Below are 72,089 nucleotides of genomic sequence, written 5' to 3'. Positions count from 1 at the left end.
ATCAATAACCAGCACCAGGTGTCTTAAATTGTTTAACCCCTTAACGACTTGGCCTTTTTTAGTTTTTTCACTTCCATTTTTCACTCACCAACTTCAAAAATCTATAACTTTTTTATTTTTCCACATAAAGAGCTGTGTTATGGCTTATTTTCTGCGTAACAAATTGCACTTCATAGTGACGGTATTTAATATTCTATGGCGTGTACTGGGAAGCGGGAAAAAAATTCCAAATGCAGTGAAAATGGTGAAAAACCACATTTGTGACGTTTTCTTGTGGGCTTGGATTTTACAGCTTTCACTCTGCGCCCCAAATGACAGGTCTACTTTATTCTTTGGGTCGGTACGATTACGTGGATACCAAATTTGTATAGGTTTTATAATGTTTTCATACATTTAAAAAAATTAAAACCTCCTGTACAAAATATTTTTTTTTTATTTTGCCATCTTCTGGGGCCAATAACTTTTTCATACTTTGGTGTATGGAGCTATGGATAGTGTCATTTTTTGCGAATTTTGATGCCGTTTTCATTACTATAATTTTTGGGACTGTGCGACCTTTTGATCACTTTTTATTAATTTTTTTATATTTTTCAAAATGGCAAAAAAATGCCATTTTCGACTTTGGACGCTAGTGAAAAAACATTATCATATTTTGATAGATCGGGCATTTTCGGACGCGGCAATACCTAATGTGTTTATGATTTTTACTGTTTATTTATTTTTATATCAGTTCTAGGGAAAGGGGGGTGATTTGAATTTTTAGGTTTTTTTATTATAATTTTTATTTTTTTTACTTTTTTTTATTTTTACTTTTACTATTTTTCAGACTCCCTAGGGTACTCTAACCCTAGGTAGTCTGATCGATCCTATCATATACTGCCATACTACAGTATGGCAGTATATGGGGATTTTACTCCCCATGCATTACAATGTGCAATTAGCACATTGTAATGCATGGGTTAAAACGAAGTAGCCTCGGGTGTTCGGAACACCCGAGGTTACCATGGCGACGGATCGCCGCTCCCCGTGACGTCATCGGGGAGCAGCGATCCACGACAAGATGGCGGCGCCCATGCGATCGTGGAGAAAACACCCGCGATCGGTGCTAGCAATATGCAGCAAAGACTTACCGGCTATGGAGAGGGCTCGGCCCGCGAGCCCTCTCCATGCACCGGGACCCGGCGCGCGCCATACTAGTACGGCGCGCGTCAGGAAGGGGTTAAATGCCAACTGCATTTAGAAACGCATATACGATTGGGCCGTGTTAAAGCGGTGCGTGTGACCGTGCCTTAAGTGTTAGCACACCAAACCAATCTACCAAAAAGAAAATTTTGAAAACCTATACATTAACTGATGACAATAACCTCACACTCCAGTGTCCCCATACCACATAGAGAAGTCAAGCCTAGCTCTCAACTTATGTAGTAATATATCCATAGGGGCAATGAGCCTTCACACACTAGAAGGTTAGTCAAGGTGAGCACAATACTGATTTGACACAATCATAAGTGGGATCTTGTACCTCACACGTTACATGTTTCTTCCTTTAAATCCTGAATCGCCGTAAAATCTAGCTCTTGGCAGCTAAAAATATTACATTTACTTAAGGTACAATGAGCGGCATTTCTGTTGGCAGAAATGCCTTGTTGATGCCAGAGGTCAGAGGAGAATGGGCAGACTGGTTCGAGCTGATAGAAAGGCAACAGTGACTCAAATCACCACCCATTACAACCAAGGTAGGCAGAAGAGCATCTCTGAACGCACAGTACGTCGAACTTTGGGCTACAGCAGCAGAAGACCACACCAGGTACCACTCCTTTCAGCTAAGAACAGGAAACTGAGGCTACAATTTGCACAAGCTCATCAAAATTGGACAGTAGAAGATTGGAAAAACACTCACCGGCCACTTTATTAGGTACACCATGCTAGTAACGGGTTGGACCCCCTTTTGCCTTCAGAACTGCCTCAATTCTTTGTGGCATAGATTCAACAACGTGCTGGAAGCATTCCTCAGCGATTTTGGTCCATATTGACATGATGGCATCACACAGTTGCCGCAGATTTGTCGGCTGCACATCCATGATGCGGATCTCCCGTTCCACCACATCCCAAAGATGCTCTATTGGATTGAGATCTGGCCACTGTGGAGGCCATTTGAGTACAGTGAACTCATTGTCATGTTCAAGAAACCAATCTGAGATGATTCCAGCTTTATGACATGGCGCATTATCCTGCTGAAAGTAGCCATCAGATGTTGGGTACATTGTGGTCATAAAGGGATGGACATGGTCAGAAACAATACTCAGGTAGGCTGTGGCATTGCAACGATGCTCAATTTGTACCAAGGGGCCCAAAGAGTGCCAAGAAAATATTCCCCACACCATAACACCACCACCACCAGCCTGAACCGTTGATAAAAGGCAGGATGGATCCATGCTTTCATGTTGTTGATGCCAAATTCTGACCCTACCATCCGAATGTCGCAGCAGAAATCGAGACTCATCAGACCAGGCAACGTTTTTCCAATCTTCTACTGTCCAATTTCGATGAGCTTGTGCAAATTGTAGCCTCAGTTTCCTGTTCTTAGCTGAAAGGAGTGGCACCCGGTGTGGTCTTCTGCTGCTGTAGCCCATCTGCCTCAAAGTTCGACGTACTGTGCGTTCAGAGATGCTCTTCTGCCTACCTTGGTTGTAACGGGTGGTGATTTGAGTCACTGTTGCCTTTCTATCAGCTCGAACCAGTCTGCCCATTCTCCTCTGACCTCTAGCATCAACAAGGCATTTCCGCCAACAGAGCTGCCGCTCACTGGATGTTTTTTCTTTTTCGGACCATTCTCTGTAAACCATAGAGATGGTTATGCGTGAAAATCCCAGTAGATCAGCAGTTTCTGAAATACTCAGACCAGCCCTTCTGGCACCAACAACAATGCCACGTTCAAAGGCACTCAAATCACCTTTCTTCCCCATACTGATGCTCGGTTTGAACTGCAGGAGATTGTCTTGACCATGTCTACATGCCTAAATGCATGAGTTGCCGCCATGTGATTGGCTGATTAGAAATTAAGTGTTAACGAGCAGTTGGACAGGTGTATCTAATAAAGTTGCCGGTGAGTGTATGTCCCACACTTTGATGCTAAAGAATGTATAAAGCAAAACTGACCACACTGTCCACCCCCAATATACCCCCATAACACAACCACTCTGTCTCATGCACACATATAAAAAAAATTTAATTATGACCTCCAAATACATATTTATGCTACTATGCTATGATATGCAGTGCCCCCCAATTAATTACATAATATATGGTTGTTTTATATATAAATTAATTTGTGCCTCTATAAAGAATATGTTATGCAACATTCTCCTTATTCATTTTATACAGTGCCACCACATCAATTATGTTTTTCAAAATGTACTACTAAATGTTATTACCATGTCCTAATTATTATTAACACACATATAAAAGTTATTTTTTTCCATGGTGCAGCAGCACAGGAAAAAGGATCACAAAAGTTTTATATAATGTCAATTTTTTGCATTTATCAAACTAGCCCCCCCCCCAATTAAACACACTGAGCCCCCTCAATTATGCACACTTAGCCCCCTCATTATACACACAGAGGCCCCTCACTGAGCCCTATTACATACACTGGGCCCCCATTATATAAACCGACACCCTCATTATATACGCTGAGCCCTCTCAGTATATACACCGAGCCCCTTCCTTTCATATACTGAGCCCCCTCATTACATACACTGAGGCCCCCATTATATGCATTGAGCCCCTCATTGCATACACTGCGCCCCCATTATATACACTGAGTCCCCCATTATATACACAAAGCCTCCCATTTAATACCCTGAGCCCCCTCATTACATACACTGGGCCCCCTCATTACATACACTAAGGCCCCCATTGTATACATTAAGCCCCTAATTGCATACACTGAGTCCCACATTATATACACTAAACCCCCCATGATATATACAGAGCCCCCTCAATATATACACTGAGCCCCCCATTATATACACAGTCTCACATTACATACACACAGCCCCACATTATATACACTGAGCCCCACATTATACACACTGAGCTCCCGTCATATACACAGAGCCCTCGATTAATACACTAAGCCGCCCCCCCCGCTTATATACACTGAGCACTTCATTATATACACTGAGCCCCTGTCATATACATTGAGCCCCCTCATTATTTACACTGAGCTCACTATATATACACTGAGCCCCATATTATATACACTGAGGCCCCCTCATATACACTAAGCCCCCAATTATATACACTGAGCCCCATTATATATACACTGAGCCTCACATTAATACACTAAGGTCCCCATCATATACACTGAGCCCCCATTATATACACGGAGCCCCTCAATAATACACTGAGCCCACTCATTATATACACAAAGCCCCACATTATATACACTGAGCCCTACATTATATACACTGAGCCCTACATTATATAAACTGACTCTGAGCCCCTAAATAGTACACTGAGCACCCCAATAATACACTGAGCCCCCTAATTACATACCAGAGGCCTTATCATATACACTGAGCTCCCCATTAATTAAACACACACTCAACCAACTCTCTTTCTCTCCCTCTCTGAACTGTGGCTTAGAAAAAAAATATTGTGTACTCACCTGCTCCTCAGCCTGTCATCCCATGTCCTGTTCTCTGGCTGCTGCAGCAGGATGGGCAAAGGATGCAAGACCGGCACATGATGTCATGACACGGCTGCACAATGACGTCATGACACGGCCGTGCATCGTGGGTCAGTGTCCGACCCGAACTTCACACATGCAAGGTTAGCTGAAGTATTGGTACTCGAGCGCCCTATTTTGGCCGCCTCAAGTATTATTTCAACCACAGGCTGGGGCCTCCAATGGGTAGGGACAGAGGACCCTACCATAGTACCAGGTGTTCGGGGCCCACCGGTGAGCCAGTCCTACCCTGGCACAAAGGACTTAGGACAACCGCAGCGTACATATAAAACCAAAGGTGGTGAGAAATGCTACTTCTGGGCCATCAGCTACCTCCTGATAGGAACAGAGGACAACCACTCACTGCTCAGAGATAAAATCATTCACCACATGAAAACTGAATTGAGAAAAAGACTACATGCTGCTTGAACCAAATAGTGAATGAATATGTGAACATCTCTGGTATATAAGAACGTAAGAGTCTGGGCAACTGATTCAGGTATCATGGCCACAGTGAATCTGTTGAGTTGCAACATCATCAACAACACATTCATTGGTAACTACATGGATTGGTTGAAATATCCTTAAAGTTTTAATCTGCAACCAGCAACAGAACATGCACTTGAAGGGGTTTTCCCACCAAGATTATTCAATATACTCAGGACAACAAAATAACACATTTTCTAATTCACTATTATTAACAATAATACAGCATTTCACAGATCTAATTCCAATCTGTCTCTATAAGTCCTGGTGTAAACAATTTTGTATACAAGATAAGCTAACAGAAACACACTCAGAGACTTCCTGATGGGAAACAGCAGTGTGAGGAGAGTAAATCTATCCAGGGGAAGGAGGCACAGCAGAGATGACCGTGTAAGGTATGGCTGAGATAGCAGAACTGAAAGTGTCATTGTGTGTTATATGCATCTCATGAATCTCACCATCCCTCATTTCTGATCTGTCTCATCTCTATTTTCCTATGTGTTAGATACTAGTCAATGTTCAGAAGCTAAATGAAAGTGTATATAAACCTGGACCCTGATAATGTCTCCACTGGCTGCCATTTCTTGACACATCATGCACTGATCAGGTGACCCATCAACATTCGGACGATAATTGCACCATGTAAAACCACATTGAAAATTTCAAGACAGTATGACATTTATTGTGAAAAGTCAAGTTTTTCTGGATGAAGAAATAAAAGGCTATGACAATCATGCTTTATCTGCCAGTTTTCTGGAATACAAGGCATGAAATATCCAGAATCCCTGGCAGGTAGAAATTTCCCCCTCTGGCCACTTTTTTGAAAACTGGGTTAAGGGGACAGGGAGCAGGGTATGTAGCAGGGAGGCCCCACTCCCCAAGCCCCCGCCAAAAGAAAAATTTAATATAGCCAGGTCTACATTAGACAGGACCAGGGTAGAATTAAACTGGAGCCGCTTATTTTACCTGGCCAATAGTGCCCTGGGGGAGGAGATTATAACACTGGCATATGATGTACCCAGTCTTGATAAATCTTAAAACTATAAACAAATAGGGGGAAATTTAAGTCAGTTAGCTTTCTCACTTAACTAACCAGACAGTAATAAATCCAACTGAAAAGTTGTAAAATCCAGTAATTATTGTGTATATCACTCAATGCTATTGATGGGGTTATAATAAGGTCTGAGAGATCAATGTCATAGTGGATGTGTAGTGCCCTGGAGTTAGGTCATTACAAAAGTAACAATTAATGTTACCCAATGGGACTTATCACTCCATTTTGCCCCAACTCAAGGTAAAGCCAGTTATTTCACATTCATCCACCCTTTAATTGTACATTAAACTACATACTTAACATAAGCTGAAATATTAATATAGAGTTTATTATAGCATAATGTTATTAATATGTATTTTATATTTACATTTTACATATTTTAACATTGTATTTTATATTAACTGAAAGGATTTATGTTTATTTATAGAAAATGTAGCTTTCTGTAGTTTATCAGGTTAATGTTTGGCTGGCAATCGTGAAAGTCCCAGAACAGAGTGTCTATAACTTCTCTCTCTGTCTGGACTTCTGGGTCTTTGTTACTTTGGTTGGTCTCTTTCATGAGATTTAAATGCGTCTCTGCCTTGAAATTTTTGTGAATTACTGTCATGCTGCAGAGCCCACCTGGCCCCATAGAAGATCTACCCAGCAAAGCTGACCACTAGTCCACGCTGACATGCTTGCTAGCCAATGGCGCTGGTAGTGCCCCAGGGTGATAAACTTCTCCACACGTGGCCTCCCTTCTTCTTGTTTCTGAACTGCCGGCCTAGGCAGGTGCTGATGGGGCCCACAACAGAACCCAAGGGTGATGTGACACCTGAGGTCTAACCGCTATCATAGCCATCCACTACGGGTTCTAGTTCCTGCTGCCCCTTGCATGCATGTTGCAGATGACAGAAGTAACATCTTACAGCTGCCATAGTTGTGGTTATGTAATGTTATGTCAAGACATTTTTTGCAAAAAATGTTATTCAACTGTGATATAGAAGAGTATTGGTCTGATTTAATTCAATCTCATTCATTCAAAGCAAGCTACCACGTTTCTGTGCTGATCTGTTATTATTAGACGGGAGAGCAACTGCAAGACATAGTCCAGCACAGTCCAGTTCAGCAATCATAAGCTTCATATGTCCTAGTGATGCATACAAGCAGGTGCAGTAAAGTTTGACATTTTACAATCAGGCTCATTCTTTGTACTGTGTTTTAAGTATGTAACTACAGGAACAGCTGAGTCACAGTTCTATTGAGACAAATAGGGTGAATTGTGAACATGTGTATATGTCCTTTGCATGTATCCAATGGGCTGCATAACCACTTGTTGTATTAAAAGCACATTAAATTCTATATACAGAGAATGTTTACTAAACTTTTAGCATCTGTTGCTGCTCTGTGCTACATTACTGCCATTCTATGTGTCTTTGTGTGTATATGTGCACCATTCCTGTTAATTACATGTAGTCATCTGCCCTGTGGAGGACAACTGTGCAGTATTCTATATAATATATACGTTGTATAGAAATCTTAAGTGTTCCCATAACGGAAATCTGCTACTCTGTTAGTAGTAGATTAGAAACATGTCTGTGTTAGTAGCTCTGCCCCTGTACTTTTCATATAAAACAAAATTATTTATATTCATGAGGTGCAAGGGGTGTCACTGGGATCTGGCTTACATGTCCCCTGGAGCCCTTCTGCTTTGGTCTTTGCTCGTACTCCCACTATCTGCCAGAAATCTTGGCAGCTAAGCAAACATATATTCACTGCTGTCATAAGAATTCTCGCAGATAATGAGAGGGGAAGTGGAGAATGAGCAGAGAGAAGCCATTGCTTCTCATTAACATAAAAATAAAGTACAGGAAAGGAACAAGTAAGTACAGGAGCAAAGCTCCTAATACAGACATTTCTAATCAAGCCACTGGGATATACCCCAAAGCTTTAAGGGTTACTCTACCACTAACATAGTGTCATATTTCCTTTAACACAATTAAATATCCAATTTAACAAGGGCTCATTCTTTATCTTGATCTTCAAATCAGCACAACTGTATTTTTTTGTTTTTTGGACCAATGTAATCTTTTTACGCACTGGGCTTATACACTCACCGGCCACTTTATTAGGTACACCTGTCCAACTGCTCGTTAACACTTAATTTCTAATCAGCCAATCACATGGCGGCAACTCAGTGCATTTAGGCATGTAGACATGGTCAAGACAATCTCCTGCAGTTCAAACTGAGCATCAGTATGGGGAAAAAAGGTGATTTGAGTGCCTTTGAACATGGCATTGTTGTTGGTGCCAGAAGGGCTGGTCTGAGTATTTCAGAAACTGCTGATCTACTGGGATTTTCACGCATAACCATCTCTATGGTTTACAGAGAATGGTCCGAAAAAGAAAAAACATCCAGTGAGCGGCAGTTCTGTGGGCGGAAATGCCTTGTTGATGCCAGAGGCCAGAGGAGAATGGGCAGACTGGTTCGAGCTGATAGAAAGGCAACAGTGACTCAAATTGCCACCCGTTACAACCAAGGTAGGCAGAAGAGCATCTCTGAACGCACAGTATGTCGAACTTTGAGGCAGATGGGCTACAGCAGCAGAAGACCACACCGGGTGCCACTCCTTTCAGCTAAGAACAGGAAACTGAGGCTACAATTTGCACAAGCTCATCGAAATTGGACAGTAGAAGATTGGAAAAACGTTGCCTGGTCTGATGAGTCTCGATTTCTGCTGCGACATTCGGATGGTAGGGTCAGAATTTGGCGTCAACAACATGAAAGCATGGATCCATCCTGCCTTGTATCAACAGTTCAGGCTGGTGGTGGTGGTGTCATGGTGTGGGGAATATTTTCTTGGCACTCTTTGGGCCCCTTGGTACCAATTGAGCATCGTTGCAACGCCACAGCCTACCTGAGTATTGTTGCTGACCATGTCCATCCCTTTATGACCACAATGTACCCAACATCTGATGGCTACTTTCAGCAGGATAATGCGCCATGTCATAAAGCTGGAATCATCTCAGACTGGTTTCTTGAACATGACAATGAGTTCACTGTACTCAAATGGCCTCCACAGTCATCAGATCTCAATCCAATAGAGCATCTTTGGGATGTGGTGGAACGGGAGATTCGCATCATGGATGTGCAGCCGACAAATCTGCGGCAACTGTGTGATGCCATCATGTCAATATGGACCAAAATCTCTGAGGAATGCTTCCAGCACCTTGTTGAATCTATGCAACGAAGTATTGAGGCAGTTCTGAAGGCAAAAGGGGGTCCAACCCGTTACTAGCATGGTGTACCTAATAAAGTGGCCGGTGAGTGTATCTGAAGAGGAACTGGTGTGAGACTTACTGTGCGGACCGGATTCTGTTAAATAATAATAATTGCAGAAACTGGCTTAGAAGCACTGATAAATGCCCCCTATGGGTGACGTGGCGTTTTGAAAGCGTTTTTGGCCTGTTTTTAAGCAGTCCGTCAAAAAACGCATGCGTTTTTGACCAGTTTCAATTAAGATAATTGGTCAAACCTGGCAAAAACGGATGCGCATGCGTTTTTTGATGGACTGATTAAAAACGGGCCAAAAACGCGTTCAAAGCGCCACGTGTGCCATCACCCTATGGCATATAAAATGTAGTTATAACAAGTCCAAGAAATAATCCTACATTGTAGATCTATAGAAAGACAGATTTAGGCTACATTCACACTATGTGCCACATTTACTTAGCCCCGAAAGTGCACGGTCCGACCTGAATGCACTCTGCCACGATTCACTAAGATTGTGCGCTCGATATCCTGCATGTGTTGCTTATCTGCTCAGGTCCAACGGAGTTCTCCTTCTTCTTCCTGGTGCATGTAAGTGCTTGATCTTGCAACCAAATTTGAAAGTTAAATTCCGCGCTCAGTTCGAATCAGTCAAATTGTCTGTCGGCCCGCCCCCACAGCGGAGCTGAGCCACAATCCAAACACATGCTACACAATCCCCAGTTAAATACCTGTCACAGCGGCGCAAATCCCGAAAAACTTTGGAAAATCCGACAAAAGTGCGGCCGCGGACCCTTCCCTCTCCATAGCTATATATGGCGCATGGCGCCCTATTGCGGTGCATGTCCTACCTTTCTCACTCACTCAGAGCATTGAGCTTTGGACATTTGAATATTTTCCCTATACCAAGTCATAACTTTTTTACATCAAGGGTTAATTTGGATAAATCTGTAAAAGGGTTAATGAATATGAGAGACATTTCTGAATGTGTACCTCTAACTAAAGAGAAGTAAAGAAGCAGACTTGATCTTTAGAATAACAGGTGCTGTCTGGTCATTTTTTTTTACCACTTTACCACTTTTTTTAGAACCTTTCAGCCTTGGAATATTCAGGGGACTCAATGTAAGTCTTTGGGATAATGCTTTGCCATTGTTTGGTCTGAAATAGAAGGTACATAAATAGAACAGTCCATAGAATCTTGTAGTTAGGGAACAGAGCTTGGAAGAGGAGACTAAGATTGCTAGTAGAGATGAGCGAACATGCTCGTCCGAGCTTGATGCTCGTTCGAGCATTAGCGTACTCGAAACTGCTCGTTGCTCGGACGAATACTTCGCCCGCTCGAGAAAATGGCAGCTCCCGCCGTTTTGCTTTTTGGCGGCCAGAAACAGAGCCAATCACAAGCCAGGAGACTCTGCACTCCACCCAGCATGACGTGGTACCCTTACACGTCGATAGCAGTGGTTGGCTGGCCAGATCAGGTGACCCTGGGATAGACTAGCCGCTGCCCGCGCTGCTCGGATCATTCTGTGTCTGGATGCCGCTAGGGAGAGAGCTGCTGCTGGTCAGGGAAAGCGTTAGGGTGTTCTATTAGCTTACTGTTAGGCAGGAGTGATTCTCCAAGAACCCAACAGCCCTTCTTAGGGCTACAATAACGTTCTACTTTTTTTTTTTTATTTGCATCTAGTACCATTTTGTGAGGAATTAGCAGGGGGACTTGCTACCGTTGTGTTTAGCTCTTAGTGGCACACATATCCACCTCAAACACCAAAGTGGGAAAATTTTGTAGGGGTTGGATTTCAATTAGGCACAGTCTGCCATTTTTCCTTTTTTATTTTACGTTTATTTTGTTTAATAACTCAGTGTCATCTCATCTGGCATAGTAGTGTGCTTTCATACTTGGCTAGAAAATAGCCATAGGAGAATCCAAACGGCTTACGCCTACAGTAGCGTTATATATTTGATTTCTGGTTGATCTGCTGGTGGCTGTACTTGCTGCAGTGCATCTACTAGCCAATTGTGAGCAATTTGTAGTGAGACTTGCGACCGCTGTGTTTTGCGCTTAGTGACGCACATATCCATTGCAAAGACCGAAGTGGGAAAATTTAGTAGGGGTTGGATTTCAATTAGGCACAGTCTGCCATTTGTCCTTTTTTATTTTACGTTTATTTTGTTTAATAACTCAGCGTCATCTCATCTGGCATAGTAGTGTGCTTTCATACTTGGCTAGAAAATAGCCATAGGAGAATCCAAACGGCTTACGCCTACAGTAGCGTTATATATTTGATTTCTGGTTGATCTGCTGGTGGCTGTACTTGCTGCAGTGCATCTACTAGCCAATTGTGAGCAATTTGTAGTGAGACTTGCGACCGCTGTGTTTTGCGCTTAGTGACGCACATATCCATTGCAAAGACCGAAGTGGGAAAATTTAGTAGGGGTTGGATTTCAATTAGGAACAGTCTGCCATTTGTCCTTTTTTATTTTACGTTTATTTTGTTTAATAACTCAGTGTCATCTCATCTGGCATAGTAGTGTGCTTTCATACTTGGCTAGAAAATAGCCATAGCAATAGGATAGCATTGTTTGGTTTTAAAAACTCAAAAACACAAAAAAAAAAAAAAAACACAAAAAAAAGTTAAAAAAAAATTAAAGCTATAACTCTCATTTTAAAAATGTTTAACCCGAGGGCTAGGGGTAGAGGACGAGGGCGGGGACGTGGGCGTCCAACTACTGCAGGGGTCAGAGGCCGTGGTCCTGGCCGGGGTGAGACACCACCTGCTTATGAGGGAGCAGGGGAACGCCGCAGAGCTACACTCCCTAGGTTCATGTCTGAAGTTACTGGGACTCGTGGTAGAGCACTGTTGAGGCCAGAACAGTGCGAACAGGTGATGTCGTGGATTGCTGACAATGCTTCGAGCAATTTGTCCACCAGTCAGTCTTCCACGCAGTCCACCCATGTCACCGAAATCGCCACTCCTCCAGCTCCTGCACCTCAGCCTCCTCCCCCCCAGTCTGCCCCCTCCCAGGAAAATTTGGCATTTGAACCGGCATACTCTGAGGAACTGTTTTCTGGACCCTTCCCGGTTGCTGCTGAGCAATTTTCCGATGCCCAGGTTTTCCACCAGTCACAGTCTGTGGGTGATGATGACCTTCTTGACGTAGTGGAAGTGTGTAAAGAGGTGTCCGACGATGAGGAGACACGGTTGTCAGACAGTGGGGAAGTTGTTGTCAGGGCAGGAAGTCCGAGGGGGGAGCAGACTGAGGGATCGGAGGATGATGAGGTGACAGACCCAAGCTGGGTTGAGAGGCCGGGTGAACACAGTGCTTCTGAGACGGAGGAGAGTCCTCGACCAGAACAGGTTGGAAGAGGCAGTGGTGGGGCCAGACGGAGAGGTAGGGCCAGAGCTGGTGCATCAGCGCCAAATGTGTCAACTAGTGAAGCTCCCGTGGCGAGGGCTCTTGCGGCGAGGGCTAGATCTTCAGAAGTCTGGAGGTTCTTTAAGGAAACACCGGATGACCGACGGACTGTGGTGTGCAACATTTGCCAAACCAGGCTCAGCAGGGGTTCCACCACTACTAGCTTAACTACTACCACCAGTATGCGCAGGCATATGAATGCTAAACACCCCACTCAGTGGCAACAAGCCCGTTCACCTCCGGCCGTGCACACCACTGTTCCTTCCCCTGTGTCAGCTGATAGTCAGCCCCCTGCCCAGGACCCTGCCACAAAAACCCCATCGTCGCCTCCACGATCCTCCACAGCATCCACCAGCGTTCAGCTCTCCATACCCCAGACGCTGGAGCGGAAACGCAAATATAGTGCAAACCACCCGCACGCCCAAGCCCTTAATGTGCACATCTCCAGATTGCTTAGCCTGGAGATGCTGCCCTATAGGCTAGTAGAGACCGAGGCCTTTCGCAACCTCATGGCGGCGGCCGCCCCTCAGTATTCGGTCCCCAGCCGCCACTACTTTTCCCGATGTGCCGTCCCAGGCCTGCACCAGCACGTGTCAGACAACATCACCCGTGCCCTGACCAACGCCGTTTCTGACAAGGTCCACCTGACCACGGACACTTGGACGAGTGCTGCCGGGCAGGGCCACTATATATCGCTGACGGCACATTGGGTTAACTTGGTGGAGGCTGGGACCGAGTCTGACCCTGGGGCTGGTCATATACTGCCGACGTCGAGGATTGCGGGGCCTACCTCGGTCCAGGTGTTTCTGGCCTACTATGCCTCCTCCTCCTCCCACCCCTCCTCCTCCGAACTACCATCCGTGGGCACGGCGCCATCAGTCGGTAGCTCTAGGCACAGCAGCAGTGCCGTTGCTAAGCGACAGCAGGCGGTGCTCAAACTGCTGAGCCTAGGCGATAAAAGGCACACCGCCCAAGAGCTATTACAGGGCATCACGGCGCAGACTGATCTGTGGCTGGCACCGCTGAACCTGAAGCCAGGCATGGTTGTGTGTGACAACGGCCGTAACCTGGTGGCGGCTCTGCAACTCGGCAGACTGACACATGTGCCATGCCTGGCCCATGTGTTAAATCTGATAGTTCAGCGTTTCCTCAAGACATACCCCAATCTGTCAGATTTGCTCACGAAGGTGCGCCGCATCTGTGCGCATTTCAGGAAGTCCAGCACAGATGCTGCCACTCTCAGGGCAGCGCAGCGCCGCCTCCAACTGCCCGCTCACCGACTGTTGTGCGACGTGCCCACGAGGTGGAATTCAACACTGACCATGTTATCCAGAGTTTACCAGCAGCGCCGAGCCATTGTAGACTGCCAGATGTCAACTTCCACCAGAACTGGTAGTCAGGTCAGTCAGCTTCCTCAAGTCTACAATGAGGAGTGGACGTGGATGTCTGATATCTGTCAGGTGCTGAGTAACTTTGAGGAGTCAACACAGATGGTCAGTGGCGATGCCGCCATCATCAGCCTCACCATCCCGCTGCTTGGCCTGTTGAAAAACTCTCTGATCAGCATGAAGTCGGAAGCTTTGCGCTCGTCACAAGAGACGGGGGAAGAAGATTCCCTTGTTGATAGCCAAAGCACCCTTAGGTCTGTTTCTCAGCGCATATCGGAGGAGGTGGAGGAGGATGAGGAGGAAGAGGAGGAGAATGTTGGCGAGACACAAGAGGGGACCATTGTTGAGTCCTTCACTGTTCAGCGTGTATGGGCAGAAGAAGAGGAGTTGGAGGAGTTGGAGGAGGAGGAAATGGACAGTCAGGCCAGTGAGGGGAGTGAATTCTTACGCGTTGGTACTCTGGCGCATATGGCAGATTTCATGCTAGGCTGCCTATCCCGTGACCCTCGCGTTCAAAGAATTTATTCCAGCACCGATTACTGGGTGTTCACTCTCCTGGACCCACGGTACAAGCAAAATCTTTCCACTCTCATCCCTGCAGAGGAAAGGAGTGTGAGAATGCATGAATACCAGCAGGCCCTGGTTCACAAGCTGAAACAGTATTTCCCTTCTGACAGCGCTAGCGGCAGAGTGCGTAGTTCTGCGGGACAAGTAGCGAGGGAGAGTAGGCGAGCAGGCAGCTTGTCCAGCACTGGCAAGGGTACGCTTTACAAGGCTTTTGCCAGCTTTATGTCACCCCAGCAAGACACTGTCACCTGTCCCCAGTCTCGGCAGAGTAGGGCTGATCTTTACAGAAAGATGGTGAGGGAGTACGTAGCTGACCATACCATCGTCCTAAATGATCACACAGCTCCCTACAACTACTGGGTTTCAAAGCTGGACATGTGGCACGAACTGGCGCTGTACGCCTTGGAGGTTCTTGCCTGCCCTGCCGCTAGCGTCTTGTCCGAGCGGGTTTTCAGTGCAGCTGGTGGCATCATCACCGATAAGCGTACACGCCTGTCGACTGACAGCGCTGACAGGCTGACGCTTATTAAGATGAATAAAGCCTGGATTTCTCATAATTTCCAATCTCCACCAGGTGAAGGAAGCTCAACCTGAATAATTGATCCACTCCTCCTCCTCCTCCTCATTTTCCTCCTTCTCCTCCTCTTTGTACAGTAAAGCAGAGGAAACTGGCTATTTTTTGACAGGGCCCACTGGCTCTAGCTATAGTACTTTATGCATTTAATTTTTCTGGAGGGCCACCGACCCGGTCCTCTGTTTTAAACAATTTTTGGGAGTGCCACATACAGGCACTCAATCTATTCAATTTTTCTGGAGGGCCACCTACCCGGTCCTCTGTTTTAAACAATTTTTGGGAGTGCCACATACAGGCACTCAATCTATTCAATTTTTCTGGAGGGCCACCTACCTGCTCCTCTGGTTTGAAAATTTTTTGGACTGCCACATACAGGCACTCAATCTATTCCATTTTACTGGAGGGCCACCTACCTGCTCCTCTGGTTTGAAAAATTTTTGGGACTGCCACATACAGGCACTATCCAAATTAAATTGTCTCCATAGCAGCCTCCACACGTTGTCTCCATTGCTACCTCCAAAAGTCGTCCATATAGCTGCCTCCATACATCGTCCCTTTATCAAACGAGGTGTGTCAGGCAGAAATTTGGGTTGTTTTCATGGATTCCACATCAAAGTTGTTAACTTTGTCGCCACCCTGCTGTGTTATCCACAAAATATACTGGCAAACTTTTATCATTTACCAATATTATTTCAGCGCTTCTTGCGCATCTGTTTACATTCCCCTCACCCGGCATATCCTAAACTTATAAGAACGCTACTACACTTGATCTTATACAAAAGGTTCTTAGAAGTGCTGTTTGGGGAGTAGCCTAGAGACAGGGGCTTGGATTGGCGAAAGCTCGCCTGGCAGCGGAGCGCCAGCTCCATGCGCATCAGCCGCTTCTTGCGCATCTGTTTACATTCCCCTCACCCGCCATATCCCAAACTTATAAGAACGCTACTACACTTAACTTGGTGCAGGCTGGGACCGAGTCTGACCCTGGGGCTGGTCATATACTGCCGACGCAGAGAATTGCGGGGCCTACCTCGGTCCAGGTCTCAAAGGCCTACTATACCTCCTCCCAACCCTCCTCCACCTCCTCCTCCTCCGAATTACCATCCGTGGGCATGGCGCCATCAGTCGGTAGCTCTAGGCACAGCAGCAGTGCCGTCGCTAAGCGACAGCAGGCGGTGCTCAAACTGCTGAGCCTAGGCGATAAAAGGCACACCGCCCAAGAGCTATTACAGGGCATTCCACATCAAACTTGTTAACTTTGTCGCCACCCTGCTGTGTAATCCACAAAATATACTTGCAAACTTTTATCATTTACCGATATTATTTCAGCGCTTCTTGCGCATCTGTTTACATTCCCCTCACCCGGCATATCCTAAACTTATAAGAACGCTACTACACTTGATCTTATACAAAAGGTTCTTAGAAGTGCTGTTTGGGGAGTAGCCTAGAGACAGGGGCTTGGATTGGCGAAAGCTCGCCTGGCAGCGGAGCGCCAACTCCATGCCAAGATCCAACTAACATAGTTTTAACTGCAGCACCTTTAATCTACTACTAGTTCACTGCCTCCATACATGGTCCCCTTATCAAACGAGCTGTGTCAGGCAGAATTTTGGGTTGTTTTCATGGCTTCCATGTTAACTTTGTCGCCACCCTGCTGTGTAATCCACAAAATATACTGGCAAACTTTTATCATGTACCGATATTATTTGAGCGCTTCTTGCTCACCTCCTTTGGTTCCTCTCTGCCACCCATTGGTTTGAAGCCTGAGTCCATTTAGGGTATGTCGCCATGCCACTCTCTAGCCTGCTGCCGCTGCCTCTGCATGCCGTCCCCTATAGTGTCAGGGTCAATTATTGCATGTTTTAGATGCTATCTAGCTTCATTCTGTCACTCTGTCATGGCCATGCTGTTGCCCATAATTTTGGCATAATGGTGCGATTAAGCAGCCTCAGAGGCATCCATGCATGCTGCCCCTGCTGTTTCCTGTCCATTTCCGTGGTGTTTCCATCCTTTTCTGAGGTTCCCAGGTGTTTGGCCAAGCTTCCCTGTGCAGAGCCTTGGTCCCCTTGAAAAATGCTCGAGTCTCCCATTGACTTCAATGGGGTTCGTTATTCGAGACGAGCACTCGAGCATCGGGAAAAGTTCGTCTCGAATAACGAGTACCCGAGCATTTTAGTGCTCGCTCATCTCTAATTGCTAGTCTACATGAGAAAAAAAAAACAGAAAAAGCCGAGACAGGGATACTCTGCCATTGACCCTGGGCTCCTGAGAAATAGAGGGACAGCTGATCCAGGTCTTTCCTCAGCTTATATTTCTTGTGTGAGGGAAGAAATTGGAGAAGTCATACCTATCCTTTCCACCTGAAATTCTTCAGTAAAGGAGAACTGTTCCTGGCAGACCCTGACACTCTGGACTTATTTCCCATTGGGGTGCACTCAGGGGCGGATTGGGAATTTAAAATGGCCCTGGAAAAAACTATAAAAGTGGCCCCATTTTATGGGCGGAGTCAAAACAAGTGGGTGTGGTCAGATAATGTGGATGGGGTTATAACAGACAAAGTGTTGGTAGATGGCCTTAATGCAAAACAAGAACATCTTTTGCTAGTAAGTGAATCTAATGTGCAAAGAATGTGACCTGTTGATCAGTAAATGAAGCAAACACACGACCCGGTAAGCCTTAAATACCTTTCCCCTGTGCCATACATGTACAATTCAGAGAAAGAATATATTGATACTACCTCCTATGTACAGGAATATTGCTACAATAACATATTAAATCCTACCTTCTATATACAAAATAAAACTACTACAATACCTTCTCCCATATACAAGCCAATTACTATAATACTGCCACCTATGTACAAGGATATAACTACCGTACTACAATACTGCCCCTATGTACAAGAATATAACTACTATAATACTGCCCCCTATGTACAGGAATATAACTGCTATAATACTGCCCCTATATACAAGAATATAACTACTATAATCCTGCCCCCTATGTACAAGAATATAACTGCTATAATTCTGACCCTATGTACAAGAATATAACTACTATAATACTGCCCCCTATGTACAGGAATATAACTACTATAATACTGTCCCCTATGTACAGGAATATAACTACTATAATACTGCCCCCTATGTACTGCCCCCTATGTACAGGAATATAACTACTATAATACTGCCCCCTATGTACAGGAATATAACTACTATAATACTGCCCCCTATGTACAGGAATATAACTACTATAATACTGCCCCCTATGTACAGGAATATAACTACTATAATACTGCCCCCTATGTACAGGAATATAACTACTATAATACTGCCCCCTATGTACAGGAATATAACTACTATAATACTGCCCCTATGTACAAGAATATAACTACTATAATACTGCCCCTATGTACAAGAATATAACTACTATAATACTGCTCCCTATGTACAAGAATATAACTACTATAATACTGCCCCCTATGTACAGGAATATAACTACTATAATACTGCTCCCTATGTACAAGAATATAACTACTATAATACTGCCCCCTATGTACAGGAATATAACTACTATAATACTGTCCCCTATGTACAGGAATATAACTACTATAATACTGCCCCCTATGTACAGGAATATAACTACTATAATACTGCCCCCTATGTACAGGAATATAACTACTATAATACTGCCCCTATGTACAAGAATATAACTACTATAATACTGCCCCTATGTACAAGAATATAACTACTATAATACTGCTCCCTATGTACAAGAATATAACTACTATAATACTGCCCCCTATGTACAGGAATATAACTACTATAATACTGCCCCCTATGTACAGGAATATAACTACTATAATACTGCCCCCTATGTACAAGAATATAACTACTATAATACTGCCCCCTATGTACTGCCCCCTATGTACAGGAATATAACTACTATAATACTTTTCACTATGTACAGGAATATAACTACTATAATACTGCCCCCTATGTACAGGAATATAACTACTATAATACTGCCCCCTATGTACAGGAATATAACTACTATAATACTGCCCCTATGTACAAGAATATAACTACTATAATACTGCCCCTATGTACAAGAATATAACTACTATAATACTGCTCCCTATGTACAAGAATATAACTACTATAATACTGCCCCCTATGTACAGGAATATAACTACTATAATACTGTCCCCTATGTACAGGAATATAACTACTATAATACTGGCCCCTATGTACTGCCCCCTATGTACAGGAATATAACTACTATAATACTGCCCCCTATGTACAGGAATATAACTACTATAATACTGCCCCCTATGTACAGGAATATAACTACTATAATAATACATATATACACAGAAGAAAACATGAAAAAAAATCAGTATTTAACATATACAGCTACAGAAAACACATGAGATCCTCACCTATTGCATCCAGTGACATCAGGTGACGTCTCCTCGGATTAGACTCGTTCCTCATCTTCTCCATTACCTTGTCTCTTCCTCCAGGTACACAGCATTCCTGCAGAGTTTACCACACAGACGTCTTATGTTCTGCACTTTCCCATTGTCCCTTCTTCTGCTACCACCAATACTGTGCCCCAAATACTGTAATAGAGCCCCCTACAATATTAGTACCACACAAATAGCGCCCCATAACGTAACATACTGTAATGGTAAGGATATTTTATTCTTTCCCTCCTTTCACCCACCCCAGTATTGATAGAGCTCCTATTATGACCCAGGCGTAATAATAATGGCCCCAGCCTACCCAGGGCATAGAATTAATGGCCCCAGCCTACCCCAGGCATAGAATTAATGGCCCCAGCCTACCGCAGGCATAGAATTAATTGCCCCAGCCTACCCCAGGCATAGAATTAATGACCCCAGCCTACCCCAGACATAGAATTAATGACCCCAGCCTACCCCAGACATAGAATTAATGACCCCAGCCTACCCCAGACATAGAATTAATGACCCCAGCCTACCCCAGACATAGAATTAATGACCCCAGCCTGCCCCAGACATAGAATTAATGACCCCAGCCTATCCCAGATATAGAATAATGCCCCCCCACCCCAGACATATAATTAATGCCCCCCTGCCAGACATATAATTAATGCCCCCCTGCCAGACATATAATTAATGCCCCCTGCAGCCCCAGATATAGAATAATGCCCCCCCAGACATATAATTAATGCCCCCCCCGCCTGACATGTAATTAATGCCTCCTGCCCCAGACATATAATTAATGCCCCTTGCAGCCCCACATGTAGAATAATGCCCCCCCCCCAGACATATAATTAATGCCCCCCCCGCCAGACATATAATTAATGCCTCCCGCGCCAGGCATATAATTATTGCCCCCTGCCAGCCCCACATGTAGAATAATGCCCTTCCAGACATATAATTAATGCCCCCCCCCCCCCCCCCGCGATTAATGTCCCCCATTCTATAATTGAAAAAAAAAAAAAAAACCTCTCTTCTTTGTAGGTTTCTTCCCGTCCTCGGTCCTCGGTAGCTTGGTGTAGAGGCGCGGGATAGTGACGTCACTGCTCCGCGCCTCTTACACCAAGCCGCGGAGCTACATGAAGGCAGGTGACAGCTGACAAGGTAAGTGTCAGCCTCCTCCACGCTACACAGGTCGCACAATGACGTTAATTGCGTGACCTGTGTAGCTGAATGTATACACAGACGCAGAAGCAGCGGTGCACATTTATTTCAATGTGCAATTTGCATACATGATGTGAAAAAAATTCCCATATACTGCCATCCTGTAGTATGGCAGAGTATGGTAGGATCAATCAGACAATCTAGGGTTAAAGTATCCTAGGGAGTCTGAAAAAATAGTAAGAAAAATTTAATTAAAAAAACCTAAAAATTCTAATTACACCCCTTTTCCTAGAACTGATATATATAGTTTATAAATAAACTGTATAACTAAACTGTAAGAAAATACTGTAAATAAACTGTAAAAATCATATTAGCTATTGCTGCATCCCAAAATGTCTGTTCAAAATATAATATTAACAGAAAGTAGTAGAAATAGTCGAAAATGCCACTTTTTGCTACAGTACAGTCCTAAAAAAATGTTTGCATTTAAAACGTCATCAAAAGTCACAAAAAATGACACCAAACACAGCTCCATACACTGAAGTATGAAAAAGTTATTATACCCAGAAGATGGCAAAAAGAAGAGCTTTTCTTTTGTACATGAGATTTTAATTTTTTAAGCCCTCATGCAGCTCCTTACATGGAAAAATAAAATAGTTATGGAGTTTTGAAGGTGGGAGTGAAAAATGAAAAAGCAAAAAAAAAAAAAACGCGTTTCAAAACGCAATGAAAACACAACATGTGAACGCGGGCTGATGCGCTTATAGTGGAGTGTGGGTGGAGAAACCCAAAAAGTTGCCGGAAGAGATGGGGCCAATGTGTCTTCCATGTAACAAGCCCTCGTACAGCTTCAAAAAGATATTGCTTGTGCAATAAGGTAAGTGAGAAATGAAAATATCTGGAAAAACCTGGGGCGGAAAGGGTAAATCATCTAAGTATGTCTCTGTGCCAGGGACCTTAGATTCAGTAGTAATGTATCGGAGACTTTAGCAGGGGCAATTTCAGGAGAGTGTGCATGAGTTAACGCATGGCTCCTGCTTGATGTACGCTCGTCTGAATAGTGGTCTCGTAGTGGTAGTGGTACGCTCGTCTACTAGTGTAAGGTCAGGCCATGCATATTATGTAATTGCCTGCTGCACCAGTAATCACGGGAGCTCCGGTCACACCACGCATTTGTGATTGAGCCGCCGAGATGACGTTACAGGGGAGTGCGGCCCACGTCACTAGCACGCTCTGCAAGGCTTCCCCGGCGCTCCTCCCCTCCCGCTCCTCCTCCTCCCGCTCCTGCGCTGTCAGTCACATCTGAAGCTGCGGCACCGCAGGCTGTGATACACAAAGGTAAGTGCAGCCGCGGCAGAGCCCGATAATAACGTTACATGATGCGTTACACGGTGTCCTGGCGCCGCACTGTCCCGGTGTGATCCCGGGTGCTGGAGGCCACTGCTGCCCAACCTCTTGGGCATGGCGCTGGGTGTGGGCATCTGTTGTGCTGAGGGGTGTAGGGCTGTGTATCCCTCCATGTGCAGCCCATGGTGTGTGCCAACCGCGGGTTTACTGCACTCTCGGCCTTATCGCACCAGGAGCAAATCTAGGGAGACGTCCATTGTCTGCATGGATTAAGCTGATGCCAGAGAGAAAGGTCATCTACATGTGCCCTGTGCCATCCTGAGGGCACCGAGCTCATGGCCTCCTACGTGTAGGTGGTATTGCGTCTGGTCTCATCCGGCTAGTCCCCATCTTACACTACTATATCTATATTTACGTCTCATCAGTCATCCTACCTCTATATGTCTGTCATGACATCTTTATAGGATGAATGCTCTGTGTATGTGAGAGGCTGCACAGTGATGGTGGAGGGATATGTCCTCTCCTGTCCCTGCAGAGCAGTAATGACCTTTCACCTTGAAGGCAGCCTTCATCATATTATTATAATAATGATGCTGTGTGAGGCCTGTGCTACTTATCACCAATGATGCCCAGCTCAAGGTCATGATGCCAGTGATGGTAAGGTTTCTGGCATAGGAGTATAATCCTTCTGTGATAGGAACACATACTGTATATAGCATATTGAATACGTCTATAGTATAGCTCTGCTCCGGGCCAATGTGACAGGATTCAGGAACTGGATGTGAATCAAGGGCAGGAGCCATTTGTTGTGTCCCTGAAATACGATGTCATTTGACCCTAAGCATCAAGGACACTCCTCATTTGGCATCAATTCCTCCCGGCATGGAAATGACGTATAGCATGCGGCGTGTGGGCCTACACATGGGATAGCGGTACCATGTTACATGGGGATTAGGTTTCAGTTTAGAGATTTAGCTGGCAATTCCATCTATACTTCCTGGGATATTAGTATGTTGATGGGAGCATGTCTAGGCCTGAAGGACACGCTACGTGCAGGGGTGAACGTGGGTTATTTCTGCAGTGCCTGTGTATTATATAAAACCGACAGATGGTAACCATATTGTGTCTTTATGAGAAACTATGCAGATTGTAGTTTTAACCATTGATGGCATCATTGATCTCCATATCTGCATGCCTCAGCTGCATAAATATGGATTCCTGTGAAATTAACCCTTGTGTGTCTGTCTGATATGGGGAGATATTTCAATCATGCTACAGCCTGTGTAAATGAAAGAGCTTCTTGGCAGAGACACAAGTAGTTGTAGACAAGACACTCTGCGCTAAGAGGCACTTAGAAGGATATGTTCGCTTCTCACCACAAATGACCACACAACACTTATTTACAGGACATTTTTATCGCATTACATAGTTTGGGGAAAACTTACTGTATATACTGGCGTATAAGACTACTTTTTAACCCCTTAAAATAATGGCTACAGTGGGGGGTCGTCTTATACGCCGGATATACGGGGGCCGCACTGTGTGAGGTGTTTTTTTTCCCCGTCAGCGCTCAGAGAGCCGCTTCCTGGGACCGCCGCGCATGCGCGGCAGTCCGCCTCTCACAGTCATTAGAAGAGGCTTAGTACGCGCTGACGGGGCGGCGCGCTGTATGCTAATGCAGCCGCCCTGTCACAGCGGTCGGCATCACAGAGCTGGGGGTCACAGGCGGCACTTACAGAAGCATGTCGGATCTTCATTAATATCGCAGCTTACAGTTATGATCACCAGGCACTTGCTCTCTTGTTTGTTTTGCAAAGTTTTTTAAGCAGACTTTTTTTCATTTGGGAGAGGGGTAGTCTTATACAGTGAGTATATACCAAATTCTATATTTTTAGGGCAAAAGTTGGGGGTCGTCTTATACGCCCAGTCGTCTTATACGCCGGCATATACGTAATTGTTCTATCACAAAAGTGACATGGGGCAGTGTTTGCTAGGATAGGAGCTTGTCTCACAGCTGATAACCTGCTATGGGACGTTTTATATATTTCCAATTTGTTGTGGGCACTTTAATTCCAGTGCTTCAGATCCAGTATTACAGTAAATTTTTGATGGATTTAGCTTTTTTTTGTGATGCTGCTCAAATGTTTATTGATCAGGCAAAATGGAAACCGTCAAAAAAATTAGACTTGTTTCCACATCATGAATCGTGAATTCAGGTGTATTGTGAATTCTGAAAACCTGGTCTTTGTATGGGGTCTTACGGTACTTATCTCTGCGGCCTAATCCTTTTCCATTTATGTTGCTTCCCCACTTACCTTTTTATGCTACCATTGTTCTAGATTTTTCTGTCCCTAGAGCAGAGTTGGTAGCATACAGACAAAAACACACAGATATCTTTGAGCAAATAGCAGCAAGAGATCTGTCTCACTAGAGCTTTATGCACTAATCTTCTCTTCTCAGTACTACTTAATGCAGGAATATTGACCACCTTGCCAAGAACTTACTGCATGTGTCTGTGTGTTTCGTACTTGTCCCTTCCACTCTCTATAGTCGCATGGGGGGAGATTTATTGTGCGGTGGCATATGATGAAATTCCTGCCCCTCTGGCGCCAATGTATCTGTGGGCCGTGCTGTACAACGTTCATTTCTATGGCAGCTCATACCTGGCATAGAAATGTGTGCAGCATGAACACTTTCACTTGTAGAAGTTCGCCTGTTGCAGTGAGTGCGCGACAATTGCAATCGCTGCCAATTCACTAGCACTTGTTATTATTTCAGGGTTTAGAAAAAACTAGGAAAAATCCTTTAGTTAGCCAGTCAGTCTGCTCTGCCCACTCCATGCATCTGGCCCAACCCTCCCTCCTAGACCTCCAGATGACAGCCAGAGAATGAGGTCACAATTAGGAGGCAGGGGCCGGTGTTATTTCTATGGAGAGGGGTCACCCCTCCTCCTTTGCACGGCGCCGGACGTATGCCCCCCTGGCTACAACCCGGCGGGCATACGTTTGTGTAAATGTAGCCTAAATCAAATAAGTTAAACGTTACCTAAAGCATCAGAAATTCAGTCTCCCATGATTACACTCAAGTATAACAGGGTATTCTGAACATTTTATTTTTTCAATTGGGAGTAAAGTGACTGGGTGATATTATTTTTTTCTTTTGATGCCCTGGTCAGCTGTTTTTTCCATAGGAATTATGGAAAAAAAATTTCACTTGAATGCTCTGAACTTGACTGTTTTCTCCACAAACAGCATGAAAAAAACATGCTGTTTGTGGAGAAAACAGTCAAGATTTTTTTTTTTTTTTTTTAAAAAGCACACTTTATAAGTTTCATTGTAAAATGCTAAGCAATGTTGAAAGATCAGGGGAAATGTAGTGTGAAACAAGCCTGTAGATAAGCTTTTAGCATAATTAAATTGAAAACATATCAGCTAAACGAATTATGACTCTTCTTTCAATGCCAAAAATATTGGTAAATAGGAGACATGTTCCTCATGGGTGCATTTCATATCTTTGCGACACCATAGAAGAAAATGAAAGTGGTTGTTTGGCATCTGTGCTCATTTATTTTCACACAAGGGACAGATATGAAATCATTCATGAAATTGATTTAAGGGACACATTGGGGTGGTTGTATTAATAGTGTTAGACACAAGCTTTTGAATCGGATTTGCACAATATTGGATATTTGATACGGTTGATCATTGCTAAATTTCAGTAAATTACCAGAATCGTGAGGGCTTCACCCGAGGGTCACAGTGGGCAGAGAGGTCCATCTTGTAAGTCAGGTGTTCTTTTGCATGTTTTTTTTTAACATTAAGCTGTTGTAAATTGCTAGAAATGGCACAGGTCTTTACACTGTGGATGGAGCTGTAGTCCTTCTTGTCCTGTTCAGTGCTGTCTGTAGACATCTCGTGTTTTCTGATTGACAGCGACAGCAAATTGGTTAAAATTAACCAGTTGCATCAGCAGTTGTCGCACTGATAGGCGGTGCCTAAATGAGCTGAGTACCTTTTGTTCTGCAAGGTTTTGCTTTGGATTGTGTTATATAAAAGTGCCCGTTTCTTCAAAGTTTACAGTTTGTGTAGAGAAGGGCTTGTTCGCTATTGATCATCTCCACAGATTGGCAGAGTATTAGTGGCACAACAAATCAGGATACATCATCAAAGTGTTATGTGAATATAAAATTGAAACATGGATCATTTACATAAAGAAAATTGATCCTCAAAAAAAGTAACATAATTGTAAAGTACAGGCGGTCCCCTACTTAAGAACACCTGACTTACATACGACCCCTAGTTACAAACGGACCTCTGGATGTTGGCTATTTACTGTACTTTAGTCTTGGGCTACAATAATCAGCTATAACAGTTATGACAGGTGTCTACAATGAAGCTTTATTGCTAATCCTGGTTCTTATGACAATCCAACATTTTTAAAATCCAATTGTCACAGAGACCAAAATAAATTTGGCTGGGGGTTACAATGATAAAGTATACAGTTCCGACTTGCATACAAATTCAACTTAAGAACAAATCTACAGACCCTATCTTGTATGTAACCCGGGGACTGCCTGTACAGCAGAACGTTTTCTGTGTATCTACACCCATCATACTTTGCAAAGATTGTAGACCATTGAAGGTGTTTTAATTTTAACTAATCTCATAACATGGGCCACAAAAAAAATTGACCCGTGGACTGTCATTTGCAGCCTGTGTGATATCGGTGTGTGAGGTCAGTTCGTGAAGCGAAAAATTCAGCTGCGTTGGAATTGGTGACATAAGGATTATTAAGGGAAGCGAGATGGTAGAAAGTTCCTATTATGTTCATCCAGCTCATGAGTGATGATAACCTCTCTATTACATGCAGGTTCCATCAGATCCACATGAATGCTCTTCACTGGATGACAGGTGTGCTACACACAGCCGGCCTTTACTCTCTTTCCCTTGCTAGATTGTAAAATGGCAGGTTACCCAGCAGGCACTGGGAGCAGCGAGCCATGCTTGCGTGATGAATCATTCCTGACATTCTGCTTGGATAGAGTGGCTTTGGCTTTGATTCCTCTTAATTTCCTGTCTTTTTTTCTGCTTTGTGGGTATTGGCAATAGTGCTATACGTGACTTCTTAAATGTGTCCATGGGAGAACATACACGCTGTATGTTTTTAACTGCATACCACACACTAAAAGCACCAGCGTGTAATGAATATGAATAAGCTGCATGATGCATTGTGGGAAATGGGCATGCAGTGTATAGATATTTTTTCAGAACCGTGTAGATACAGGATAGGTTCTGTAGGTTTGTTCTTAAGTTGAATTTGTATGTAAGTCGCAACTGTTTATTTTATAATTGTAACCCCGGACAAATTTTTTTTTGATCTCTGTGACAATTGGATTTTAAAAATGTTCGATTCTCCTAAGAACCATGATTAACAATAAAGCTGAATTGCAGACACCTTTAATAACTGTTGCAGCTGTTTATTGTAGCCTAGGGCTAAAGTACAGCAAATTACCAACATCCAGAGGACCGTTTGTAACTAGGGGTCATCTGTAAGTCGGGTGTTCTTAAAGGGAACCTGTCACCAGGGACCTCATTTTTCACTAAAGACAGATTGTAAAAGCCCATGACGCCTGCAGTGTAAATATACCTTTCTGCCTTTTCTAAGCATTTTCATTACAATATAATTGTAGTCACAGGGGCTGGGCTTTGGTTTGGATGCATTTCAAAAAACAATATGTGACTTGTCTGAGCTGCAGGCTGTCTCCATGTTTGTGCTCCTGTACAGCTTGTCCCTCCCTCACTGATGTCAGGCTGACCAGGCTGTGACCTCTGAGAAGGAGCAGGAGGTGGAGCTGTACAGGAGCACAAAGGTGGGGGCCAAGCTCTGAGGAGTGGGTAACACAGACAAGCCACATGTTGTTTTTTTAAATGCATCCAAACCAAAGTCCATCCCCTGTGACAAGGTAAGTTATAACACACAATTATATTGTAATGCAAATGCTTAGAAAAGGCAGATTTGCACTGCTGGTGTGAGGGGCTTCTGTCTTTAGTGAAAATGAGGTCCCTGGTGACAGGTTCCCTTTAAGTAGGGGACCGCCTTTATACTTTTTTCAGCTTATCTCAGAGGAGGGATTCTTTTGGTATGACTTCTATTGCAGACTTAAAAATTTCTTTCCTGTATAACTATCCAGCTTACTAGAATAAAGAAAAAAATTATTTTCGCTTTTACATGCATGAAAACTAGTTTTTATTATTTTAATATTTTATACTTTTTATCTTTTTTTTTTTGAATTCCACAGAAAATGGCTATACCTCCGTCTTATGCTGACCTGGGAAAATCTGCTCGAGATGTATTTACTAAAGGATATGGTAAGATCTAACATCCAGTAGGAAGAAAATATTCTAAAAAATAGCGCATTTAAATTATTCTCACTTGCCTACGTGCAGTGCTTCCTCGGGCCAAAAACAAATCTTCAGTCCATTGTTTGCCCAGACACTGGCAGGAATAGTACCTGAGAGACAACAAGCATGTACAGAAACTGGATGCAAACAGGGCAAAGTTTGTGACCTGTTTTGGCCAGGTGGAGACGAGGGGTTAGCACTGCTTTCACCATAGTAGCCGGGGGACCACCCGGCAACTTGCACAGGAATAATACCCGCTCTAAATTTTGACCTGCTACAATAGACCTCTATGGGGGCAATTTGTGCAGCTATGTCACGGCCCCATACAATAAAGTACATCAACATATTATAATTCTAAAGATTATCCATAGATCAACAAGAGAAAAACAATTTGCCTATGTGATGACATTATGAAAGGGGATGAGCCAGAGTCTCGTACAAAGCTCTGTCTGCGCTTTTACAGGTTACATGTAATGTAAAATGCAGGGCGCATTCACACGTTGTGTTTTGGTTGCTTTTTTATTGCGTTTTAAGGAGAGGCGATTTGCCTAATTACTATTAACATTAGCATTTACAAAATACCATGTTAATGCATGCGTTGACATGTGTTAACAAAATGGATAGAAAGTTTTATATATGACACCTGATAATTGTTCTGCACTTCTCAGTAATAGAGGCGTTCAGCTTTTTGGCGAGAAAAAACTCAGGATATAAATATAATATTCTGTATTTAATTTTAGATATCCTTTATCTAATATATGTGTTCTTTTTTTTTTAGGCTTTGGCTTTATAAAGCTTGACTTAAAAACTAAGTCTGAAAATGGACTGGTAAGTTTGAATAATGTTCTGAATGTTATATGGTTCAAAGCTATTCCGGGGGCAAAACTTAAAGGGTTGGGGGAAAAAAAAAAGAATGTATCCCCTATCCACTGTCTGATTGCCGTGGGTCCATATGAGATTACCAGCCCAGCCTGACCTTTATTCCCTTTTATTTAGAAGACCGTAATGCAAACCCATAGATGTAATTGACAAACAGGTCAGGAGCACCCCTTGAATTTCACTGTGCTGGGTACAGGATTTCAAGCATTGTAATTATATTTAATGCAAGGAGTCCCCGTGGAACAGCAGCCCTGTACTGAAATCACGATGAGGCACAAATTGTCTTTAGCCCTCCGTTGTAAGGATAATTCCCAATGTATCTTTACAGCATATCTCACTGTATGCTTATACAGTGGGATAGGTCCTCCAGGTCAGCTCCAAACCCCCTCTAAAACTGGGAGGAGGAATGGAAATCGGCAGCAGGCAGTGATTATCTGCTGCTGGTGTAACGGGTATCTTACGAGTGATGTAACTAACTGGCTGTACTTGGACAATTACATCACCAGGGAATCAACCATGGCTTCTGCAAAAAGGATGCCTCCATTTGACAGTATGAGCCTATGGGCACGTTCAGTGTATACATGTAAGAAGTTTAGTTTGGCTTCTTTTTCCACCTTGAAATACTACTTCACTAAATATGGATCCTCCCTCCTCTAGAGGGTTATGATGAGTTACAGTAGCCATCTTCTTAATTCTATCTGTTACCACACTCTCTATACACTAATGAACAAACTGCTATATACTACAGATGAAAGTAGCTGTACATCATGTGATTTTTTTTTTCTGAAGTTCAATTTTTTTATATCATAGAGACACACATGATGTAGTGATGAAAGATAAGAATAAGGGTACATTCACATAATGGAGACCAATATCTATCCACCCCTTTTGTGGCCATATTGGTCCCCATTGCCGCCTATTGTGGCCGTTCAATGTGCTGTGAGCGCATGTTCCTGCACCGTGACCGTGGACATTTCCTTTATCTCACCATGTTACTGCGCCGGCCCTGTGCTGCTCCATGGAGAGTGAAGGGGGGAGCAGCGCTCATCCATCTTACACTCCAGCGTGCTGACGTGTGTGAATGTACCATAAGCATTAGTTTACATTAAAACATAAATGGCTGTAAAATGCCCACATTTTAAAGTATAAATCCAGCTTTAATAATTATTTTGGGAATTTCTACACTCCTGTTCAGGCAGGTACTGAGTTATGAGACATCTATAAAGCCGTAACCAGCTTCATTTCTTATCCAGGAATTTACAAGCTCAGGTTCAGCAAATGCAGAGACCAGCAAAGTCACCGGTAGCCTGGAAACCAAATACAAGTGGTCCGAATATGGACTGACGTTCACAGAGAAGTGGAACACCGACAACACACTCGGCACAGAGATTACTATAGAAGATCAGGTAAGAAGGAGACCGGACACAATGTGTGGTACATTACTTATCTGTATCTGACACTTGTAAATGAACCGGCTAATTTCTTATCTCTTCAGCTTGCAAAAGGACTGAAGTTGACTTTTGACTCCTCGTTCTCTCCTAATACTGGGTAAGAAGTAATTCTCTACAGTCTACACCCAAATACCTTTGCTCAGTCTATATGGAGGGGGGGGGGGTTATTAAAAGATTCTGATAGCAAAATTGTTTTAGTTGCTCATGGCAACCAATCAAACCTCAGTTTAGATTAGATTTAGTAACTAGAACATTTTTACTCTTCGTCAGAGTTGAGCTTTCAATTTCTTTTAGCAGCTTATAAAATTGAAGCTGAGCTTTGATTGGTTTCCATGTGCAACTACAATAGTTTTGCTGTCAGAATCTTTTGATAAATCCCCCCCCCCCCCCCATATGTCTATTGATTGATGCAGTGTGTGAAGTCATGAACTGTTTCCCATGGGTTCCACAGAGATAAAACTAATGTTTTTGTACAGGAATAATGCAGAAAATGTCACAGTGCAGAGAAAATGCACAAAGTGATGTCACAGTTGTAAGGTAATGCACAATGCAGTCACAGAATAATAATTTTGTTTTATATAAAGCATTCTGGGGAAGGGTTGGAGTTAGAAGGGGGTGACACATCAGGTATAAGAGCTTGTATAATGGTGTAACTATTCTTTATAATATATTGGAATAAAAATAATTTAATAACTAATAATGCTTGAACCAGTCATCAGCCGCCATCTAATATACAAAGTCAATAAGACTGCAGAGAAGCCTGGAACTTGGTTCCTGTCGTTTGCCAGATAACAGATGGGGAAGTACCCAGAATTGGTTAATAAAGAGAGCGTTAAAGTTGCATGCAGATAGGCATAATGCACACTGATGAATATAGTGAAGCTAGCGTAGAGGAAATTTCCCTTCAAGTTGAAGCATGATAAACCAAGGACACTTACTCATAAGTCCAGGCTCTGTGACTGTAGTCACTTATATTTGTTTTCTATGGCCTCCTTCCTTCTACAATCGGCTTTTAGAATTATGCTAATGAACTTTTGGTGGAGATATACCAGAGCCCCTATGTGCTGTAGCTTCACAGGTTGTTTCACTGTGATGTAGCACTTCCCCCTCCAACTGTGTGAGATTACTGCAGTTTGGGGAAGGGGGAGACTTTCTCCTGCACAATGTAACAACATAATACGGAGGGGCTCTGGTAACACCACCCTGAGCTATTCTGGCTCATAATTTTAAGTTGATTTTAGAATAAGGCAATGGGCCTCCTTCATTAATAGGCCCCGTAGCAAACTCTATGCCTGTAACTCTAGTAGTTACTGTGTGTGTGTAACGATTATGTTCTTAGACATAAGATTTGTAGTCTGCTAGGCAACATATGGCTTGATTCTTAGGTTGAATAACTCAACTTTAACTATGTATATCTAAAAGAGATTGTGACACATATATGTTTGTATGTCCCAGGAGGTCTAAAATAATAACAAAGATCGTATATTCACCCAGTGTGGTTTGCCTCTGTTTTACTGAGACTGATGATGACATGTGGCACCACCACTATATATTATAGGTTCTATGTACTTGTATGCAGATGTTATAGAATATGTGCAGCCCTCTCAACTGCGTAAAAGGCTCAGGAGGTTCATTCTTCTGCCATTTCAGAACGGGCAGAAATTAAATTTTAGTCTCTGCCAGAAAACCTTTTTTCATGTTTTGTCGGTCAGACAAGGAATAATAAATGTATTGTATTATCTTAATGTTCTATGCTTTCACAATTTACATGTAGGCTATTTAATTAATTGTTCATTCATAAAGAACTGGACTGTTTTGTTTTCTTTAAATCTAGAAAGAAGAATGCGAAGGTTAAGGGCGCATACAAGCGGGAGCACATAAATGTGGGCTGTGATATGGATTTTGATATTGCTGGTCCATCTGTACGCGGTGCTGTGGTGTTTGGCTATGAGGGCTGGTTAGCTGGTTACCAAATGACTTTTGAATCAGCAAAGTCTAGAGTCTCACAGAGCAACTTTGCAGTTGGATATAAAACTGATGAATTCCAGTTGCACACTAACGTGTAAGTAAATCAAAAAAATTATTTTATAAAAAAATTATGTTATAATGTTTGCATTTATATTAATACAGTGGATTTGAAGCCATTTCAGACATGATGATGACTAGAAATGTCAATCAGGGTGTCCAAGAGATGTATCTGATGTACAATACAATATCATATTACTGAATAGATAGTAAACTTTTAAAGGGACTTCATCTCTGGCTTTTACCCTTCTAATCTACTAGCCCCATCAGAAAGGGAATTCTGATGCTGTATTCAGAATTCCTTTATATGATGCATACAGGAGAGTGTTTATTTACATTTTGGTTTAACCCCTTAGGTTTTTTTTTCCTGTTTTTTCACTCCTCCTATAAGCCATAACTTTTTTCTTTATTTTTTTATTTAAAGTGTTACGTGTTGGCTTGTTATATGCAAGACAAATTTAATTTTTTAGGTGCACCATTAAAGGAAATCTACCATTTGATTTCATGAAATGCTGTGGCTACACTGATGCAGAAACATATCTTGTTTAATCCCTGAGCTGAGTTTTCTGGGAAAACTATTTTAAAATTCAGGATAATGAGGCTCTATCGCTCCTTTTCCTGACTCGGCACTTCTCCTCTTGCACTGCTTCAGAAAATGCTGTATTCACTGTGTTGTGCCTGAAAGGGAGAAGTAATCAATCGCTGAACCATCCCCCAGCTGCTGTGAATGTCATCCAGCTCAGGTTGATTAGTCCTGTCTGGACAGTTCATTACACTTTGTGTAATGGGTTTATGAACGGCAAGCGGCATGCAACCCAGCTTTCCCAAGGGCCTGAATTTTATAATAGTTTTTTTTTTCAGCAAAACCACTCAGCTCAGGGATTAAACAAGATGTTTCTGCATCAGTGTAGCTACAGCATTCTTAAGGTAGATTTGGTTCATAAAGCATAAAATCAAATGATAGAATTCCTTTAAATATTCTGTGCCAAATACTGTGCCAAAAAAAATTCCAAAAATTTAAAATTTTCATTGGTGTCAAAATAATGAAAAAGTGGCAAATTCAGACATTTTAGGCCCTATTTTCCTCTACGGGTGTCAGGTAGTTATTATGGTGTATCTTAGGATGCATTCACACACCCATCTGTTCTAATCTTTTTCGCGAGCCCACCTCACCTGTGTGAATGCATCCTTAGGCTGCATTCACACACATGTATGGGGGACGTATATATACGGCCGACGTATATACGGCTGATATACGTCCCCCATACACTTCTATGGGCTCACGGCCCTGTACGGGAGCGGTACGGTGCGGCACCGTACCGCTCCGTAGCCCAGCAAAAGATAGGACATGTCCTATCTTTTCCCGTATTACGGCGCCGTGCACCATAACTTCCTATGGAAAGGGGCGGGGGTGAGCGGCGCTCACCTCTTCCTCCTCTCCCCTGCGCTGCCGCGTGCCCACCGTGCTACGGTGCGGTGGGCTCACGGCAGTGTGCATGTAGCCTTACACTGATAAGAGGTTTATATTCTGTTGTCATAAATATAATTGTACTGGAAGTACAATTATGTTTATTTTTATATGTGTTACAGGGAAAAGGGGATGATTTGGAATTTTATTTTTTTCATATTTATTTTTTTCAACTTTTTATCTTTTTTACTATTATTTCAGACCCTAGGGTACTTGAACCTTAGGGGCGTCTGATCATTTACACATTATACTGCAATACAACTGTACATTTACTGCTTCTACATTAGTCTCTAAGACAAACTGTAACATAGACTACCATGAGGAATTGATACAGAAAGTATAATGGGAAAATTGTGCGCCTTGCACAAAGTGGCAGGACTTTTAACCCTTTATCAGCAGGTATTAGTTGGGTAAGAAATTCTGGTGACCGGTCCTCTTTAAACCTTCTGTGTTCATAATGTTTGAGGTGAAGTACACTTTTAGAGGTGTAGTAAGAGATTCCACTGACTCCTGGATACATGTATATGGATTCAATCAAACTGTCTATTACACTAGTCTTCCCTATGCTTTATTTCTCTTCCTTTATTAATGTGTGTCATGTTGCCAACAGAAATGACGGTACAGAATTTGGAGGCTCAGTATATCAGAAAGTAAATGATAAATTGGAAACGGCGATAAATTTGGCATGGACTGCAGGAAACAGCAACACACGTTTTGGAATTGCAGCCAAATATCAAATTGACTCAGATGCTTCATTCTCTGTAAGTATGTTATACGGTATCTGTAGAGGGCAGAGTGTGCACGCTGTATATCTATCATACTGGAGGTTCATCAGTGATCAGGACTGTTGGATTTTACATTATCAGTCGTGATCTTGGTATTTAAAGGTGTTGTCCAGAGATAAACGTGACTGCTTTCTTCCAATTGGTGCCACACTTGTCTATGGTGTGTTCTTGGATTTCAGCTCCGCTGTTTAGAAATGAATGTAGCTTAGTTGCAATAATGCACTATCCATGGTCAGGAGAGGCGCTGTTTTGGAAGAAGGCAGACTTGTTTTTTAACCCCTTTAATGTGTCAATCATTGTTTTATCAAAAAGGCTAGATTTTTGTGATGTTTTATTGTACATTTTATTCATTTAGTGATTTTAAGCCCAAATGGGTAAAGAGAGGTTTAAAATTATTATAAAGGGAAAGTTTAAGATATACTTTCCCTGCCTTGACTCCCTATTCCAGCAGCCACAGGAGCATCACCCTTCCTGATCCTGTACCCACTAATGCCACAGCAGTCACTGGGTGTGCCCGGCTCTGTGGCTATAGTCATGAGTGTATACAAGAGAATGGTGGTCTTCTGGAACAGGGGTCAAAACAAGATACTGTGGCAATATCTTCTTGTTGGTGGGGAGGGATTCTTCCCATGTAAACTGAGGTTGTTCTGCTGCTAACAATAGTGTAAATGAATGAGAAAAGCTGTTTGAGTAAAATCATTGTTGTTTTACACCCTGCATTATGATTGTAATATGAAAATTAAAGGAAAAAGAGGCAATTTACCTGGCTTTATACGATCTTGGATTATGTGATGGTAAATGTAACCAATGAATCTAACATAGAAAGTCAGAATTGTGTGTGATTTGGCATTGAAAGTAGTGGATAGGCAATAGAAGAATATGAACAGGTTACAAAGTTCAATGTAAGCAAATGTTGAAAACCAAGGAAAGAGCTATCTTAATTAATCCAGATTTTAGGGCTAAGAATTGGTATACACGATAACAGCATCACATCTCTATCTTATCTATAAGCATCGATATCGTATGATTTCTTTAAGTGCATTATATATCTAGTTAATTTTTTGCAAGAGATTGAACTGTATTTCTTTTACTTAATTATTAATACTAATGAATTTATTGATTTTTCTTACAGGCTAAAGTGAATAACTCAAGTCTTATTGGATTAGGATATACTCAAACCCTTAAGCCAGGTAAAGAATTTCTGCTAAAGATAACTACACTATAGCAAATGGTACACTCATTGGTCATCCATTAATCACTTTTTAAGCAAAAATATCTAACCAAGTGGGTTGGCCACTTTACCGCATGTTGTTTTGTAATGTGTGTGTATATGTAGGTGGCAGGATATCAGGTAATTTACCAATGTCTATTAAGTTCTGCTCTGTTTTCTTGATATGTGAAGAAAATTCTCCTTTCTTTTACCTCATCAGCCATACATTCCTGCCCATAAAATGGCTGCAGATGAAGGGTCATGTGATCACTATCTGTCCATGGGCAATCACTATGCCAGGACCTGAATAGTATTCATGAATCAAAAGGTCCTGGCAGGCTGATCCTGCACAGTTCGAGATCACATGGCCCTCCATTTGCAGCCATTATATCTACAGGAATGTGTAGCTGATGAGGTAAGATAGAAGGCTTCCATTTACATGGCAATAAAGCGATACAAAGATAGATAAATTACCTATTATCTTGCTCCCCACATATACACACTCATTACAAAAGAAACATAAGGTAAAGAGGCCTACCCATTTAACAACATTATATTAAAAAATATTTCAGGAAACATTATATAATAGATGAATATATGTTAAGTGTTCAATGAGCTTTCAATAAACTTTGCATTAAACAACCAATATAAAGCAAATATAGAAAACATACAGAATCTGCTATATTAGTCAGATTTATAGGCCTATATAATGCAGCCAAACCAAAGCCCAACCCCTGGGACTACACAGAGGATTCTGTCCGGGTGCAAGGTAAGTTATAAAACGTGTGTATATATATATATACTTAGAGAAAGCAGGAAGGCAGCTGTGCAATGCAGCTGTAATGGGCTTCTGTAACCTGTCCATGGTGACAGGTTCCCTTTTAAAGTAAATCTACCATCCAAAACAAGCATGATAAACTTAGTTCCAGCAACAATGACTGTGTTGATCTTCGTATATTTGTTAGCCATGACTTTAAGTTTAAAATCTTATGTATCTATTCCATGGTTTCCTCATAGCAATGGTTCAGTCCTATGTATTGCGGTCAGGGAGTTCAACATCATACTTGATTGAAATTATATGTATAGTACCAGGGTTTTCCTCTCTGTTATTCCTGCATACATTAGACCTGCTATTTACACGATTTTTAGAAGTGGCAGTGATTATGTCACCTCCTTGATTTGGTCCGCGGGGTTACAAATGGAGTCGAGACCAAAAAACTTCAGACCATGAATAAGCTTGTATAGCGAAACGCGTAGGCCAGTGGACCTGCAGCCGATAATGACTGTTTTTTCCGCACCGATGTATGCTGTCTGGTTTTAAAAGAATAAAGCTCCGATTTATCAGTTCCCATGCGTGCTGGATACCTTTTCTGGTGAATCTGGTGGACCTAGGGATCTTGAGGTGTTGGCTCCGTTGCACCAGGAACAGAGAGGGGAGTTGAGCTGAACTCCTTTGTCTATTACTTTTATGACTTCCAACCTACTACAATCATCATAATTTTTTTTTTTAATTAGATATTTTTAATAAAGTCCCCACCACCACCACCATCAAACAAAGAAAATAACTGCCGCAGGCAGTAGACACATACATTGCTCTAAATGTACGCTGTCGAGAATGATATAATTTTTACATTGCAGTATTTTTTCTACCATTTTAACACATACTTGTCACAAATACAACCAAAGTAAACCCCCCTTTACAAACCCTTTCCCCTCCCAGTGAGCCAGCTCCTACCCAGGACCATCCAGTCCTTAACTACCTACAACGTATGTACCTTCCGCTTTCTATTTCACCAAAGATAACTGATATTCTAAACTTGCTCTAACTCTTAACAAGGCTGCCATAGGCAAACCAGGAGTATCAATCCACCTTCTGTGGGGACCCAGGCCTTCACCCCAACACAGAGTTTGCCAGCTAGGACTCCTGTGTTTCAATCCTGGCAGCCAAGGATGTCACTTTAAAATAGAGCTGATCTTGTCACGTCCAGGGCTTTCTCCTGTGATCCAATACAGCCCAGGACGTGGCAAGCTCAGTGTTAATTTAAAGCGACATCCTTGGCTGCCAGTATTATAGGAGAAGCAAGAAGGTGTGGATAGAGATGGATTGCCATTGGAGCTCCTGCTCTGAAGATGAAGAATCAGGGGACCCTGGAGGGAAGCTACAATCCAAATTTCTCCATCTTTCCATTGTATTGGTGTCCTCAGGATGCCAATACCATTAAAACCTGTGATACAGCTGGGATCAATAGGTTACTGCTGAAATTGTCATGTTGGCACTTTGCGACATATAAGTGGCTTTTGGTTGTAGCTCAGGCACTCTGTCTCCAAAAGGTTCGCCATCACTGTTCTAGGACATCATTGGTCACCAGTCATTGGTGGTAGCAGATTTCCTTGACTTATGACAAGCTTTGTGGCAATAGTACTTGTCTGGCTGATGGTAGAGCCGGATGTTTGCTCATGAGTCAAGTGTACTGGCAGTAAGGGTCATGCAATACATTGCAATGGATTGGTGTTTACTTATTTCTTCAAGTCCTGTGCAGACTAAAATAATAAAACTATGCAATGTCATAGATTTATATTTGTGGTATGAAATGATGTACTAGGCATGGGAAAAGTCACAATTCCAGGCCAGTTTTACACCCCACACTTTTAGATGTGCGCCATTGTATTAGCCGTGCAATAACGGAATCTTCTGCGCTTCATAAGAATTGAAGTAAGAGCACCATAATATAGGTATAAATATGGTGTGAAATAAAAATTAGGAATGTGTGTGTTTTTTGTATTACTGATAACTTTTTGGACGTGTTCTGGGTCACACTTTAATATGTAATATGTTCTTTGTTTTGCTAAATTTATGTAAAAAAAAATGATCACATAATATAAAGAGCAAATGTCCTCTCATTGTTCTGTGTAGGAGAGAGTTAATAACATGAACATTAGTTAACATTATCCCTTATCAAAATTTTTTTTTTCCTCTGAAAGTGAAGAATCTCCACTTTCTTATGAATCTTGCTTTGTGTTTCAGGGAACTGGAGATAATAACCACTAAAGTGCCATCAGAAGAGAATTTTATATATAAAAGTCGTACCTGAAATGCTTACTTTGAACATGAATATCTCCGGTTTCCTGACACTTAGAAAAACAATTTATAGTCTCCTCCTTCAGAAGTAAAAAGAGAGTTTATAGGTGACAGTTATAGCCCTCTAAAGGAAGATTATCGCATATGTCTTTGCCATACAGATGCCACCCTGTGAGGACATATGAAAAGAATCCTTGGCAGGGAAAGGGTTAAGGAAGGAGCCCGTTGATAACAAATATTAGAAGATTACCACAGTCCCATTGCCTGCATCTATGAATAAGTGTCCTTGGTTTTTCATGCTTTATTTTTCTAGGTAGGTTTTCTAGTGTCACCAGACTTGCAGAGAAATGTTTTCGTGCCCTGTCTGGTTCATAAAACCCTTCCCAACTGACTGTCACAGAGACCTGTCAATCTTACTGACAAAGACAGAAAACCAGTGTATCTAATTATTATCATTTATTTATAATTTCTCCGCAGGTATAAAATTGACACTATCCACGCTGCTCGATGGCAAGAACATCAACGCAGGAGGTCATAAACTGGGCCTAGGACTAGAGTTTGAAGCATAATTGATCTCACTCCACACCAGATTGTTGTCTGATGTTCTGCAGCATAGATATCCTAAGAAACTAGTGTTCCTTTGTTATGTCCTTTGTCCTGGATACAAGCAACCTTCTATGTCAATGACAAGTGTTTCCAATGGGAAAACGATCACTGTGCTTCGCAGCATTACTGCTGTAGAAAGCCACAAAAAATCCACTTTAGGGAACAGATTTTGCTATTCCAGGATAAGATTGAGATACTTCATAGCTGCTCATTTCTACCATGCTTGTTAGACTGGAAGGTGTCAACTGCCTTTTTTTTACCAGAGTAGGTCTAAAATTCTATTGAGAAACACAGTAATATATTTTAGAATATTCAGTTCTGTATCTCAGCATAATTCTGTCAGGAACCTACATTAAGATGAGGGATTTACAGTTGTGATCACCAACAACGAGGAACTTCACAAGTATTTCACAGACTGCGCTAGTCTTATAGGACAGTTGTCTGACGTTCTAAATGTTGTCCATAGACCATCTTAAGGTATTTTGTGTCCTACAATTTTGCACCTTGTAATTCCCTTCCCTGACACACTACAGGAAAGCTTGATAGAGCCATATGCAAGGGAAGTGATATTGTTCCTTGAGTTCTTACAGTGATGTCATGTGCAAAAAGACTTACTTTTATTCCTTGCGCCATTTTTACATTTTTGTTCTTTTAACAACTGATTCATGTAGTGTCTTCCATTTTGTGAATTTAGACTCCCCTCTATATGCTGTATGCAACATCCACTGAAATAAATCCCAACTATGATTTTGGTGTGACAATTGTCTATTTCTTGCTGTGCAGATACTTGAAGAGGGTTCAGGGGAGAGGATGAGCATGTGTGTATAATGGACTCTTTGCAGGTACAGGAAAAGGCTTTAATATCCATTATATCAGTGTTACGAGCTTAAAGGGGCTCTCACATCTCAAACCCCAAGTGATGTTAACACACTAAAGATCATTATAACCCCTTACTTTACAACTTTACTCTTTTTTTTTTTTTTTTTTGCTGTTTTATCTCCTATCACTCTTCTGGCTGCTCAGTGTAAAATCCCAGGCTGTGGGCGGGGCCTCTCTAGCAGACACATTAATGTATTATCCATCTAGTTTTGTGGGGTGACAATGTGGTTAGATTATCAGGGTACAGGGGCACTGTCATCTGGCTTCTGACTTTGTACTAATACACTGACGCATAGAGAGATGAGACAGATCAGGGATGCATGAGAGAATTACACAGAGGCTGATAACCCATTACACACTCTGGGCTTTGCTACATCTCACAGCTATGTGCCTGCATCCCCCTTCTCACTTATCTCCTTGCAGCTTCTAGTTTGCAGCCTCTCACTCTGCTCACTATGTGCTGATAGACTGTGAATCAGTGAATGTCTCTGAGCTCTGTACAGGGGGCGTGGTTCCAGCCACACAGCATAACCAGACAGAAACCGCAGCTCCACGATCTCATCCAAGATGGCTGCCTGGATAATAATAAAATCCATTAAAAAGAGAAAACCAGGCACCCATAGTAAAATTGGTATAAATTGGTCCACAGGTGTCCCGATACCATAGGGCAGGGTTTACCTTAGAAACAGCCTGTCATAATGTTATTAAGGCAGCACAGAGTCCTAGATCCCGGATCCCATTTTCCAGTATATGTACATCAGGGAAGCAAGAAATGGGACAGTGAGGTTCCAACTTGTACATGAACAGAGGTTTATGTATATCGAGGGAGAACTTCCCTCTTCAAATAGGTGGGGGTCTCCATGATGTAAACGCCTTGAATCATCAGAAAGGGGATCTCATTTAACCCTGTCTCGCCCTGAGATGACGGGGACAACCTGTCGTACATATTAATAATAATCTTTATTTATATAGTGCCATCAAATTCCGTAGTGCTTTACAAATCATATATTAGCATAGGGCCTAACTGGCTACGACAGGAGAACCTCTAAGGTCTTTAAATAGTCTCAAGCAGCTTTCCTGAGCCTGGTGAGAGCACCCATTTAACATGTGGAATCAGGTGATAACTCAAAACACTGTAGTATACTAGACTATGGTGACTTTAAAGAGCGGGTGTCTTGGGCACAAAAAAAGTCAACAAAGTGCACATGCACCACAAAGTCACCAAAAAAGGAAAAAACCAGCCAAAACAAAAGCACACGTGCTTTCTTATGTGTGTTATACCACCTATGCTACATGCTTCAGTACTATATGTGATGGTCTCTATATTTTTGTCTCCTGCAATCCATATCTGAGGAAGGTCCCAGTATTCCAAATGTCAGTGATAGTTTTTCTTTGAATTAGAAATAAATATGTCCCCTTGACTTATTATGAAAAAAAAGTGTGTTAAACATTAAACGGTAGCTCTTATTAATTGAACAAATAAAATATTCTGGTGGGAAAAATGGTCAGGTCCCTATAAAGAACTATCATGCTTTTTAGAAGTGTTTTATGTGTGCAGACAGACTGTCAGAAATTAACATAGGTCCAGCTTCACTAGAAATATATACAGATTGTAAGAAAAAGGTTACAAAGGTGGAATATCTTGTAAAATACACATCAACTTTGTTCTTTTATCTGGCATAAAGCTGTAAGTCTCACCATTCAGCACTTTGTCATGTGAACATCATGTCATGTGACCAGGGTGAAGTCTTGTAAGGTCCTTTACCCCCTAACATTTGTAGAAATCTTCCCCAAGTATGTATCTGATCGCATGCAATTGCAGCATTCTATGATTTCATGCGATCAGATACATACATGGGGTAGATTTTTTAAATGTTGGGGGGGTTAAAGGATCTTAGAAGACATCACCTTGGATACATGACATAGATGGCACTGTGTAAAACATGTGTTTCAAAGAAGAAGTTGGATGTGTATGAAAAGATGGCTTAGACCAAGTCTAATTGAAATAATGAAAAACTTTATTAAACACAATGAGCACTAACACTTAAAAACAGCACAGACAGAATGTTGTGCTGTGAGCAGTGCATGAAGATGACTTGTTCTGAGCTAACTCCCCCACTGTTTACAAGTCAAAGTAAATCTCTACTTGGTGTCTTGTGAAATTGAAAAATGTATTGTAAACATTGACTGGCTGTGCAGATATGTAGCCAGGGCTAAATAAAGTGCAACAAGTGTCCTAGGATCAATAGTCAATACACATGTCCATGGAAAGCACAATACAGCGATATGCCAATGTAAATAAATAAAATGATATCACCAAGTTGGATGAGGGGGAGATGCAGCGCCCCCTGCCCCCATCTTGGCTAGCAGGTGCGCGCATCCCCCCCCCCCCCTAGGGCGTGCACGCCGGCATTCTAAGATTCAAAGGGCCAGAGCAGCTCTGATTTCAGCTGGCACTTCCGGATTTCCAATAAAGACCGGTCTCTCCCATCAAACCCCGCCAGATCTTTGAGCTTATTGCTTTAGTCAAAGTCTCCCAGCATTGTTTGTTCCCCGTTCTTATTCTTCGTTGACTGCCTGTGATACCGGACCAGACCTTGCATCTCTGCTGCCTGCTTGTTGCTGGCCTCGAGCCTGGATTGTGATTCTGTACTTCTACCTTGGAAGCCACCGTGGAACGACCTGGTGACACCACGCTGCAGAAAGACCATCCCGCTTTGCGGGAGGCTCAGATGAAGACCAGGTACCATCTCCTGCGGTGGTCCAGGGGGCCCACTGACCCCGAGCACTGAATGTACACATAGATAATATAATAAAGCATATGAGGTGATAAGTCTAGAAAAAAAGCTAGAGCTACATTTAGGGAACAGTAAACCTACATGCACACAGACATACATTTTGGTCGCTTGTCAGCCATTATTTCAACAGCTTGCACACTTCCCCATGTATGTCAAAGGGCTCACAAACATGGCCATGGTTTTCACAACTGTTTGAGCTGGCTGTCTGGGCTTAAGCCCTTAAAAGTAATTTTATTACTATATAAATGTATCTACTCCTGAAAGGCGATTTGGAACACTAAACCACCCACAGGTCCTTATGGACCTGTGATTTACTGTATTTTGGTATTTTTAAGCTATTGTATTAAAAAAAAAAAAAAAACATTTATACTTACCTACTCCCTCTCTCCTTTTGGTGCAGCGCATGCACAGTAAAGCCGGAGCATTATCCCGGCTTCACTGACCGCATCCTGAGAGGAGGCACCAGCATGGGATCTTCTGATGTGAGGCTGATGTGCCTCATTGGGTTTTACACAATCCTAAACTCCAGACACCACCCCAGGAGGGATGTCGATTTAAAATACAAGAAAATAGGCATTTGCCTGTTATGCTTTCTTAGTTAAAACAGTTGAAAGGTTTTATTCCTTCTAAAAGACACAAAAGGACGGTTACAGGATGAGTTGTAAGCATCTACCATTAGATACATACAGGTATTTGTATTCAGGTTCTTACGACCTTAAAGTGTCAAGGAAGGAAAGGCTGAGAACCTCTGTCTTCACCTTGGAGTGAAGCTGCTTCGCGAGAATAGGCAGAGTTACCAGTGAAGAGACCTGAATGCTTGAGGTGAGGGCACAACTATTTACCCTCATCAGTGTGATAGGCTCATAAGTACGGTATACGACAAGGGTCTGTACATGACAACCCCTCCTCTGGGTACCACAGCCTCCCCTGGGAAGGGCGGTAACTATCGCTGCGATCTCTGATTGGTTCCCAGTGGTAGAGGGGTGTGGTCGAGGTTATGAATACCAGCAGCAGCCTGTAGTCTGATTGCTTCACACTCCCTCGCAGGGGCTGACGTCATACATCCTGGTATCTGCCAGCACGGCCAGTCCTAGTTCATCATGGCCGCTTTCAAGACGTCGCGGAGTCTCGGGAACTTGTGGTTGTTGCTCGTCACTGCCGTCCTGTTGTGCGCCGGTCCAGGCAGAGCGGACACCACCGAGATAGACGAAAGTAAGTGTGGCTGCTGGTGATCTGTGTTATTGCGTTACTGAGGCGGCGGCCGTCCCCGGACTACATTTCCCATGATCCTCTAGGAGGATGCGCTTAAGAATTGCTGGAAGTTCTGGAAATGCTCTGTAATGTCTGTGGTTATGAGGATCCTGGTGTTGTCATGTGTGGTGCCCGGTCCCCGGCAATGGGCAATGTAGTGATGTTACCCCCGTGTGTCCACCTGGCAGAAGGGGAAGGAAGTTCTACACATATATGATAACTCAGCAGGTTTATACCGTCTGATGATGAAGGGGTTATTCAGTTTCTTATGACTCCTATTCAAAAGTTCCTGACTTTATATAGTGGCATTGAGAGACCTGGCCACAGAATCCTGACTTCATATAGTGTCATTGAGAGACCTGGCCACAGAATCCTTACTTCATATAGTGGCATTGAGAGACCTGGCCACACAATCCTTACTTCATATAGTGGCATTGAGAGACCTGGCCACACAATCCTTACTTCATATAGTGGCATTGAGAGACCTGGCCACACAATCCTTACTTCATATAGTGGCATTGAGAGACCTGGCCACACAATCCTTACTTCATATAGTGGCATTGAGAGACCTGGCCACACAATCCTTACTTCATATAGTGGCATTGAGAGACCTGGCCACACAATCCTTACTTCATATAGTGGCATTGAGAGACCTGGCCACACAATCCTTACTTCATATAGTGGCATTGAGAGACCTGGCCACACAATCCTTACTTCATATAGTGGCATTGAGAGACCTGGCCACACAATCCTTACTTCATATAGTGGCATTGAGAGACCTGGCCACACAATCCTTACTTCATATAGTGGCATTGAGAGACCTGGCCACGCAATCCTGACTTCATATAGTGGCATTGAGAGACCTGGCCACGCAATCCTGACTTAATATATAGTGGCATTGAGAGACCCGGTCTATGACTTTTGCGTAGTTAAGTTAGGGGGTGTGTTCACGCGTTCAGTTTTTCAGTTCAGGTTTTGGATGGTAATGGTGGAGAACATATCATTGAGAGAATCTGTTATTCCTCTCTTTTCACTCCACTCCTGGCTTGGACATCAAACACTGCATCTGAAAAAGTGAATGCACCTTTATAGGAGGCAGCTAAGGACAGCTGATCAGTGGGGGCACTAGATGGCCAATAATCTGATATTGATGACCTATCCACATAATATGTAATACATTGGGTTAACTCCTGGTTATTTGTTTAGACCCATTAGATAACTCTAATTGGGTCAGGATGATCTTTTATCATGTCTGTCTAGGTCATTGTGCCCATCAATTATCTAAGTAACTTTCACATGAAACTTGACCAATCTTATAAATTAAAATTGTTGATCTTCTATTAGACATAAATAATAACATAAGTATTGTCCCTTTGTTGTAGTTGTGACCTTGGCATGGATGGTTCCTCTGTGTGAACTTAGCTCAAGAAGAGTGAAGAAATCAGGCGATACCTTTTTCAGGCTAACTGAGTATATTTGATGGTGAGCTTTCGAGAATACTAGTTCTCTTCCTCAGACATGATGTTATCATGTCTGAGGAAGAGAACTAGTATTCTCGAAAGCTCACCATCAAATATACTCAGTTAGCCTGAAAAAGGTATCGCCTGATTTCTTCACTCTTCTTCTGCTCTCCATGGCTAACACGGTACAAATCTACACTACTATGAACTTGGCTCAAGGAGTTTTTCTCTGCTACCCTTTAAAAGGTGGTGATGGGAAGCAGGTTTTTTTTTGTAACTTTCCATCTTGGAAAACGTATTTGCATATTAATTTCACTGCTGCAAGGAAAATTTATAATTGGGTGCCCTTTCTTTTATCTGTAGATGACCTGTAATTGTTCATAATGGTGCTTGTGCAGAGACTGCAAGTCTTGCCTCTCTGAATATCCAGAGATCCTATCTATTTTAGACATCTAGTTTACATATAAGATAAGTCCTTTACAGGCTGTGTCCAATTTTAGCATGGATTTAGCATGGGTAATCTACCTTTCTGCTTTGTAATGCACATTATGCTAATGAAGAAACAATGGAAGTGTCTTTAGAGATGAGACCTTGTTATCAACTATGCAGCCCCCCTGCTGCTACATAAACAGCCTTTTTTATCTGGTAAATGTGCAATGTATTGTATGAGTGTGTGTCAACTCTCTAGATTAGACTTGAAGAATTTCCCAATTCTTTCTCCGTCATGGGAGACAAGTTATTATTGGTTTCTGGGATTCTTTCTTTTGGGAACTCCTGCTCACTCAGATGAGTGTGGATCGAGGTTCTGGAGGAGTGTCCGTCAGGTCAACAAGACTTTGCCATACTCCTACTACTGGCTTCCAATTATCGGAGCTCGGATTTAATTTTTTAATATCAAGTCTAAATTGAAGGCTTTGTTATCTATACACTTGTATAATTTGCCAAGGGCTCTTTCGCATTGGCTTTTTTTTTTTTTTTTTTTTTTTAAACATCCGTGGGTCAGTGATTTCCACGGATACCTCACAAAGCCATGGTTTTCAATGGGTGTTTTTACATCTGTTTATTTTTTCACTGATCCGTTGTCCATGTAAAAAAAATATGAAACATGTTTTTTTTCATGGATGCGGTCCGCAAAGAAGTCTATGGGTCTACAAAAAGAAAAACTGATGACAGATCTTCTTTTTTTTTTTTTTTTTCACTGAGGCTGAGAAACCAGTTGTTATGTCTTCAAAGCAATGTTTGCTTGACATTTTTTTTGCGGATGCAGAGACAACACAAAGACAAATAAGTGACTTTGACCACTGCATGTGATTGTCAAGTGACCAAAGACTGCGGTAAATGAAGTGGTATTCGTGACCCTCAAGTTGCTGCAAGTATAAACAGAACAGTGCAGGATTTGTTTGGATTTGCTTGTAATGTGACACAATTGACTTACATAGTCTGTGACAATGATTTTTTTTTTAATGTACCGTATATACCCTAACTCGGATAATACTCTACCCAAAATCTTTGTCGCGCAGCTGCGCACCCTCGTTCAAGAAACCTGCCGTCTGCTCATGCACATGCATGTGCAGACGGTAGGTTTCTTGGACGCGGGCGCGCAGCTACTAGGAGCTGTGTGCCGAAGATTTTGCGTAAGAGGATCGAAGAGGCTACTGTGGCGTGGAGAAGTTGTGCCGTGTAGCCATTAGTCCGGCTACTCCATGCTCCAGTATCCTCTTTAGAAAACTTGCATATTAGGGGAATAAAACTTATTTAAAAAGTGCGGGGACATGAGGATTAAGTGTCCCCGCATCCTATATATCCACCTACCACCCGATCTACCTTTATAAGTAGATCCGTGGTGGTAGGTTCCCTTTAAAGTTTGTTGTCTTGTATCCAGGACCAATATGCCTTTTCGAATTGCAAAATGAGAAAAGCATGCCACTAAACTTGCTGTGGGTAGGTGATCACAATGGAGGGAGCTCAGCACAGTCACCAACCCAGTTTGGTAGGTTTTTTTGCATAAATTTGCATGAACTTTCTAGGTATTAGATTGTATTGGAGTAATTGCTTGTACTTATCCAACTCTTCCCTGCAAAAGAATGTAACCCTACATGAGTGACCTCACAATGGGTGTTAATGTTTGAAGGTTACATGCTGAGCCTACAAGGATTGTCGGCTATTTCTTTCTGATGTAATTATTAATAGTCGATCAGCTTAGTGCAGCACTTGGCGATAAAAGCTTTTTTTAATGTGCCCATATATCTGACACTACAGAAAGGGCTGTTCAACTGCACCATGTTCAGGTGTTGGACCCACACAGATATCTATTAATGACCCATCGTGTGGATAGGATGTTATAAGGAAACAGGAAAGCCATGTCAACAGATCTATAGTTTTCTTGTCCATAGCTCCTGTCTGTACAGGGCAAACCTGAGGAAGGATATGCCACTCCATGTAGATCAGGGCAAATGTTCCACAGGTAACAAGCTCCCATAGAGCTCTGTAAATAGTAAATTAAAAGTTGTGTAAACATACCATGACACTAGGGAAATGAGACATGGAGGCTACTACAGCCAATTCTCTCCAGTTCCCTCAGGTTGGATGCTGAATGTTGGTGGAAGCCTTTTTCCAGTCTCTCCACGGATGCTCTCTTGGGTTTAGGTCCGGGCTCTGGCTGGCCTATTCAAGAATGGTCAGAGTTGTTCTGAAGCCACTGCTTCCTTTTAGCCATGTGCTTAGTCTAATTCTCTTGTTGGAAGGTGAACCTTTGGCCCAGTCTGAGGTCTAGAGCTCTCTAGTAGAGGTTTTCATCCAGGAAATCTCTGTAGTTTCCATTCAATGCTTTCATGCACATATGACCATGTGATATTTCAGTTTTTCTTGTTTAAAGGAAATCAACCGCGTAAAATAACAAAGGCTACAAATACTTGCCTCCACTCCTCTACACTTGGTCGCTAAGCTTGACACACCATGACCACCTAGAAAGTAAAACTATAATTAGCAGCATGGGGACAAATGTGTTGTTAATTATGCATGACCTCGTTGCCTCCCTTTCTTATGCTGGGAGAGGCAGGTGACATCACACGAGAGATGTGAATTCAAGGCCCTCGCCTGATGTCCCATGCTCTTCCACACTCCCAACATGGGAGAGGGAGGTGGCGAGGACGTGCATAATTAGCAGCTGACAACGCCGGACATTTTGCCCCCTGCGCTCCATGCTGCTGATTATAACTTTCTTTTTTAGATGATCCTGCCATGTCTAGACTAACGACGGACACCGCTGGGATCAAATATACATGGTTGATTTCCTTTAATAAATTGTCAAGAAGATCTAAAATTGTTTGTCTAGATGGATTGCAGAGTGTACAATAATGAGCAAAAAAGCTGTTTTTCCATAACGTCCCCCATGACGGCCCACTAGGAGGATGACCCTTGACCTCTGTAGGGACAGGAAGCAGAGAGGTTAAAAGCCTCCCCCCCACATCCTCCCGCCAGTGTCTTCCTGTCCCTACAGGGGTCAGGTCAAGAGAGGGTCTCTCTCCTCCTAGGGGGGGGGGGGACGTTTTAAAAAAAAAAAAAAAAAAAAAAACGGAGAAGCTCCATACTTACCACCTTACCTGGGGTTACGCCGACTGCGGTCCAAGTTCCCCTCCGGACAGATCCTCGGTTAGCCCGGCGGCTGCGGGCTCTCCCTGGACGGAAACATCGTCCGGCTGGCGTCCTCTCCGGCGGGCTGGTCCACCAGACTCTCGCGCGGACGCAGGGAACTACGTTTCCCAGAATTCCCCCTGATCGATGACGACTTCCGGTCGTGACCGGAAGTGACCGCGGCGCCGGGCGTGGGACGCGGTGGAGGCCACCGGCAGGGGGATGGGCTCCCCATGAAGGTATTTAAATCCTCAAAAGCGGGTAGTCAGTTGGTCTGAGGTCTATGACTTGTTTCTTTCTTGGCTGGCCGTCCCAGACATCATAATGGCTGATGAGGCAGACTTGGGCCTACTCCACCCCCCGGTGCACGTGAGTGGTGCTGTATGGCAACATATACAATTGTTTTTTGTTGTGAGCTCCAAGTCATTGTCTCCTTGCCTTCCTTCCCTAGGAGCAAGTTTCTAAGGGGAAAGGCAAGGAAGAGAAATCAGGGAAGTCTGAAAAGAGTAGAGAAAAACCTGAAAAAAGCAGGATTCCTGTTAAAAAATGCAGTATGTGCTTCCGTACCCTACTAGAAGGCTATAAGAAACCGATCTGCAAACCCTGCATCGAAGAATTTATGCGGGAGGAGAAAACGTCTTTTATGGACGAGCTTAAGTCCTTTATAGATGAGAAAGTGGTGTCTTCGGTGGCGGCGGCTACGCTGGGAGCCCCCCCACGTAAGAAAGCTCGGATAGTGTCGGCTTCCTCCTCAGAGGAAGAAGAGGGGTGCATTTCAGACTCTCCTTCCTGCTCTCTGGCGGGAGACCAGGATCATCAGGTTCGTGAGCAGGCAACAAGCTCCCGCTACTTATTCCAAAATGAGGATCTGGACGATCTTCTGAAAGCTATGCGAGATACATTGAACCTCGAGGACGAGGAACCCCCTCTTTCTCGTGAAGATGAACTATTTGGGGGACTCAAAGCCAGGAAACAGCGTGTTTTTCCCCTCAACGATACCCTTAGGGGACTAATTAGTCAGGAATGGAGAGACCCTGAGAGAAAAATCGCGGTCTCTAAGAATTTCAGGAAACGCTTAGTCTTCGACCCTGAAGAGTCAAAGGATTGGGACTCGTTCCCCAAAGTTGATGTACAGGTTTCCAAGGTCTCTAGGAAGATGGACCTGCCCTTTGAAGATTCGGCTCAGTTAAGAGATCCGATGGACAGGAAATCTGAAGCCCTTTTAAAGAAAGCATGGGAAACTTCCATGCTAAGCCTAAAGTCAAACTTAGGAGCCACCTCGGTGGCAAGAACACTATATTTCTGGCTGGGGAAATTAGAGTCCCATATCCGGGAGGGTACTCCCAGAGAAGACTTACTGGAAAGCATACCATTGTTAAGATCAGCTACTGCCTTCCTTGCTGACGCATCTGCCGAAGGAATAAGGTTTGCTGCAAAAGAAGGAGCTCTTACCAATGCCACCAGGAGGGCCTTATGGCTGAAGCAGTGGAGCGGAGACATCCGCTCTAAATCCAAATTGTGCAGCATTCCTTTCTCCGGGGACTTTGTGTTCGGACCCGAATTGGACGCTATACTCGAAAAGGCGTCTGACAGAAAAAGGGGATTTCCAGAGTCCAAAACAATACCCAAGAAATCTTCCTTTCGTCCTTTTAGGAACACCGGAGAGACTTACCGTGGCAAAGGTAAGCAAGGACGATGGAGTTATCCCAAAGGAGGAAGGGGAAGGGGTTTCCTTTTCTCTAACCTCCCAGAGGGTCCAGGAAACAAGAAACAATGACGCCAGAGTGGGGGGGCGTCTCCTGGGATTCCTATCCCAGTGGACAAAGGTCACCTCGAATCCCTGGGTACTGTCTATCTTGGAATCGGGCTACAGGATAGAATTCTCATCACCCCCCCCTTCTCCAAGGTTTGTCGCTCCCTTACCATCTCTCTCTCACTCTACACATTCCTTCATTTGGCAGGAAGTATTTCATCTAATCCACATGGGAGTGGTGGTGCCGGTCCCTCAAGAACAAGAAAAATTGGGATTCTACTCCCCGTTGTTCCTTGTCAAAAAACCAGATGGATCAAATCGCCTAATCATCAACTTGAAAGAACTAAACCGCTTCATCGTTTACAGAAGATTTCGCATGGAGTCGGTAAGAACAGCTACCCAACTTATTCACACAGACTCCTATATGTGCACTTTAGATCTAAAAGATGCATATTATCATGTACCTATTCACCCCTCATCTCAGAGATTCCTAAGATTCTCGGTTCTCTCTCCCGAGGGCTCTGTCTTACACTTTCAATTCCGTGCACTTCCATTCGGTATCTCATCGGCTCCAAGGGTCTTTACCAAGATCATGGTGGAGGTGGTAGCCTTTTTAAGACTACAAGACATATCAATCATCCCTTACCTAGACGACTTGCTAATTATAGGGAAAGACAAACAAAAACTAATTTTGGCAAGAGAGTCTTCCCTAAGAATTTTAACAGAGTTGGGGTGGTTAATCAACCTGAAAAAATCAAGTTTAGTACCCTCCACTCGAAAGACCTTTCTAGGGATCATTCTAGACTCAACTCACCAAATGTCTTTTCTTCCTCAGGAGAAAATATCCAACATAAAGCATCAGATTCGTTCATTCAGACGGAAGGACTCTGTACCAGTCAGACAGGCGATGAAGATCCTGGGGCTCCTCACAGCATGCCTACCTGCGGTCGCCTGGAGTCAGAGCCATACTCGGATCCTTCAGAATTGGATCCTAACTTTCTGGAACAGGAAGTCTTCAGGTCTAGACAAGAAGATCCGGATTCCTTCCTTTGTAAAGAGGGACCTGCTGTGGTGGATGGAATTAAGGAACCTAGAGAAAGGGGTATGTTGGCACCACCTCCCAACCATCACCATAGTGACGGACGCAAGCAGCTCAGGCTGGGGAGCAATCCTTCCTTCCCACTACGAGCAAGGGTCCTGGACTCTAGCCCAAGCAAAAAACAGCTCAAACTACAGGGAGTTAAGAGCGGTCTGGGAAGCGCTAAGATCGAACACAGCCTATCTGAGGAATCATCATATCCACATTCTCTCGGACAACGTCTCGACAGTGTCCTATTTAAGGAGACAAGGGGGTACAAGATCCCCAGTATTATCGAGTCTGGCTCGTACCATCTTCCAGTGGGCAGAAGAAAACATCCTTTCCATCTCAGCCACTCATTTGAAGGGATCCCTAAACAGAGAAGCGGATTATCTCAGCAGGAGAGAGATCCTACCGAACGAATGGTGTCTCAACCAGGAGATCTTCCTACATCTAACCAGCGTCTGGGGCATGCCCCAAATAGACCTATTTGCCACGAGGGAGAATTCAAAATGCCGAAAATACTTCTCACTGGAGGCCGGAGAGTCCAGAGACCACTTGGACGCGTTCAGCCATCGTTGGAGCGGAAGTCTCATGTATGCCTTTCCCCCAATTCCCCTGATTGCGAGAGTACTCAGAAAAATCTTGCTCGACCGGTCAAGGGTGATCCTGATCTGCCCAAACTGGCCAAAAAGAAGCTGGTACCCACTGTTGAGGTCCCTATCTGTCCAGCAACCTTTTATTCTACCGATTCAGAAGGACCTTCTATACCAAGGTCCGATTTCCCATCCCGATCCAGGAAGACTCCGTCTGGCGGCTTGGATCCTGAGTTCGAGTTCCTAAGGTCCCAAGGTCTCTCTCGGGCTGTAATAACTACGTTGAAGGCAAGTAGGAAAAAGGTTACTTTCGCCATATATCATAAGATATGGAAAAAGTTTGTGACCTTTTGTGGGGCTAATCCCCCCTCTCAGTCTAACCCAAATATTTTACAGGTACTAGACTTCCTGCAAAAAGGACTAGAGATTGGTCTTTCTACTAGCACTCTGAAAGTCCAAATTTCGGCTCTGAGCGCATTCTTCGACCATCCCCTGGCGGACCACAGGTGGGTCAAAAGATTTATTGCTGCCGCAAATAGAATTAGGCCTCAGATTCTGAAGCGGGTTCCCTCCTGGGATCTCTCCCTGGTTCTGGATGCTCTCTCCAGACCTCCCTTTGAGCCTTTAAAGGACGCTAGTATAAAAAACTTAACTTTAAAGACTTCCTTATTAGTAGCTGTGACTTCAGCTAGAAGGCTGGGGGAACTCCAAGCCATTTCTATTAGAGAACCCTATATGTGTATTCTCCCTGACAGGATAACACTGACTCTGGATCCAAGCTTTGTTCCCAAAGTGGCGTCCAGGTTTCACAAGAATCAAGAAATAATTCTTCCATCATTCTACGGGAATCCTTCTTCAAGCAAGGAATTGGAGTGGCATTCCCTGGATGTAAGGCGCTCGGTCTTAGAGTACTTAAAAGCTACAAAACCCTGGCGCAAAGATCACAATCTCTTTGTTCAGTTTCAGGGGAAGAACAAAGGGGTAAAGGCATCCAAAACCACGATCGCCAGATGGTTAAAGACTGCCATAGCCTCTTGTTACACAGAACAAGGGAAGGAAGTTCCTCCTAACCTTAAAGCCCATTCCACCAGAGCCATATCCGCCTCCTGGGCAGAGAAGAGGGGCGCTTCTCTTGAACAAATCTGCAGAGCTGCCACCTGGGTTTCTTCGTCCACCTTTGCAAAACATTATCGGCTGGACTTACCCAACTCACAGGATCTCGCCTTCGGTCAGAAGGTTCTCCAGGCTGTGGTCCCACCCTAACTCTACTAATTTTGTAGATCTCCTAGTGGGCCGTCATGGGGGACGTTATGGAAATTGGGAATTAGACTCACCGGTAATTCGGTTTCCATCTAGTCCTCCATGACGGCCTATATATTTTTCCCTCCCATGTTTCTTTCACTTTATTGAAAATTCTGTATGTGATTCAAACAAGACAGAATAAAAATATGTTGTATCTTCCACCGGTGTAGTTATTTGGTAGACACTGGCGGGAGGATGTGGGGGGGAGGCTTTTAACCTCTCTGCTTCCTGTCCCTACAGAGGTCAAGGGTCATCCTCCTAGTGGGCCGTCATGGAGGACTAGATGGAAACCGAATTACCGGTGAGTCTAATTCCCAATTTTTTTTTTTTAATCTCGATATTTTCCGTACCCACGGTAGCTCAGAATTGTTGCCTGAAAGTGTTAATGTATTGCTTATGAAAGATGATCCTTGGTCATGGGAGTTCCATGTCTGTGTGCACTTCACACAATTGCACAAGATTGGGTCATAAAACAAGGCAAGTGCCATGTTATGCTTCCTAGACGCATAAACAAAGCAAGAGTGGGTTGGTAAAAATGAACCAATTCTAGTTCCAAACCTCACAATAAGTGACAGACTAGAAGACCAGGGTGTGATGTAACCTGTGCTAATCCAGCCTGAAATGTTGCATCTACCAAACAATAACCAGAAGGGTCACATTCCATCAAATTATTTCTCTGACGTTTTCAGAACACATTAGTAACAATGCCACGTTGCCCTAGAAACATCATTGTTTAAAATCCAAGCCCTTAGAGGTTCTTAAAGGAAACCTACCACTTAAAAGTGGTAGTTCTAACCCACAAATACATGGCACCAGCCCAGGTTGAGCCGGTGTCGGAGCATATTTTCATTAATGCAAGAAACCCCCCATTGCTGTTTTATACCTTGTATTACAACCCGTTGCGGCGCACCAGATTACGGCACGGCACACCATGCATGCGTGCGGCTGATTTGGAAGTGCTGGAGAGCCGGTGACATCACCGAGCTCTTGGGAACACTCAAGAGCTCCGCAACTTTGCACAGGGAAACGGGCCATGCGAAGTTGCGCAGATCCGGGTATGTAATAAAACAAAATTAATGAAAATATGCTCCGGCACCAGCTCACCCTGGGCTGGTGCCATTTCATTTGGGTTAAACTACTACTTTTAAATGCGCCATTGAGCATTGCATCCCTGGCGGGCAGCGCAACGAGTCTTGTGATTGCACGTTGAGCAACAATTGCGGAGAGATGTTGATGTCACTGGCTCTCTGAACGCTCTGTAGGCAGTGCCAGTCGGGTTGTGGTTGTGAATAAATTACTTGGTGGTAGAGACAAAGGTGCTCTTCAGAGTGCCACATTCTCATTTAAATATTTTAGAAACCTATTTTTCTACTAAATGCGGGCATTCTAAATATACTGGAAGAAGATTACTACTTGCCTCCCTGTCCCATTCCCCTTTGTTGTAATGGTAGATGTCTTTTAACCCCTTAACGACCTGGCCCTTTTGTTTTTTCATTTCCATTTTTCACTCCCCACCTTTAAAAATCGATTTTTTTTTTTTAAAACTTTTTTTATTGTTACCCGTAAAGAGCTCTGTGACGGCTAGTTTTCTGCATAACCAATTACGCTTCATAGTGATGGTATTGAATATTCAATGCAGTGTACTGGGAAGCGGGGAAAAAATCCAAATGCAGTGAAAATGGTGAAAAACACATTTGCGTTGTTTTCTTGTGGGCTTGGATTTTACGACTTTCACTGTGCGCCCCAACATAGGTCTCTACTGATGACTTAATCTAAAGCTATATTCACATGGGACGTATGCCAGGATGGCATACATATGGTGCACTGGAGAGGAGGAGGGGTGACACCTCCCCTCTCCATAGAGGTGCACGACAAACAATCGTGCACACAAGGAAAGATGCTACATGTTCTATCTTTTCCCAGTGCACATGTGTTTGGCACCATATCAATCTATGCGCTTAATTCAGTCTATGGAGGCGTATGTACAACTTGCACAGTCGTGTAAATGTAGCCTAAGGATAGTTTGATCAATAACTAAATCTTGTAATATATAGCCGGTAAGTCTCTAGGATCGATCAGACAACCTAGGGTTAAAGTACCCTAGGGAGTCTGAAAAATAGTAAAAATGAAAATAAAAAAAAATTATAATAAAAAAACCTAAAAATTCAAATCACCCCCTTATCCTAGAACTGATATAAATATAAACAGTAAAAATCATAAACACATTGGGGGACATTTACTTAAAGTGTCGGTGTCTGCATTGGCTTTGTTACCGACCTGCTCTCGGAAAGAAGATACACATTTAATATTGTAGAGCTGTGCAGAGACATTTCTGGCGCCGAGACCATTTTCTGTCCCCGAGACCATTTTCTGTCCCTGGGACCAAAATCTGTCCCGAGCACCAGAAATGTGTCCAACAGTCTCTGCTAGACCAGTTTTCTTTTGGTCTACTTTCCGCCAGTTTACAGCGCCCAAAAATGGCTGTGACACATATTAATTCTGAGTTTCCACTCCGCCAAAGCCACGCCCCTTTTTGGAGAAGAGTCGGAGCAGACGGAAAAAGTCATTTTTTCTGTCCCCGACAGCTAATAAATAGGTCTGAGAGCAGAACATGTGGTGAGAGCGCCACAAAACTGGCGGAAACGCCATAGTAAATGTCCCCCATTGAGTATCACCGCGTCCGAAAATGCCTAATCTATCAAAATATAACGGTTTTTCCCTGCGTTTAACCCAGTAACGGAAAATCGCGTCCAAAGTCAAAATTGCACTTTTTTGCCATTTAAAATAAAATAAATTCTATAAAAAGTGATCAAAAGGTCGTGCAGTCCTAAAAATAATCATTGAAAATATCATCAAAAGTTGCAAAAAATGACACCTCCCTTTTGTACAGGAGGTTTTAATTTTTGTAAATGTATGAAAACATTATAAAAACTATACAAATTTGGTATCCCTGTAATCATATTCACCCAAAGAATAAAGTAGACATGTCATTTGTGGCCTGAAGTGAAAGCCGTAAAATCTAAGCCCACAAGAATACGGCGCAAATGCGTTTTTTCACCATTTACACTGCATTTGGAATTTCTTTCCTGCTTCTCAGTACATGGCAGAGAATATTCAATGCGATCACTATGAAGTGCAATTTGTTACGCAGAAAACAAGTCGTCACATAGCTTTTTACGTGTAAAAATAAAAAAAGTTATAGATTTTTGAAGGTGGGGAGTGAAAAATGGAAATGAAAAAAAGGGAAAGGGCCCGGTCCTTAACTGGCTAAATCCCATCTACTTTGCATATATTTTTCCCCATTAGCCTTAATGGGATTGTTTCTTTAACCCTTTAAATACGAACGTATAGGGTTTTAATGGGGCCACTTGAGGGCATCTCTAAGCTGATGTTTCCACATCCGTACCATCCCAGACTAGAAAACTATAATGGCTTTTATCCTGTGCAACAATTTTTGCAAAAAAAGAAAACATTCAGATTGTAGGAATAGTTTACAATCAGCCAGAGCCATCTTTGTACAGACTTTAGCCTGGATTGTGCTGTATAGGTCAGTGAATCACTGTTAATGGAGGTGATGCCTGCAGTGTACATTGCTATATCTCACTTTTATTGCCCCTTTTTATTACCTTCCTGTATCTGGACATACATTGTATATGTGCTCCACTGCAGCCACACTTAATTATTACCTATTGAGTACAAAGACCCAGAGCAGCAGATGGAAGTGTTCAGCATCTGGAATTTTCTAAGAGGCGTTTAAGCCGCCTGAATGGGAACATCTGGATACACTTAGTCGATGGCTTGTAAAATGAATTCCATTTAATAGGTCTGTTACTCAAATTTTATTTTGGATTTCATGGTAACCATTTACTGAAGGGTTTCACAAGGTACCTGATTTTCAATCGTTTGGAGGAGTGACAATTGGATACTGACAATTCCATATATTCAGTTATTAGGATACATTCACATCTCATTTTGTGAACTAGTTCATTGTGTATGCCAGGAAATTTCTAAACGTGCACTGATAGTGTTCATATATTGTCAGTCGGAGTGCTACTAAAATTGTATACTTTGCATACAGCAGGAAACGGGATGAAAAAGCATACTGGGCCACATTATTTCAATCCTGTAGTACACCGATGTCACATCCATCCCAAGCACTGCTAAATGTAGGCTTTGGGGGATGTTACTGCCCATATATTGAGTCTCCACACAAGGGAGACTCCATTAACATCAGAAGCCGCAAATAACTGCTGGTGTTCACCCTTATTTTTTGCCTCCTGCTTTAAGGGGGTTTGGCTGAAAGACTTATCCCACTGTATGCTTATAGCTTGTGGGATACTTTGTATTAGGAGTGTTAGGAGGATATACTTGCGGTAAATGGGGGGGGGGGGGGAGCTAAACGTGACCTGTGTTACGTGGTGGCTTATAATGTTTACTAAATGGTAGAGTCTCGGGTCACATAGATTGGACAACTCTTAAGATCCATGTGATGGTGATCATTAGGGAAATGGTTCATCCTGGACTTGGGTAATACCCCTTTAAGGCTCAACATTATGCAAGTTTCTCTTCCTGCTGTTCTCATATTTTTCCTTTCTATTTGTATGCACGGGTTTCTGCAGAACATGGCTTGAAACAAACGTCCTGTGACTTGCTGTGTGATCTGTTATGAAAGGTTTTATACAAATTCAGTTGGAAGCTTGTGTTGATAATTTTCCATGACTGCTCATTTTCCAAGGATTATGGAGCTGTATGGAGTCAAAAGGAGTCTAAGGTCCACAATGTCCTCATACAAATATTGGTCTGGCAATTGTAGCAAAAGCATAAGCTTTGTGGCCATAAACCAATGTAGCGATTAAAAAAAATGTACAAACTCAATCAATTTGGCATTACTGTTATGGTACTCAGCCATAGAATAAAAGTAATAATATTACTTCAATGTTACTCATTTCACATATTTACCAAGCTTTCTACTATACAGGCAGGTTATGTATAAGTTAGGTTCTGTAGCTTTGTTCTGTTGAATTTGTATGTAAGTGTAACGTCGGACAAATATTTTTTTGGTCTCTGTGATTTTGAACAATTTGTTGTCAAGGGAACAAAGATTAACGATAAAGATTCATTGCAGCCAAGGACTAAAATCCAGTAATTTACTGACACCAGGCAGCGCTTTACCAGAGGTCAAAGTGGACAGAGAAGTCAATTTGTAACTAGGAGTTATTTGTAAGTCTGTTGTCCTTAAGTTGGGAACTGCCTGTATAGCACATATGCCTAGTAATAAGCCATTGCAGAAAAAATGTCTGATTGCCCCAGTTAACTTTTGTTTGTTTTTTTTCTCTGAAAGGTAATGTGGTAACAACCACTGACTCTCTGAGCACGTTGGATGATCCTCCCAGTAACAGTATATCTATGAACATTACACATTTGCCAAGTGTACCTAAAAATGAAAGTGAAAAAGAAAATCTAACCTCCATTATTGATGCTGCTTCTACTTCTAATAGTTCTACTACTACTACTACCTCCACCAACACCACCACCATCAAACCTCCTGCTAAGGCGCTCACCCCAGCACCCACACAAAGCGCAAAAAAAACAGCAAATGTCAGCACAACCCAGGTGGCGAGCATCACAGTGGGCTCCGTTACTTCTGCCTTCATGAGCAAGCTTCTTAAGTTTAAAACTACTGATGTCGAACCAACAGAAGACACTTCCATAGAGGATAGCATCATTTTTGAGGACAAAAACACGGACATTACAACCCTACCAAGTGCAAAAGAAGAGGATGAGGATGAAGAGTATATTTTTGGAAATGATGATTATGATGGACCTGTTAAGAGTAAGGAGGAGTTGTCTAGTGAGAATACACTGACACAAAATATAAATGACAAAGATCCTCTTGACCTGGACTATGAAGATAATTCCAATGACTATGAGCTTAAACCCAACAGTGAATCGGACACTGATGAAGACAGCCACTTCTTCTTACACTTGGTTATAATATCTTTTTTAATCGCTGCAGTTTACATCGCCTACCATAACAAACGGAGGGTATGTATTCCATTTTTTATAAGTACCATGGTCAATGTGCAGCAGCCTGACAGAACAGCAGATTTGTATCCATTAGTTTTCTTTTTTTTCTTTTTAAACTCCTATAAAGAGTTAATCTTTGTTAAAGGGAGTTTTCCCTTTTGTAGCAGGACAGGGGAGGAGTGTCTGAAAACCATTTGCTTAGTTGATTCAGTGCTTATCTATATCCCACCCCCTTGTTCACATGGTCACATGACTTTATTCTTGTGACTGGTGGGTGCTTATGTAGTTAACCTCGCAAATATCTCTGGTGTCCAATGCGGTAGAAAGTTTTTCAGCTCAAGTTAGGCTGCATTTAGATGCACTTAAGCTTGCCCTCTCCATAGAAATGCATGGCATATGGGCTGTGCACATGGGGAAAGATGGGATATGTCCTATTACTTACCTCTGTACAGAGCGGTATGGTGCTGTACGTGTGTTGCACCATATTGCTCTGTGTCCCCATTGCTGTCTAAGGGATACGTATGTACGACCACATACATATGTCTGAATGCAGCCTTAAGTATAGCCTGTCAGACTACTTTCCGAACCACAGAGAATTCGCTTTGATGTTCCTCTACTAAAGATGCAAACTCATCCATACGCATTGACTCCTATAAAAGAATGATAGAGCTGTCCAAAGATATAATCAAAGTCCATAACAGAACTGCAAATGTTGACCTGGACATTCAGGTACTAAAGGCTTAAAGCATCTGCAAAGAGTTTGTATGTTCTCTCTGTGTTTGCGTGGGTTTCCTCCGGGTACTCCGGTTTCCTCCCACACTTCAAAACATACTGTTAGGTTGTTTAGATTGTGAGCCCCTTGGGGACAGGGACCAATTTGACATGCTTGTGCAGCGCTGCGTAATCTGTGTGCGCTATATAAATAAAGAATTATTATTATTATTATTATTAAAGCAAACTTTGTCAATTCAGGCAACGTGGTGTAGGCAGATGTAGCACCAATAGGTTTACAACTATAGGATTCATGCATTTGTTGTAATCGCACTGCCTTGTGATAGAACAGCTGCAAACCACAAAATAAAGTCAAAATTGCAGTCTTGGTATTTAAGCACAAGCTTAGTAGTTGCAGTAGTTTTACATGATTAAGCTGTAAAATCCCTGATATGTTAGAACCTGGCCTTGCTTATCAATTTAGATGGTTTCTGCTGTAAAGTGTGCACACTATTATGTTGAGAATATTTGTAAATATGCTAATTTTTTTTCTGCTCCTCAGATATATCTTCTGATTCAGAGAAAAAGGAGAGATGGTCTTTGCTCAAAGAATTCGGGTTACCGTCGCCTTGATCAGAATGTGAATGAAGCAATGCCTTCCCTAAGAAATACACAAAATTATATATTTTGAAGGACTTATTTTTTTTTTCTCATGCCTTTTTGGGCCTATTTTTAGGCTCCAGCGCCATAAATCTTTTACTTGATTGCATAGTTCAGATTAAAGAATTTTTTATATAACAATTTATCAGTTTTACTAAATTAAATTGGAGGAGATCTGTTGTAAGGGTGACAATCATTTGTTTTTCATTAATACCAATGTGATTTAAAAATACAAACAAATTTGTATATTTTTTAAAATTGTGTTCTTGCCAGGCTTTTGTTTACTTTTTTTACAGGTGGCAAAGTTGCACAAAAACTGGTACCGTATATACTCGAGTATAAGCCGACCCGAGTATAAGCCGAGACCCTTAATTTCAACACAAAAAACTGGGAAAACCTATTGACTCGAGTATAAGCCGAGGGTGGGAAATGCATTGGTTACAGTCTTCCAGTATATAGCCAGCAAGCACCCTGTAGCATATATCCTGCCCAGCCCCTGTAGTAGGAAAAAAATAACACTGTACTCATCTTTCTGACATCCCCCATAGGTCCTCTTCTGTCTCAGACTGTCTCAGACAGAAGAGGACCTATGGGTGACGTCAGAAAGGTGAGTTTTGTCTTTGTTTTTAGTTGACTCGAGTATAAGCCGAGTTAGGGTTTTTGAGCACAAATTTTGTGCTGAAAAACTAGGCTTATACTTGAGTATATAAGGTACATGAATGGGCTAAATGCTGCTCTGTAAAACTATCCACATTAAACAACACAAAAACCTTTACCTCTTTAAGGCAGTTATAGTCTCTGCTTAAGAAAGACTTTAGTTTCAAATTGACTTTAGCTACTTCCAGAATTCGGAAGATTATTCCATCTCGGCATTGGGTTACAAGAGCATTAAACGAACAGATGCAGAGGGATTTACTACGTTATATTTGTAGCAAGACTTCTACTATTAAAACAGACTTTGAAATTTAAATTATGAAGTTGGAGCCAGAAGTTTACATACACTATATAAAAAGATTCATATGCATGCTTTTCTTACTAAAAGGAAATTTATAAGAAACTTCCTGGTTTTGGTCAGTTTACATTACCAAAATTATTTTTGTCAAATGCAAGAATGAGATTTTTTAGGGCTTTTTTATTGCTTTCATAAGTTTACGTACACTAAGATTACTATACCTTTAAACAATCTAAGACAGCCCCTGTGGTGATGTCAAACTTTGAATCGGTTTATTGGCAACATTGTGATTTAATTTAATGTTCCGACCTGCGTATAAGCCGAGATACCTAATTTTAACACAAAATTGGGAAATCCTATTGACTTGAGTATAAGCCGAGGGCAGGAAATGCAGTGGTCAGAGGCTTCAGCCAGCATGTAGCTATTTAGCCCTCCTGCGCAACAGTATATACCCTGCCAGCCCTGCTCCCCAGTATATTTCCAAGTATATAGCAGGCCATCCCCCTGCCCCCCAAGTATATAGCCAGCCAGCCCCTGCCCAGAGTATGCGAAGACTAATTTTAAAAAGATTAACACTGTACTTACCTTTCCGACAATCCCGTAGGTCCTCTTCTTGCTTTGGATGCTCTGGCACCTCTTTGTCCTTTAGCTCCTATTCTAATCGTTCGGCTCTATTCGGGTCTTTGAGCCCGGCCGGCACACAGGAGGACGTCAGCAGCTTGCCAACGTTATTTTTTTGAGCCGCCGCATCGGAAGCAAGAAGGGGACCTGAGGGGGCGTCAGAAAGGTAAGTACAGTGTAATTTTTTTATTGACTTGAGTATAAGCAACTTTGCTTATACTCAAGTCAATAAAAAAATTAACATCGGTGTGTTTCACATGTACTGCTTATACTCGAGTAAAAGCAGTTTTTCAAAAATTGTGCTGAAAAAACCTAACTAGGGTTTTTTTAGATCAATTTTTGTGTTGAAAAACTGCTTATACTTGAGTATATACGGTACATGTGAAACACACTGCTTCTTTGTGTAACATTATGGGAAAATCAAAATAAATCAGTAAAGATATGAGACTGGAAATTGCGCCCAAGGATGAACCAGCCTTGTGCAAGTCCACAAATCTCATTGGATACCTGAAGATGCCTTGTACAGATGAACAAACAAGATGGGGAATGTCCAGCCATTATACTGCTCAAGAGATACAGGAGTTCTGTGTCCCAAATTTAAAAAGATTCTGGATGATGGTGCTAAGAGGTTGTCATTATCCACAGTCCAGTACTGTCATCATGACTGAAAGGCCCCCCTGCCAGGACGAAGTTATTAGTCTAAAAGAAACCTAAAAAGGCATTTTATTGTTTAAGTGTGCACAAAGAGCTTTTTATTTTTGGAGAGGTCCTGTGGTGTGTGAAAATGTAACTGTTTGGCTATAGTGACCAATTAGAGAAAAAAGAAGCCTGAGAACATCATCCCAATTGTGTAACACAGGGGTTGACTGCATCATGTTGCAGGGTTGTTTGCCTGCAGGAGGGACAAGTGTTCTTCACAAAATATATGGTAGCATGAGGAAAGGACATAATCTGGAAATACTAAGGCAACATGTCAAGACATCATTATGAGAATGAAAGCTTGGGAGCAAATGGGCCTTTCAAGCGGAGAATGATCAGATGCATACTGTTAAAAAGTTGCTTGACCCCATAAGGACGCAGCCATTTTGTAGCTTTAGGCTCAGCCCAATTTTTTGTATTCGGACTTCTTTATATAGTTAGAACTTTTGAACACTGTTACTTATCAAAATGATTCTGAGATGTTGCCATTTTAAAAATTGTTGCGTTTTCAATATGTTATATTTGCAACTTAAATAAGTTGCTGAATAACAATTCCCATATGTCTACTTCTTTTGGGGTTTTTTTTCGTATTTTTAGAATTGACTATTTTGGGGATAAATATGAATGAAATTTTACATATTTTACATCCAAAAACCCCCTATTTAATCAACCCATTTTCAAATCTGCACATCTCAAGCTATCAGAAACAGTTTTTAGGAAGATTGTTAACCCCTTGAGGTCTTCATAGTAATTAAATCAAAATGGAGGTGAAATTTAGAATGGTCAAATATTGTCGGTTATACGTTCATTTAGCCCTAAAACTTAAACATTTCCGAAAGATACAAAGAAAAAACCCTTTTTAAAATTTGTTATACAATTTTTCATGCGTACAGAGACACCCCCCCCCCCACACACACACACACACACACACACACGTGGCCATTTATGGGCCATGTTTTATGGGCACACAGCGAGGAGCAGAAGAAAAGGAGCGCCCGGCAGCTGCCAGGATTTTAGTTTCCTCAGTGGCCCCTTTTATAGACTCTAAATTTAGCTTTTCCGTTATTAGGGCCATGTGAAGGCATTCTTTTTGCAGGATGAGATGCTTTGTCCAGTGTAACCATTTTGGGGTTGCTATCCCCTATTGTTGAAAATTTTTGAACCTTTTTTTTAGGGCAGGAGTAGAAAAGCATAAATTCTGTACTGGATTTTTTACTTTTTATCTGTATCATTCTGGAGTACATATGTGTTTTTGATCACTTTTTATTGCATTTTTAGTGGGGTTAAATGGATAAAAATCATAATTTTTGGCAGGTTTTTTTAACTGCGTTTATCGTGTGGGTTCAATAATTACTTTTATTCTATGGGTTGTGTTGGACACGATGAAACTATATATGTGGGGTTTGTGTTATGATTCAAACTTTTTTTGCGCATGTAAACCTGTCATTTGTGGTGCTCGGCGAAAGCCGAGCCCACAAGACAACAGCGCAAATGCATCTTTTCACCAATTTCACAAAATTTCGAATTTTCTTTCCTGCTTCCCAGTACACTGCATGGAAAATTAAATACCATCAGTATGGAATGCAATTTGTTTTACAAAGCTCTCATACAGCTCCTTACATGGAAAAATTAAAAAAAAGTTTTTGTTTTTTTTTGAAGGTGGGGAGGGGTTAAAGATATCCTCCAGCTTGGTGTATAAATAAATACAAACATTCCATAGTATGTGTTAGTAACCTACCTGATGCCCTCATATTTAAAAGTTGACTTCACAAAATAACTGACACAGTTTGAGAATATGCATAGTGTGAAAACCCAAAGTGCTTCCTCTGTATGTATAAATTTTAGAAGCAACCTCCAACAATTTGTTACACCGAGCACTTGGCTATGACATCAAGTAGCTTCAGTTACCGGTGAAGAGAAGGATCATAATGATTCTATGTTCCACAAGGCTATATATGCGGTAACTGCTATCTAAGCTGTATGGGTGCCTTAAAGAAATCAACCACATAAAAAACTTACAAAAAAATACCCCCGCTCCTCTTCATTTTGATCCTGATGCTGCCTGTCACTAAGCTTGACATGCTGGAATTATCTAGTAAATCAACTTATTATTTAGAAGGATAAAGTTTGGGATCAAGAGAGTGGTGTGACATTCCCTAGGGGAGCTTAAAATTTTTTTTAAATAAAACTAAAAAAGACAAATCATAAGCATGTTAGGGATCAACATGTCCCAATCTAATAAAATAACAAACTACTTTTTAGCCATTTTGCAACTCCTAACAATTGGATTAAAAAGATTGTAGAGACTCCAAAATGGTAGCAATGAAAACATCATCACATACCATAAAAGGTAAACATATTACACAGGTCTGTATGCTGTAGTATGAAAGAATGTATGTCACAAGTAAAAATAAAATCTAATAAATCCTCTATAAATTTGGTATAAATTTTGGAATATAAAATATTTTGGAATTTTGTTATGCAGGAAACAAGCCCTCATACGATAGGGGAAATTCTTTTGTACAATGTGTGCAGGCATAGTGTTACATACATTGAGGGATAGACTAGGTTTCAGTTGCAAGAGGCAGTTGTCTTGTACTTTTTGCTAGTTACTTAGTTACTGAGTACAACATGGTTTACATTACATACATTACTTTAGGAATTTTAGTACAAGGAGACAGACGGTGTATACGTGACAATGGATGCCAGCAACCACATATGTTACATGCCAGCTACCTTCACTACATATGCTGATGCAGCTAACAGTGTTGTGGATAGGCAGAGGTACAGTACTGCTAGTTCTGGCAGGATGGAAACTGAATGCCAACTCTGCCAGCTCCGCTACAGAATGACATTGAAGTCCAGATACAATGTTCTTCTAGATTTGCGCAAGACACATATAGCTGCAGGGTGGTCACTTTTCATGCACTATGTGTCACCTGTTAGTTGCGTTCTTTGCTGTCAGGATCGGGTACTCTGTTGTGCCTAGTCAAGAGGCATGTAGTTGCCCAGAGTAGGTCATCCACCCATTGGCCGGCATACAATAGAATCACTGTGTGTCTGTATTTTTGAAGGTTTTTCAAGTGCAGTCAAAGTATCTGTATGATGGGGGGTTTTCCGGTGGAGATTGCGGGTGACCCACTCGCACTGTAGGTACAGCATAGAGGTGGGCCTAGTAAGGAAGGGAGCCAACTGGCCTGATGTTACAGGGCCAGTAGGCTGCCGGGAGTAGGCTGAGGTAGGTCATATATAGTGTATAGGCTGCAGTTTACCATGAGAAACACGGATGGCGTGCAGGGTCCCCACTGTAGAAAGGGCTGGGCCATTCCATGAACATTGGGTATCAAGCATGCCGCAGCATTGGACAGGCTGGTTGGCACCAGAAGCCTGCGCAGGCGACGCAGCCACAGTCCTGGGGAACACAGGGCCGAGGGGGGGCGTGTGCACGTTGTCAATGGAGATGCTGATGGCAGATTAACTTCAGGAGGGTGGCTGGATCAGCGAGTGCATGGCTCCACAGGCGGTAAGAGGGGCAGAAGGCATGGTGCTGTAGGATGGTCACAGGTACAGAGGAGGCCGCAGGTGAGGAGTTGGGCGGCAATCAGCTTCAGAGTCTGGCTCTTCTGTGTGTTGGATCATTAGGCTCCGCTCACTAATAAGAGGCGGCTCTTCTGTCTCCTGAACTGCTCCCTATTAAATATATAATAGGGAGTCTCAGACTAGCCAGTCATCCTCCCCCGTTTAGGGTTGGTGTTAAGTGGGCTATCGAATCATTGATGGGACCCAACTCAAATTGTTCATGGTAGTTTGCGACCGACCCATCAATAATCTGTGTTAATGGTAGAATCCTATGTGTCCATGCTGGGCTACAATAGGAACATCTTTAAGAGCAGAGTACAGTGGTAGGCATGCTAGCAATGCATGAAGCTACAAAAAAAAGGAAGATAAGGCCTGGAACAGGCATACAGGTAGCCTCCTGGTGCGGCGCCATCTTGAAACATGGTTACATTTTTTTAACATTTTGTCAAATTCCTCATCTTTTAAAACAATGAACACAAAAATATATCACTACCATGGAGTTGTGAAAAAACATAATCAAACTAAGTGTTATTCCTCTCGTCCTTCAGGCAGCACTGATGGGTAAAGAGTCTGGAGTCCTATGACAGAAGAACACAATAACAATGTTAATTAGCAATAAATCAATTAACAGACTGCCCTATTAGTATCCTAGGAGTCAAGGAAGAGGCATGTTTTTTTCTTCTGTCCTAATTACGTTTACTGCCAGTATCCTCTTGCTCCCCTTAGGCCTGGGCTGTGGTGCACGTCCAGTAGGGTAGTAGCAAATGTCTTACCAGTGCAATCCTGGTGAAATTACATTCTGAGGCAGTCCTTCCCCCGGTCAGGGGCGCACCTGCCATGAGGCGAGTTGAGAATCTCACCTCAGGCGGCACGCATCCTGCTGAACGAGGGGGTGGCGTCGGGCTTCCGCCCGCCACATGCTCCAGCCCGCTGGCACATCCCCTGCCCACCCTCCAACACATGTACCTGCCTGCCGGCCGGCACTTCAACATGACATCCCGTCTGCATATCATCCGCCCGCCCCCGGCACATTTACATGCCTGCCGGCCGGCACTTCCAGTGTTATCCGGCCGGAGGGAACATCCTCTGCCCGCCCCCCAGCACATGTACATGCCTGCCGCCGGCACTGCTCCGTGCGTCCCGCCGGGCGCCACATCCTCCGCCCATTCCCTCGCACAAGCACATGCCTGCGGGCCGGCACTACTCCAATATGAGCATGTACATGCTGGCCGGCACTGCTCCATTACATCCCGCCAGGCAGCATATCATCCGCCCGGCACATGTACGTGGCATCACCCTCCCGCTGGCCGGCACTTTCCACCCTGACAGTCGGCTGGCACATCCCGCACAGCCCCATAGCCCCCCGCAGCCCCACCTGTCCACTCCGGGTTCCCCCACTTCTCTCTGCTCCCGGCTGCTGTTCCCCCCCCCCCCTACCCGGCTCCGGTCCCCTCCCCCCCCCTCTGGAGATAAAGACCAAACAGCCAGGACCATAGAAAAAAAAAAATAAGGTACCTTTTATGTATATGTATATATAAGTATATATGTATAGATGTGTATGTATAAGTGATGTATGTATATATTTTTGTGCATGTATGTATAGATGTGTGTGTATATATGTATGTGTATATATATATATATATATAATGTATATTCTGAATATGGTGTGCGTGTATATTTGCTGTATGTATGTGCAGTGTGTGTGTATACTGTTTGTATATGTGTATTTGCCGTATGCATACTCAGTATGTGTATAGATGTTGTATAAACTGTATGAGTGTATATATGCTATTTGTTTATGCTGTATTGGTGATATTTATAAGGGTTTCTGCACCATGTCAGTGGCGTAGAAGCCCTGAAATAATTGCAAATTTTAGTTTTATACTACACGGTGGCACTCTGTATGCATTTTATACTACATGGCGGCACGCTGTATGCATTTTATACTACATGGCGGCACGCTGTATGCATTTTATACTACGTGGCGGCACGCTGTATGCATTTTACATTACGTGGCGGCACGCTGTATGCATTTTACATTACGTGGCGGCACGCTGTATGCATTTTACATTACGTGGCGGCACGCTGTATGCATTTTACATTAAGTGGCGGCACGCTGTATGCATTTTATATTACGTGGCAGCACGCTATATGCATTTTATACTACATGGCGGCACGCTGTATGCATTTTATATTACGTGGCGGCACGCTATATGCATTTTATACTACATGGCGGCACGCTGTATGCATTTTATAATACAAGGTGCCATGCTGTATCTATTTTATACTACATGGAGGTACGCTGTATCTATTTTATACTACATGGAGGTACGCTGTATCTATTTTATACTACATGGAGGTACGCTGTATCTATTTTATACTACATGGTGGTACGCTGTATCTATTTTCCATGCTGTATCTGATATATTACATATATGGGGGGGGCGTCTTTCTATGGCTCGCCTCAGGCAGCAGACAGGCTTGGTACACCCCTGCCCCCGGGGGTGGCGGAAGCCGGCTGGTCTGCAAGATGGCGACGTGTTTCTCTCAGGTTGAGGGATGGTGATGAGGGACCAAAAGCCTCGTTCCAGAGTGGTCCACTGTGATGAACAGTGGTAACAACAGGAGGAATGAAAACTGCATCCACGTGGGCTACTCTTATCTGGAGAATCTGTGGATTTGTGCTGTGAGCAGAACGGAGGACAAACGAGAACAATTATTGTGAACGTTTGGAGTGAAAACCTCTGTGAACGTCTGGAGCTCCGGTCAGATAAGAAATCTATATATTTTTATTTCCATCTCTTTATATTTTAACGTTGGGGCTTCTGCATCAGTCCTGGGCCGTTGTTTTAGCTCCGAGAGGGTTAAAGTTAAGAGTGCAGCATTACACCCAAAGAGTCAAATAAAAGCTGGTTGTTGTGGTGTGGGGATGGTCACATATGTTATGGGGGGGTTGGTCTCAGATGTGATCATATGTGACAACCTCCCTGCGATAACTGTGGATATCCCACAAGCTCATATGCCATAATAGGAGGTGATCACATTTGTCTTGAGCTGTGGGTGGTTACATATGTAGTGGAGAGGATTGTCACATATGAGGACCTCATATGTGACAAACATACCCCAACTCCCCCACCAAATATGTGAAGGCACATGTATGTTGGTGTGTTCACATATTGCATAGGGTTGTTCATACATTAATTTTAAGAAGCTCTTTTGTGACCATTCCCCCCATGACATATGTGAACACGAGTTCACAAAAGTATAAATATATACGCACAGACACCTGCTGTGGATTGCCAGCATGCACAGGGACTCTCGCGAATAAATCCCCGCACCAATGACATCTATGTACATTGTGGTGCCTGCAGATTGGACCAGCGACCTGCGGAGTTATGCCGGTAAGGTGGGCATGTGCTGTAGACGGAGCAAAGTGTCATCCCAATTGCGCATACGTTATGGAGACTCGACACTGCCGGCTCCAAGACTTTGAAGAGGACCAAAACCCCGCCTATCCGTCCCGCTGGAGTTGTAAGCAATGTGGCCGTGACGTCGGTGGAAGTGGAGAGAGGTGAGGACGCGGTGTCACCTGACCAACTCCGGAGCTGTGGAAAGAAGACTCTTCTTCTAATGTAAGTATATTAGACAGTTAGTTAGACTGCAGGTAGATGTAGAATATTTAGGGAAAATTTTGTCTTGGACAACCCCTTTAACATTCGTTCCTTCCTTGAGTGCCCTTGTTTCTTCA

At 42.8% G+C, this 72,089-nt stretch overlaps 3 protein-coding genes across 5 annotated transcripts; all 3 read left to right on the top strand.

The window, feature by feature from the left end:
- The first annotated feature begins 22,274 nt into the window (after positions 1-22,274).
- VDAC1 (voltage dependent anion channel 1) lies at positions 22,275-41,089 on the top strand. 2 transcript variants are annotated; one of them, XM_072145823.1, is made up of 10 exons: positions 22,303-22,429; positions 27,308-27,348; positions 28,737-28,806; positions 29,618-29,667; positions 30,972-31,124; positions 31,214-31,266; positions 33,004-33,231; positions 35,273-35,423; positions 36,580-36,637; positions 40,214-41,089. In XM_072145823.1, exons 3-10 carry the CDS (start codon positions 28,740-28,742, stop codon positions 40,303-40,305), a joined length of 852 nt encoding a protein of 283 aa, XP_072001924.1. In that variant the 5' UTR covers positions 22,303-22,429; positions 27,308-27,348; positions 28,737-28,739; the 3' UTR covers positions 40,306-41,089. The 2 variants fall into 2 exon arrangements, with proteins under 2 accessions (XP_072001923.1, XP_072001924.1); XM_072145822.1 differs by lacking the exon at positions 27,308-27,348 and having other exon boundaries at positions 22,275-22,429.
- Positions 41,090-45,041: 3,952 nt separating this feature from the next.
- On the top strand, positions 45,042-62,748 carry C4H5orf15 (chromosome 4 C5orf15 homolog). Its single transcript, XM_072145821.1, has 3 exons — positions 45,042-45,231; positions 60,434-61,137; positions 62,393-62,748. The coding sequence occupies exons 1-3, from the start codon at positions 45,120-45,122 to the stop codon at positions 62,519-62,521; spliced, it is 945 nt and encodes a 314-aa protein (XP_072001922.1). The 5' UTR covers positions 45,042-45,119; the 3' UTR covers positions 62,522-62,748.
- LOC140126399 (uncharacterized) lies at positions 53,050-55,381 on the top strand. Of its 2 annotated transcripts, none has more exons than XM_072145820.1 (2): positions 53,050-54,296; positions 54,546-55,381. In XM_072145820.1, the coding sequence occupies exons 1-2, from the start codon at positions 53,050-53,052 to the stop codon at positions 55,051-55,053; spliced, it is 1,755 nt and encodes a 584-aa protein (XP_072001921.1). In that variant the 3' UTR covers positions 55,054-55,381. The 2 variants fall into 2 exon arrangements, with proteins under 2 accessions (XP_072001921.1, XP_072001918.1); XM_072145817.1 differs by having other exon boundaries at positions 53,050-54,678; positions 54,751-55,381.
- Positions 62,749-72,089: the final 9,341 nt, after the last annotated feature.

This window comes from Engystomops pustulosus, chromosome 4 (genome assembly GCF_040894005.1).
Source record: "Engystomops pustulosus chromosome 4, aEngPut4.maternal, whole genome shotgun sequence".
In the NCBI taxonomy this organism is placed as follows: Eukaryota; Metazoa; Chordata; class Amphibia; order Anura; family Leptodactylidae; genus Engystomops; species Engystomops pustulosus.
Note: the sequence above shows the minus strand (reverse complement) of the source record. Positions and strands in the feature narration are given on the sequence as shown.

What these genes read in the sequence shown, in the direction of transcription:
- VDAC1 (XM_072145822.1), top strand. Translation starts at nt 28,740, where the DNA reads ATGGCTATACCTCCGTCTTATGCTGACCTGGGAAAATCTGCTCGAGAT. An exon ending in AGATTACTATAGAAGATCAG is followed by an intron (nt 31,125 to 31,213) that starts GTAAGAAGGAGA and finishes TTATCTCTTCAG; the next exon opens with CTTGCAAAAGGACTGAAGTT. An exon ending in TTCCAGTTGCACACTAACGT is followed by an intron (nt 33,232 to 35,272) that starts GTAAGTAAATCA and finishes TGTTGCCAACAG; the next exon opens with AAATGACGGTACAGAATTTG.
- C4H5orf15 (XM_072145821.1), top strand. Translation starts at nt 45,120, where the DNA reads ATGGCCGCTTTCAAGACGTCGCGGAGTCTCGGGAACTTGTGGTTGTTG. An exon ending in CACCACCGAGATAGACGAAA is followed by an intron (nt 45,232 to 60,433) that starts GTAAGTGTGGCT and finishes TTTCTCTGAAAG; the next exon opens with GTAATGTGGTAACAACCACT. An exon ending in CCTACCATAACAAACGGAGG is followed by an intron (nt 61,138 to 62,392) that starts GTATGTATTCCA and finishes TCTGCTCCTCAG; the next exon opens with ATATATCTTCTGATTCAGAG.
- LOC140126399 (XM_072145817.1), top strand. Translation starts at nt 53,050, where the DNA reads ATGCCTACCTGCGGTCGCCTGGAGTCAGAGCCATACTCGGATCCTTCA. An exon ending in TGGAGTGGCATTCCCTGGAT is followed by an intron (nt 54,679 to 54,750) that starts GTAAGGCGCTCG and finishes CTCTTTGTTCAG; the next exon opens with TTTCAGGGGAAGAACAAAGG.